This window comes from Scyliorhinus canicula, chromosome 22 (genome assembly GCF_902713615.1).
Source record: "Scyliorhinus canicula chromosome 22, sScyCan1.1, whole genome shotgun sequence".
Taxonomy (NCBI): Eukaryota; Metazoa; Chordata; class Chondrichthyes; order Carcharhiniformes; family Scyliorhinidae; genus Scyliorhinus; species Scyliorhinus canicula.
In genome coordinates, this window is record NC_052167.1 from 23,478,823 (window position 1) to 23,541,281 (window position 62,459).

The following is a 62,459-nucleotide window of genomic DNA, read 5'->3' on the forward strand; positions in this document are numbered from 1 at the left end:
GGCGCAGTGGGTTAGCACTGCCGCCTCACGCCGCCAAGGTCCCAGGTTCAATCCCGGCCCCGGGTCACTGTCCGTGTGGAGTTTTCACATTCTCCCCGTGTCTGCGTGGGTTTCGCCCCCTCAACCCAAAGATGTGCAGGGTGGGTGGATTGGCCACGCTAAATTGCCCCTTTATTGGAAAAGAAATGAACTGGGTACTATAAAAAAAAAATATTTTAAATCAAACTCCACACGGACAGTGACCCGGGGCTGGGATTGACCCCGGGTCCTCAACGTGTGAGGCAGCAGGGCTAACCACTGCACTGCCGTGCCACACTTCAGGCTGCTTCGAAGTAAAAGTTTGACGGGGTGTGTGGGATATATTTGTGTGTCTTTGTGGACGGTATGGAAGGTTTCGGTGGGGGGTATGGGGTATATTCTAGTGTTTTGGGGAGGGGCATGTTGGAGTGTTTCATGAAGGGGTGAGGTATATTGGAGTGTTAGAGTGGTGGGTGCGGGTGTATATTGGAGTGTTAGAGTGGAGGGTGTGGGGTATATTGGAGTGTTAGAGTGGTGGGTATGGGGTATATTGGAGTGTTAGAGTGGAGGGTGTGGGGTATATTGGAGTGTTAGAGAGGAGGGTGTGGGTATATTGGAGTGTTAGAGTGGAGGGTGTGGGGTATATTGGAGTGTTAGAGTGGAGGGTGTGGGGTATATTGGAGTGTTAGAGTGGAGGGGGTGTGTGTATATTGGAGTGTTAGAGTGGAGGGTGTGGGGTATATTGGAGTGGAGGGTGTGGGGTATATTGGAGTGTTAGAGAGGAGGGTGTGGGGTATATTGGAGTGTTAGAGTGGAGGGTGTGCGGTATATTGGAGTGGAGGGTATGGGGTATATTGGAGTGGAGGGTGTGGGGTATATTGGAGTGTTAGAGTGGAGGGTGTGGGGTATATTGGAGTGTTAGAGTGGAGGGTGTGGGGTATATTGGAGTGTTAGAGTGGAGGGTATGGGGTATATTGGAATGTTAGAGTGGAGGGTGTGGGGTATATTGGAGTGTTAGAGTGGAGGGTGTGGGGTATATTGGAGTGGAGGGTGTGGGGTATATTGGAATGTTAGAGTGGAGGGTGTGGGGTATATTGGAGTGGAGGGTGTGGGGTATATTGGAGTGTTAGAGAGGAGGGTGTGGGGTATATTGGAATGTTAGAGTGGAGGGTGTGGGGTATATTGGAGTGTTCGAGTGGAGGGTGTGGGGTATATTGGAGTGTTAGAGTGGTGGGTATGGGGTATATTGGAGTGGAGGGTGTGGGGTATATTGGAGTGGAGGGTGTGGGGTATATTGGAGTGTTAGAGTGGTGGGTATGGGGTATATTGGAGTGGAGGGTGTGGGGTATATTGGAGTGGAGGGTGTGGGTATATTGGAGTGTTAGAGAGGAGGGTGTGGGGTATATTGGAGTGTTAGAGTGGAGGGTGTGGGGTATATTGGAGTGTTAGAGTGGAGGGTGTGGGGTATATTGGAGTGTTAGAGTGGAGGGTGTGGGGTATATTGGAGTGTTAGAGTGGAGGGTGTGGGGTATATTGGAGTGTTAGAGTGGAGGGTGTGGGGTATATTGGAGTGTTAGAGTGGAGGGTGTGGGGTATATTGGAGTATTAGAGTGGAGGGTGTGGGGTATATTGGAGTGTTAGAGATGAGGGTGTGGGGTATATTGGAGTGTTAGAGTGGAGGGTGTGGGGTATATTGGAGTGTTAGAGTGGAGGGTGTGGGGTATATTGGAGTGTTAGAGTGGAGGGTGTGGGGTATATTGGAGTGTTAGAGTGGAGGGTGTGGGGTATATTGGAGTGTTAGAGTGGAGGGTGTGGGGTATATTGGAGTGTTAGAGTGGAGGGTGTGGGGTATATTGGAGTGGAGGGTGTGGGGTATATTGGAGTGTTAGAGTGGAGGCTGTGGGGTATATTGGAGTGTTAGAGTGGAGGGTGTGGGGTATATTGGAGTGTTAGAGTGGAGGGTGTGGGGTATATTGGAGTGTTAGAGTGGAGGGTGTGGGGTATATTGGAGTGGAGGGTATGGGGTATATTGGAGTGTTAGAGTGGAGGGTGTGGGGTATATTGGAGTGTAGGGTGTGGGGTATATTGGAGTGGAGGGTGTGGGGTATATTGGAGTATTAGAGTGGAGGGTGTGGGGTATATTGGAGTGTTAGAGTGGAGGGTGTGGGGTATATTGGAGTGTTAGAGAGGAGGGTGTGGGTATATTGGAGTGTTAGAGAGGAGGGTGTGGGGTATATTGGAGTGTTAGAGTGGAGGGTGTGGGGTATATTGGAGTGTTAGAGTGGAGGGTGTGGGGTATATTGGAGTGTTAGAGTGGAGGGTGTGGGGTATATTGGAGTGTTAGAGTGGAGGGTGTGGGGTGTATTGGAGTGGAGGGTGTGGGGTATATTGGAGTGTTAGATTGGAGGGTGTGGGGTATATTGGAGTGGAGGGTGTGGGGTATATTGGACTGTTAGAGTGGAGGGTGTGGGGTATATTGGAGTGGAGGGTGTGGGGTATATTGGAGTGTTAGAGTGGAGGGTGTGGGGTATATTGGAGTGGAGGGTGTGGGTATATTGGAGTGTTAGAGTGGAGGGTGTGGGGTATATTGGAGTGTTAGAGTGGAGGGTGTGGGGTATATTGGAGTGGAGGGTGTGGGGTATATTGGAGTGTTAGAGAGGAGGGTGTGGGTATATTGGAGTGTTAGAGTGGAGGCTGTGGGGTATATTGGAGTGGAGGGTGTGGGGTATATTGGAGTGTTAGAGTGAAGGGTATGGGGTATATTGGAGTGTTAGAGTGGAGGGTGTGGGGTATATTGGAGTGTTAGAGTGGAGGGTGTGGGGTATATTGGAGTGTTAGAGTGGAGGGTGTGGGGTATATTGGAGTGGAGGGTGTGGGGTATATTGGAGTGTTAGAGTGGCGGGTATGGGGTATATTGGAGTGTTAGAGTGGAGGGTGTGGGGTATATTGGAGTGGAGGGTGTGGGGTATTGGAGTGTTAGAGTGGCGGGTATGGGGTATATTGGAGTGTTAGAGTGGAGGGTGTGGGTGTATATTGGAGTGTTAGAGTGGTGGGTATGGGGTATATTGGAGTGGAGGGTGTGGGATATATTGGAGTGTTAGAGTGGAGGGTGTGGGGTATATTGGAGTGTTAGAGTGGAGGGTGTGGGGTATATTGGAGTGTTAGAGAGGAGGGTGTGGGTATATTGGAGTGTTAGAGAGGAGGGTGTGGGGTATATTGGAGTGTTAGAGTGGAGGGTGTGGGGTATATTGGAGTGTGAGAGAGGAGGGTGTGGGGTATATTGGAGTGTTAGAGTGGAGGGTGTGGGTATATTGGAGTGTTAGAGTGGAGGGTGTGGGGTATATTGGAGTGTTAGAGTGGAGGGTGTGGGGTATATTGGAGTGTTAGAGTGGAGGGTGTGGGGTATATTGGAGTGTTAGAGTGGAGGGTGTGGGGTATATTGGAGTGTGAGAGTGGTGGGTATGGGGTATATTGGAGTGGAGGGTGTGGGGTATATTGGAGTGTTAGAGAGGAGGGTGTGGGGTATATTGGAGTGTTAGAGTGGAGGGTGTGGGGTATATTGGAGTGTTAGAGTGGAGGGTGTGGGGTATATTGGAGTGTTAGAGTGGTGGGTATGGGGTATATTGGAGTGGAGGGTGTGGGGTATATTGGAGTGTTAGAGTGGAGGGTGTGGGGTATATTGGAGTGTTAGAGTGGAGTGTGTGGGGTATATTGGAGTGTTAGAGAGGAGGGTGTGGGTGTATATTGGAGTGTTAGAGAGGAGGGTGTGGGGTATATTGGAGTGTTAGAGTGGAGGGTGTGGGGTATATTGGTGTTAGAGTGGAGGGTGTGGGGCATATTGGAGTGGAGGGTGTGGGGTATATTGGAGTGGAGGGTGTGGGGTATATTGGAGTGTTAGAGTGGAGGGTGTGGGGTATATTGGAGTGGAGGGTGTGGGGTATATTGCAGTGTTAGAGTGGAGGATGTGGGGTATATTGGAGTGGAGGGTGTGGGGTATATTGGAGTGTTAGAGTGGAGGGTGTGGGGTATATTGGAATGTTAGAGTGGAGGGTGTGGGGTATATTGGAGTGTTAGAGTGGAGGGTGTGGGTATATTGGACTGTTAGAGTGGAGGGTGTGGGTTCATTGGAGTGTTAGAGTGGAGGGTGTGGGGTATATTGGAGTGTTAGAGTGGAGGGTGTGGGGTATATTGGAGTGTTAGAGTGGAGGGTGTGGGGTATATTGGAGTGTTAGAGTGAAGGGTATGGGGTATATTGGAGTGTTAGAGAGGAGGGTGTGGGGTATATTGGAGTGTTAGAGTGAAGGGCGTGGGGTATATTGGAGTGTTAGAGTGGAGGGTGTGGGGTATATTGGAGTGTTAGAGTGGAGGGTGTGGGGTATATTGGAGTGTTAGAGTGAAGGGTATGGGGTATATTGGAGTGTTAGAGAGGAGGGTGTGGGGTATATTGGAGTGTTAGAGTGGAGGGTGTGGGGTATATTGGAGTGTTAGAGTGGAGGCGTGAGGTATATTAGAGTGTTAGAGAGGAGGGTGTGGGGTATATTGGAGTGTTAGAGTGGAGGGTGTGGGGTATATTGGAGTGTTAGAGTGGAGGGTGTGGGGTATATTGGAGTGTTAGAGTGGAGGGTGTGGGGTATATTGGAGTGTTAAAGTGGAGGGTGTGGGGTATATTGGAGTGTTAGAGTGGAGGCGTGAGGTATATTAGAGTGTTAGAGAGGAGGGTGTGGGTATATTGGAGTGTTAGAGTGGAGGGTGTGGGGTATATTGGAGTGTTAGAGTGGAGGGTGTGGGGTATATTGGAGTGTTAGAGTGGAGGGTGTGGGTGTATATTGGAGTGTTAGAGTGGAGGGTGTGGGGTATATTGGAGTGTTAGAGTGGAGGGTGTGGGGTATATTAGAGTGTTAGAGTGGAGGGTGTGGGTGTATATTGGAGTGTTAGAGTGGAGGGTGTGGGGTATATTGGAGTGTTAGAGAGTAGGGTGTGGGTATATTGGAGTGTTAGAGTGGAGGGTGTGGGGTATATTGGAGTGGAGGGTATGGGGTATATTGGAGTGTTAGAGTGGAGGGTGTGGGTATATTGGAGTGTTAGAGTGGAGGGTGTGGGTATATTGGAGTGTTAGAGTGGAGGGTGTGGGGTATATTGGAGTGGAGGGTATGGGGTATATTGGAGTGTTAGAGTGGAGGGTGTGGGGTATATTGGAGTGTTAGAGTGGAGGGTGTGGGTATATTGGAGTGTTAGAGTGGAGGGTGTGGGGTATATTGGAGTGGAGGGTGTGGGGTATATTGGAGTGTTAGAGTGGAGGGTGTGAGGTATATTAGAGTGTTAGAGTGGAGGGTGTGGGGTATATTGGAGTGTTAGAGAGGAGGGTGTGGGTATATTGGAGTGTTAGAGTGGAGGGTGTGGGTATATTGGAGTGTTAGAGTGGAGGGTGTGGGGGTATATTGGAGTGGAGGGTGTGGGTATATTGGAGTGTTAGAGTGGAGGGTGTGGGGTATATTGGAGTGTTAGAGTGGAGGGTGTGGGGTATATTGGTGTTAGAGTGGAGGGTGTGGGTGTATATTGGAGTGTTAGAGTGGAGGGTGTGGGGTATATTGGAGTGTTAGAGTGGAGGGTGTGGGGTATATTGGAGTGGAGGGTGTGGGGTATATTGGAGTGTTAGAGTGGAGGGTGTGGGGTATATTGGAGTGTTAGAGTGGAGGGTGTGGGGTATATTGGAGTGTTAGAGAGGAGGGTGTGGGGTATATTGGAGTGTTAGAGTGGAGGGTGTGGGGTATATTGGAGTGTTAGAGAGGAGGGTGTGGGGTATATTGGAGTGTTAGAGTGGAGGGTGTGGGGTATATTGGAGTGTTAGAGAGGAGGGTGTGGGGTATATTGGAGTGTTAGAGTGGAGGGTGTGGGGTATATTGGAGTGTTAGAGAGGAGGGTGTGGGGTATATTGGAGTGTTAGAGTGGAGGGTATGGGTATATTGGAATGTTAGAGTGGAGGGTGTGGGGTATATTGGAGTGTTAGAGTGGAGGGTGTGGGTGTATATTGGAGTGTTAGAGTGGAGGGTGTGGGGTATATTGGAGTGTTAGAGTGGAGGGTGTGGGGTATATTGGAGTGGAGGGTGTGGGGTATATTGGAGTGTTAGAGTGGCGGGTATGGGGTATATTGGAGTGGAGGTTGTGGGGTATATTGGAGTGTTAGAGTGGAGGGTGCGGGGTTCATTGGAGTGTTAGAGTGGAGGGTGTGGGTGTATATTGGAGTGTTAGAGTGGAGGGTGTGGGGTATATTGGAGTGGAGGGTGTGGGGTATATTGGAGTGTTAGAGTGGAGGGTGTGGGCATATTGGAGTGTTAGAGTGGAGGGTGTGGGGTATATTGGAGTGTTAGAGTGGAGGGTGTGCGGTATATTGAAGTGTTAGAGTGGAGGGTGTGGGGTATATTGGAGTGTTAGAGTGGAGGGTGTGGGTGTATATTGGAGTGTTAGAGTGGAGGGTGTGGGGTATATTGGAGTGTTAGAGTGGAGGGTGTGGGGTATATTGGAGTGGAGGGTGTGGGGTATATTGGAGTGTTAGAGTGGAGGGTGTGGGGTATATTGGAGTGTTAGAGTGGAGGGTGTGGGGTATATTGGAGTGTTAGAGAGGAGGTGTGGGGTATATTGGAGTGTTAGAGTGGAGGGTGTGGGGTATATTGGAGTGTTAGAGAGGAGGGTGTGGGGTATATTGGAATGTTAGAGAGGAGGGTGTGGGGTATATTGGAGTGTTAGAGAGGAGGGTGTGGGGTATATTGGAGTGTTAGAGTGGAGGGTATGGGTATATTGGAATGTTAGAGTGGAGGGTGTGTGGGTATATTGGAGTGTTAGAGTGGAGGGTGTGGGGTATATTGGAGTGTTAGAGTGGAGGGTGTGGGGTATATTGGAGTGGAGGGTGTGGGGTATATTGGAGTGTTAGAGTGGCGGGTATGGAGTATATTGGAGTGTTAGAGTGGACGGTGTGGGGTATATTGGAGTGTTAGAGTGGAGGGTGTGGGGTATATTGGAGTGTTAGAGTGGAGGGTGTGGGGTATATTGGAGTGGAGGGTGTGGGGTATATTGGAGTGGAGGGTGTGGGGTATATTGGAGTGTTAGAGTGGCGGGTATGGGGTATATTGGAGTGGAGGGTGTGGGGTATATTGGAGTGGAGGGTGTGGGGTATATTGGAGTGGAGGGTGTGGGGTATATTGGAGTGGAGGGTGTGGGGTATATTGGAGTGGAGGGTGTGGGGTATATTGGAGTGTTAGAGTGGCGTGTATGGGGTATATTGGAGTGGAGGGTGTGGGGTATATTGGAGTGGAGGGTGTGGGGTATATTGGAGTGGAGGGTGTGGGGTATATGGAGTGGAGGGTGTGGGGTATATTGGAGTGTTAGAGTGGCGGGTATGGGGTATATTGGAGTGGAGGGTGTGGGGTATATTGGAGTGGAGGGTGTGGGGTATATTGGAGTGGAGGGTGTGGGGTATATTGGAGTGTTAGAGTGGAGGGTGTGGGGTTCATTGGAGCATTGGAGTGGTGTGTGGGGTATATTGGAGTATTTCAATGGAGGGTGTGGTGTATCTTGGCGTATTTGGTGTAGGGTGGAGGATGTATTGGAGTATTTCGGTGTAAGGTGGAGGGTGGAGGGTGTGGGGTACATTGGAGTGTTGTGTGTGGAGTATATTGGAGTATTTCAATGAAGGGTTTGGTGTTTATTGTGTCAGAATGTGTCTCCTTCACCTGAGTTACTGACGCCATTATTCTGCCCCCAGCAAAGGACGCACAATCGAAGACTCAGCAGGGTGCAGGTCAAATACAGGTGGCCATGGAGGAAGGTATAGATTAACACTGTCTACTTGATACTTGCGTTAATAGAAATGAGGGAAAAATCCGTTCATTCTTACCCGGTCTCCTCCACGACTCACAATTTGTTACACCAGACATCATCCAAACATGGAAACATGGGAAAGACATACAGCACATTTGGTATCTGTTCTGGCTGTAAAGGACCAAACCAGCCTGATCTCACTTTCTAACTCTTAATCCCTAACCTTGCAGGTTATGGCAGTTTCAGCCCAATTGTGAATATTTTTCTAACAGCCTCGCGAGTTTCTTCCTCAACCACCTTTTCAGACCACCATCACCCTCTGGGTAAAATATATCCTCAACTTCCCCCCCTACCAATTAAAATCAAGTATGTTTCAAGCACTAGCTTTCGAAGCACTGCTCCTTCCTCAGGATTCAGGATTCACCTGAGGAAGGAGCAGTGCTCCGAAAGCTAGTGTTTGAAATGTTGGACTTTAACCTGGTGTTGTAAGACTTCTTACTGTGCTCACCCCAGCCCAACGCCGGCATCTCTACATCATAATTAAAATCAAGACCTCAGTCCCCATAAGGAAATTTATCCTTCACAGTCACTCTGTCCAGACCCTTCATAATTTTATACACCTCAATTACAGCCTCCCCTCTTTGCCCCCCCAAAAAAATCAACTCAAACCCGTTTATTTTTCCCTCATAGCTAAACTTTTTTATTCTTGGAAAATTCCTTGTAAATTTGCTTTGGATCCTCTGTCACATCACATCCTCAAACACATCCTCCCTGTATTGCAGTGAGCAGTACTCTAGATCTGACCTAACCAGCGTTCATTCAGTCTGAGCATAACCTCCCTGGTCTAATAAGATTCGGGCAAGTGACCACGAGGAAGTGATTTAGACCAAGAATAAAGAGATTTCACAGAATCATAGAATTAACAGTGCAGAAGGAGGCCATTCGGCCCATCGAGTCTGCACCGGCCCTTGGAAAGAGACTCGTACCCAAGCCCACACCTCCACCATTTCCCCGTAACCCAGTAACCCCACCCAACCCTTTTGGCCACTAAGGGCAATTTAGCACGGCCAATCCACCCAACCTGCACATCTTTGGACTGTGGGAGGAAACCGGAGCACCCGGAGGAAACGCACGCAGACACGGGGAGAACATGCAGACTCCGCACAGACAGTGACCCAGCGGGGAATCGAACCTGGGACCCTGGATCTGTGAAGCCACAGTACTATCCACTTGTGCTACCGTGCTGCCCCCATACGATCCGTACTGTCCCTCAGAATTTTTCCAATAATTTTCCCACCACTGAGGTTAGGCTGACAGGCCTGTAATGACTCGGCCTATCCTTTCCTTAGTTTATAAACAATTTTAACTCTCCTCCAACCCCCTGGCACCAGACGTGTGAGTCAGAGGGGGTTGAAAGTGATATTTGGAGTCCTCCACTATTCGCTCCCTTGCTTCTCTTGGCCCTCTGGGGTTTATGGGAGGGCTGGGCAATTTATTGACTTTCAAAGATGTGAAAATTCCTCTCGGTATCGGTGGGATTTTCCGGCCCGCTCGAGGTGGGCACAGTCACGAGTGGCAGGGGAAAGTTGGAGACTGCCAAAAGCCAATTGACAGTGCCTGACACCAAGAGGGCCCCCTGTCTTTTCGGTTTAATATTTCACACACCTCCTAAACTACCGGGCTGCATTCTCCATCGGCGGAATCCCCCGTTTCGCCGGCAGCGCCCTCACAGCAGAGGATTTCCCCGACGGCGTGGGGCTGCCCCACAATGGGAACATCCCTCCGGCGGGACGGCGAATCCAGCCCAAAGTCTCTGGTGTTTTGCATGAATCTCACATCCCGCCCACTGGGAACCCGCCACGGGAAAGGAAGGCCGGGGGGGGGGGGGGGCAATCACCTTTGGGCACGACTTGAAAATCCCGCAGACAGGAATGGCTGGAAAATCCCACCCCAAAATGATCAGTGACGAAGGCAATAATGTTCATATCGCAGGCTTCACGTTTATCAGTCTGGTTTTGTTCTTCCAGCTGTTGATGCCGGTGCTAAATTTGTGAAGAAGAAAGGGATTGAAGTGACTAATCAAGTCTCCGAGAAGCTGCCTGGTTTCACCAAATGATCTGTTATCATCAACGTGAAGCAGTTGTAAATTATCACAGTTGAACCAATCTCTCACATTTGTAAAGGCCATTTAACTGAATAAAATATTTCAATAAAATAATTGGCATTCTGCATTTTGTTCAGTTTTTTAAAAATGTTTAATTTCCCCCTCTGCATTTCAAAGCTATTTTACTCAATGTCATTGCTCACCTTTGTGAAATGAAAATCGCTTATTGCCACGAGTAGGCTCCAAATGAGAAGTTGCTGTGAAAAGCCCCCGGTCGCCACATTCTGGTGCAGCTGTTATGGGAATCGAACCGTGCTGCTGGCTTGCCTTGGTCTGCTTGCAAAGCCAGCGATTTAGCCCTGTGCTAAACAGCCCCTCCTTGTGATTTCTTCCTTCAACACAACCATTGTGTGTAGGTTTATATGTGTGTGGATTCCGTCTACATGTGTGAATACCAGCACATGTGTGTGTGTGTTGGTCTGCACACGGTGTGTGTATGTATGTACGTGCATGCATGTCACCAGGAATCTGTATATGTTGATAGGTGTGCATGTATGTTTGCATATATGTTTGTCTGCACATGTATTGGTGTATACGTGTGTCTATATGTGTGTTTGCATATATGTATATACATTTAGGGGTATGTGGGTGTGCATATATGTGTTATGTGGCTTTGTGGGGGTCGCCCAGGAGATCGGGGACCCCCAGGTGTAGGACCTTTGGGCACAGTGGGTGCCAGCCTGGCACTGCCAAGATACCCAGGTGCCATTGCCAGCTGGCGGGGGACTGCCAGGGAAACCAGGCTGGTGGTGCCAAGCCGGCATTTTTCCACAGTGGCGATGGGGCTGGGGTTCCTGCGCGGGTATTGAAGGGGGGGGGGGGATCTGCAGATCCTCCTATGGCATATTGGGGGGGTGGGGGTAGAGGGTCACCCCGGGGACTCGATTAGTATTGTTACTAATTTGATTAGCGCAATCGATTTGCAGCTTAAAGTCATTCACAATCACAGATGTTCCTTTATCGCATGCGTCTCTAATTTCCTGGTTAATGCTATTCCCAACATCACCACTACAGTTTGGGGGTCTATACAAATCCCGCTCATGTTTTTTGCCCCTTGGTGTTTCTCTGTTCTAGAACATTACAGCGCAGTACAGGCCCTTCGGCCCTCGATGTTGCGCCGACCTGTGAAACCCCTCTAAAGCCCATCTACACTATTCCCTTATCGTCCTTATGTCTATCCAATGACAATTTAAATGCCCTTAATGTTGGAGAGTCCACTACTGTTGCAGGCAGGGCATTCCACACCCCTACTCTCTGAGTAAAGAACCTATCTCTGACATCTGTCCTATATCTAGCTCCCATCAATTTAAAGCTATGTCCCTTCATGCTAGCCATCACCATCTGATGAAAAGGCTCTCACTGTCCACCCTATCTAATCCTCTGATCATCTTGTATTCCTCAATTAAGTCACCTCTTAACCTTCTTCTCTCTAACGTAAACAGCCTCAAGTCCCTCGGCCTTTCCTCATAAGATCTTCCCTCCATACCAGGCAACATCCTGGTAAATCTCCTCTGCACCCTTTCCAATGTTTCCACATCGTTCTTATAATGTGGTGACCAGAACTGAATGCAATACTCCAAATGCGGCCGCACCAGAGTTTTGTACAACTGCAACATGACCTCATGTCTCCGAAACTCAATCCCTCTACCAATAAAAGCTAACACACCATAGGCCTTCTTAAGAACCCTATCAACCTGGGTGGCAACTTTCAGGGATCTATGTACATGGGCACCGAGATCTCACTGCTCATCCACACTACCATGAATCTTACCATTAGCCCAGTACTCTGTATTCCTGTTACTCCTTCCACAATGAATCCCCTCACACTTTTCTGCATTAAACTCCATTTGCCACTTCTCAGTCGAGCTTTGCAGCTTATCTATGTTCCTCTGTAACCTACGACATCCTTCCGCTCTGTCCACGACTCCACCGACTTTAGTGTCATCCGCAAATTTACTCACCCATCCTTCTACGCCCTCCTCCAGGTCATTTATAAAAATAACAAACAGCAGTAGCCCCAAAACAGATCCTTGTGGTACGCCACTAGTAACTGAACTCCAGGCTGAACATTTGCCATCATCGACCACCCTCTGTCTTCTTACAGCTAGCCAATTTCTGATCCAAACCGCTAAATCACCCTCAATCCCATGCCTCCGAATTTTCTGCAATAGCCTGCCGTGGGGAACCTTATCAAACGCTTTACTGAAATCCATATACACCACATCAACTGCTTTACCCTCGTCCACCTGTTTGGTCACCTTATCAAAGAACTCAATAAGGTTTGTGAGGCACGACCTACCCTTCACAAAACCGTGCTGACTATCCCTAATCAAATTATTCCTTTCTAGATGATTATAAATCCTATCTCTTATAATCCTTTCCAAGACTTGCCCACAACAGAAGTAAGGCTCACTGGTCTATAGTTACCGGGGTTGTCTTCTTGAACAAGGGGACAACATTTGCTATCCTCCAGTCTTCTGGCACTATTCCTGTAGACAATGACAACATAAAGATCAACGCCAAAGGCTCTGCAATCTCCTCCCTAGCTTCCCAGAGAATCCTAGGATAAATTCCATCCGGCCCAGGGGACTTATCTATTTTCACACTTTCCAGAATCGCTAACACCTCCTCCTTATGAACCTCAAACCCGTCTATTCTAGTAGCCTGTATCTCAGTATTCTCCTCGACAACATTGTCTTTATCCTGTGTGAATTCTGACGAAAAATATTCGTTTAGCACCTCTCCTATCTCCTCGGACTCCACGCACAACTTCCCACTACTGTCCTTGACTGGCCCTACTCTTACCCTAGTTATTCTTTTATTCCTGACATATCTATAGAAAGCTTTAGGGTTTTCCTTGATCCTACCTGCCAAGGACTTCTCATGTCCCCTCCTGGCTCTTCCTAGCTCTCTCTTTAGGTCCTTCCTGGCTAACTTGTAACTCTCAACCGCCCTAACTGAACCTTCACGACTCATCATTACATAAGTCTCCTTCCTTTTGACAAGTGATTCAACTACTTTAATAAACCACGGTTCCCTCGCTCGACCACTTCCTCCCTGCCTGACAGGTATAAGAACATAAGAACATAAGAACATAAGAACTAGGAGCAGGAGTAGGCCATCTGGCCCCTCGAGCCTGCTCCGCCATTCAATTAGATCATGGCTGATCTTTTGTGGACTCAGCTCCACTTTCCGGCCCGAACACCATAACCCTTAATCCCTTTATTCTTCAAAAAACTATCTATCTTTACCTTAAAAACATGTAATGAAGGAGCCTCAACTGCTTCACTGGGCAAGGAATTCCATAGATTCACAGCCCTTTGGGTGAAGAAGTTCCTCCTAAACTCAGTTCTAAATCTACTTCCCCTTATTTTGAGGCTATGCCCCCTAGTTCTGCTGTCACCCGCCAGTGGAAACGACCTGCCCGCATCTATCCTATCTATTCCCTTCATAATTTTAAATGTTTCTATAAGATCCCCCCTCAGCCTTCTAAATTCCAACGAGTACAGTCCCAGTCTACTCAACCTCTCCTCATAATCCAACCCCTTCAGCTCTGGGATTAACCTAGTGAATCTCCTCTGCACACCCTCCAGCGCCAGTACGTCCTGTACTTATCAAGAACGCAGTAGCTGTTCCTTGAACAAGCTCCACATTTCAATTGTGTCCATCCCCTGCAGTTTCCTTCCCCATTCTATGCAATCTAAGTCTTGCCTAATCACATCATAATTGCCTTTCCCCCAGCTATAACTCTTGCCCTGCGGTATATACATATCCCTTTCCATTGATAAAGTAAACGTAACCAAATTGTGCTCACCTACCTCCAAATCTAACACCTGGCCTGGTTCATTACCCAGTACCAAATCCAATGTGGCCTTGCCTCTCGGTGGCCTATCTACATACTGTGTCAGGAAACCCTCCTGCACACATTGGACAAAAACTGACCCATCTAAAGTACTCGAACTATAGCGTTTGCAGTCAATATTTGGAAAGTTAAAATTCCCCATTACAACTACCCTGTTACTTTCGCTCCTTTCCAGAATCATCTTTGCAATCCTTTCCTCTACACCTCTGGAACTTTTCGGACGCCTATAGAAAACTCCCAACAGGGTGACCTCTCCTTTCCTGTTTCTAACCTCAGCCCATACTACCTCAGTAGACGAGTCCTCATCAGACGTCCTTTCTACCACCGTAATACTGTCCTTGACTAACAATGCCACACCTCCTCCTCTTTTCCCACCTTCCCTGAGCTTACTGAAACATCTAAACCCAAGAACCTGCAACAACCATTCCTATCCCTGCTCTATTCATGTCTCCGAAATGCCCACAAGATCGAAGTCCCAGGTACCAACCCATGCTACAAGTTCACCCGCCTTATTCCGGATGCTCCTGGCATTGTAGACACACTTCAAACCACCTTCCTGCCTGCCAGTACACTCCTGCGACATTGAAACCTTACACATGACCTCACGGGCCTCACGGTGGAATGGTGGTTAGCATCAATGGTGGTTAGCATCAATGCTTCACAGCTCCAGGGTCCCAGGTTCGATTCCCGGCTGGGTCACTGTCTGTGTGGAGTCTGCACGTCCTCCCCGTGTGTGCGTGGGTTTCCTCCGGGTGCTCCGGTTTCCTCCCACAGTCCAAAGATGTGCGGGTTAGGTGGATTGGCCATGCTAAATTGCCCATAGTGTAAGGTTAATGGGGGGGATTGTTGGGTTACGGGTATACGGGTTACGTGGGTTTAAGTAGGGTGATCATTGCTCGGCACAACATCGAGGGCCGAAGGGCCTGTTCTGTGCTGTACTGTTCTATTCTATGAATGACCTCCCTACTCTCAACCTGCTGCACACTGGAGCTACAGACTTCCCATACAGTTTCCACAGCATTGGAGCTAATATCCTTCCTCACTATTATTATCTATGTGGGTTGTTGTTGTATGAATCAGTCACGTGACAGACGTGACAGCATCGACTGCTTTGCGGGCTTTGCCTCCACCTAGATCAAGCTTTTGTAGTTCACAGCCATCTACTAAACCTCTGCTGATTACTGCGTTCAACCCCACGTGCTCCAGCATTCTTTTATCCTGCATGTATAATACAGAACAGTATAAAAAAAACTAGTGACGAGGAACGGATCAGAAAAATTCTTTCCAGAAGAGAAAAGAATAGAAAATCATTCAGCGGTCGACATTGAGGCAGATCAACAGTAGGTCAGCGATCACACCGGGTATCGGAAAGTAACTTTGTTGGGCACAAATTAAAAAGGAATAGCCCGTACCATAAATCGAAACCGGCGCCCTGAGGGGTGCAGGCTGCAGAGCTCGCTTTGCGCCGTAGAGTTAGACAAGGAGGTTGAGTGGAAAAGAGAGAGAATAAAATCCTGCATTGCACACTGCTACAATTAGCATATTCAACGTTATTAACTAGACCATTGATGAGACCATCAATTCACGCGACACGTGGTTAGAAGCGAACGGTGGTTTTAATCGTCTTACAACAGAGCCTGCCTGTGATGAGATGAACTCTAGATGAACTGGCAGGCAGGCTCACAACAACAACCTTTATACTTCCGGTTAGGGGAGGAGCCATGGACGGAGCCATGGGCGGAGCCAAGGGTGGGGCCCTTTACAAGCTCCTCATCTCCCCCTATGGGTAGAGCCGCGCAACTACACATGATCTAGTACAAGGTGCAAGCTCAACACATGTTGTACAATACAGTGTGGATTATTAGTGTTTATAATTCACCACAACCATGTATATGAGGCAAGCTCACGAAGAGATGTTGAGATAAAATCCCGGTATCATTGAAAATTCCCGGAATGTTTGGCACCATTAGTCAATTGAGGAAGAACCTGAAAATTGGAAGTCATACGCAGGAAGGTTTCCCGGCCATATCCTAGCAACAGGAGGATATTGTGGCCTCTGCTTTCCTTAGCACCATCGGAAATGAAACTTTTCATTTACTCACGCGTCCGGTCCAGCCCGAAAAACCCCGTAGCAAAATTGATCAAGAATGAATTAAGATGCATTGTTCACCCAAACCATGAAGAACTGCGAAGCGGTTTCAGCTTCACCGAAGGAATCAACTCGAAGGAGAGAATACGGCCCAGTTTGTATTGTGGAGTATTGTGAATTTGGTGACTTTGTGGATGACAAGATTAGAGACAGCTTGGTTTGCGAGTTGAGGAGCGAGGGTAGCCAATGCAAAAATTGTGGCAGAATTGGCCACACAGCAATAGTTTGCTGGAGTAAAACAGTTTCTTCAGAGAGGGACATTCAATGTAAAAAGCAGGGCACACCTAAAATAATAATAATATTATAACAATATAATAATAATAATAAAAGAAGAAACAAAATTAATTCCACTAACATAATCTACAATGTGGAAGAGAAAAATAACAACGAACAACGAAGACACAGCATGTCAATCTGATGACAAATTGTAGTTAAATGTACTTTCAGTTCAAGGTGAGTACCATTGATTCTGGGGAGTTCCAAAATTGAACGAGCAAACTATTTAAATGGCGATCTATACCAGGGACGCCATCTCCATAATTCCCTTGTCCACCTATGAACAAAAATTGAATCACCTACCATTAAAGTCAGCAGATGTCATCCTCAGGTCCTATTGGAGGAAATGGTGCCTCTAAGAGGATATACCAAAGTCAAAGTAGAGTTAAGTGGGCAAACTGTGGACCTGCCACTCCATGTTGCCTGAGGATGTTCCCCAGTTCTCTTTGGCTGCTCTTGCCTGGAACAGATAAAGTTGAACTGGAGTGCTGTGAAGAGTTTAGTTGATTCTGAAATAGATCTTCAGGGCATCTGAGGGGCGTACAGCAGTGCATTTGAGGACACACCCCGGTCCATACAATGAATACAAGTGTCACTAAAGATCAAGCAAAACAGCCAGCCAAAGTGTCTCAAGGCTAAAGCAGTTACCTATGCCATACGTCCAAAGGTAGAATCTGAAATAATGAGATTTGTGGATACAGATGTCTTCGCACCCATCATTACTAGCGACTGGGCAACTCCTACTGTGCCTGTAATGAAGCAAGATGGAACTACACAAATCTGTGGAGATTTCAAAACAACCACCAGCCCGGTTCTATGCGGGGATCAATACCCGCTACCATTGATTGAAGATTTGTTCTCTGGCCTAGCAAGATCAATCGATCAAGACCTATATGCAAATGAGCGTTGCAGCAGAACCTCAATACCTGCTCATCATCATAATACATAAAGGCCTAGTCTGCTGTAAGTAATTACCTTTTGGAATAACGTCAGCACCCACCTTATTTCAACAGTCCATGGAACAGATGCCTGGCCGTCCTCGGGGAACACAGTTTTACCTTGATGTTATACTGATTATTGGTACCAATGAACAGGAACACGTACGGAACTTGGAAGCCACATTGAAACCTCTTCAGATGCATGGTCTTTGTGTCAGGAAAGATAAATGTGACTCTTTCAAACATCAATACAATATTCAGCCATGTGATCGATGGCAAAGACTTGAGGCATTGGCACGGTTGACCTTGCCTGCTGGTCAGAGACCATGTAGCATTGAAAATATCCTCTGTTGGGAGCAGATAGAATACATTCCAGTGACTGCAGCCTAGGTCCAAGGACATATCAGAAATGATGCTGTGAAAGGGAAGGTAGTGGAAATGGTATTAAAAGGGAGGATGGTGGGAAAGCATCCTGTATTAAAGCCATATACTTCCAGAAAACATGAGTTTACAGTAGAGGGCAGATGCTTGTTGTGGAGGACAAGGGTAATAATTCCTCCAAAATTGCGGCAAAGAGTATTGGATCAATTTCAGCAGATTTGAGAAACCACAATAAATCGTGAGTAACAACGGTACACAATTCATCACTCAGGAGTATGAGGACGATCTAAAGATCAGCACCTTACCACCCATCTAAAAGTGGTTCAGCTGAAAGGTTTGTCTAGGCCTTGAAGCATGCACTGAAAGCTTCCAAGAACCAAGATTGCATCGCCGCTTAAACCGTTTCTTGCCGACGTATCATAACACCTCACAAACCAGCTGTCTAGCCCACTGAGCTAACCCAGCCTCCAAATATGGCAGGTCTACAAGCAAGACTGAACAAAGCCAGCCCCTCTGCAATGTTCATCCCATATTCCAGGCACTCCTTGAATTTAATCTGCAGCGCTGCAGCTGAATCCTGTGAGGGAGATGTACACTTTTTTGACTTCGTTCAAAGCGCCTTTTTTTCGGTTTCCATGCATTGTGGAATATATTGCAATCACGCTTTGAGCAGTCAAATGAAAAACGTTTGATGGTCAAAAGAATTTGTGACCGCAGGTGGGCTGCTCATGCAGATGCTGTTTTGGCTTTGAAAGTTAACTTTGTTGATATGAAGGAAATCTCAATAGACATTGCCACACCAAATTCAGGAAAAAAAAGTGTGAAAGCTGAAGCAAAATCCTTAACGGAGAAGCTTGAAAAGTACAACATTGCTGCTTTTACTGTTTTTTAGAACTTTTTACGTCAGCAAATTATTGCAAAATGTTGATACAATTTTATTGAATGCTGCATAATTGTTCGCCTCGGTTACAAATTCTTGTCATGGAAGTGTGGAACGACTGTAGCTTGGTGGGAACAGAGGCTCAAACATTATCAAAAAATACAGGTCCCTCTGATGATGGGAAGTGTACCAGGCATAGCAAGTTATTTTTCGATTAAACTAGAGACAGTGAAATTACTTTAAAAAGGAAAGAGGGGATCATCGTTAAGACTGTCAATGTTATTTGTGACAAAATAACTGTGCAATTGCAGAGTGGAAGTGAATCTCTGAAGAAAACTGTTGATTTATCTTGTGTGATTTTCAACAGAAGTTTGGATCAGAATACTAAAATCCACGGCAGTAAGAAATTAACTGAATTCTATCGGGAAGACATAGATATAATTGTTTTGAAGGTGAAGTGAAATAATTCATTCATTTTAACGATAATAATTAGCTTCGAGATCTCCAGCTGATTTGTACATGATTGCTTGCAGGCAATCTTTCCAAATGTAGAAACCATTCTGAAAACATTTTTCACAATATCTGTCACAAATGGTTCCAGTGAACTTTCTTTTTCTGTATTTTAAAAAAATAATCGGTATTGTCACAAGTAGGCTTACATTAACACTGCAATGAAGTTACTGTGAAAATCCCCTAGTCGCCACATTCCAGCACCTGTTTGGGTACACAAAATGAACCATTGCTGGTCTGATATAATGGCTGCGGATGGTCACAAACTGATGGTTGTGGCCACTATCTCTGGCCTGCTGTAAGTCTCTTCTGGACAAAGAACTGGTGCTGCCCTCTGCTGGCATCAATGGTCAAAACAGATAAATCAGTACTCAATATAAACCTATATTTTAATGCAGGCTTTATTTGACTTATTTAAACAGTTACATAAGTTTCTAGACTCACAACTTGAACTAAAAAATAGTACCCGATAGAGAGAACCTGGCCAGGCTCGCTCTGGGCGGGGTGCGCTGTGAGTTTCCAAATTCAGGGCCTTGTCTTGCGAATGTCGATCCCAGAGTTATGGTTGCTGAAATCTGGGAAGCTTTATTAGGGTTTTAGTTGTTATTTTATAATTCATTCATGTAAATAATCTTGTAGCACATAGGCCTCGTTCGTCCTTGAGAAGGTCTTGCTTTCGCTGTTCCAAAACAAAGTGTTATGAGTGCCCAGATGCAAGTAGTTGTTCTGTCTGTTCCCACAAGCTGCAGTTTTCATACACACACACACACGTCTGTTCGCCTTGTTTTATCATTATGCTTCATGGCACAATGTTAGCCATCTTTCCTACTCATGGGATCATACAGACAGAGCCACTGATATTGGACTTCGAATCACTGGGCACTCCACTCACCTGAATTTATCGCAATAACCTCTTTCATTTTGTGAGAGGAAGTAAGAAAGTTAACTTTTGAAACTGAATGAGTCTGAAATACGCTGAATGTCAGCATAGTTTGTTCCCCGGGTGGAGCAAACCATTTAAAGGAGACATAAATTTAAGGTGAATGGTGGAAGATATAGGGGGGATGTCAGAGGTAGGTTCTTTACCCAGAGAGTAGTGGGGGCATGGAATGCACTGCCTGTGGAAGTAGTTGAGTCGGAAACATTAGGGACCTTCAAGCGGCTATTGGATAGGTACATGGATTATGGTAAAATAATGGAGTGCAGATTAATTTGTTCTTAAGGGCAGCACGGTAGCATTGTGGATCGCACAATTGCTTCACAGCTCCAGGGTCCTAGGTTCGATTCCGGCTTGGGTCACTGTCTGTGTGGAGTCTGCACATCCTCCCCGTGTGTGCGTGGGTTTCCTCCGGATGCTCCGGATTCCTCCCACAGTCCAAAGATGTGCAGGTTGGGTGGATTGGCCATGCTAAATTGCCCTTAGTGTCCAAAATTCTATGATAATCTATGATTAACCTCGGACAAAAGTGTGGCACAACATCGTGGACCGAAGGGCCTGTTCTGTGCTGTATTTCTCTATGCTCTATATGCATTTTGTTGATTCGAGTATTTGTTTGTGGGCGGCATGGTAGCACAGTGGTTGCTTCACAACGCCAGGGTGTCAGGTTCGATTCCCGGCTTGGGTTACTGTCTGTGCGGAGTCTGCACATTCTCCCTGTATGTGCGTGGGTTTCCTCCGGGTGCTCCGGTTTCCTCCCACAGTCCAAAGGTGTGCAGGTTAGGTGGATTGGCCTTGCAAAATTGCCTCAGTGTCCAAAAGGGTTAGATGGGGTTACGGGGATAGGGTGGAGGTGTGGGCTCTTTCCAAGTGCTGGTGCAGACTCGATGGGCTGATTGGCCTCCTTCTGCACTGTAAATTCTACGATTTTGTACTTTTTTTCATCTCGTTGCTCATCAGCAAGTTCCATGTTTGCTCACCTCAAGGCACACATCTCAATATTGACCACCATTATCATCATTCTGACAAGAGGTAAGCTTCGAGTTCAAGTCAGAAATTGTTCATAGAGGCGAGTTTTTACAAGTTGAAAAGCACTAAAGCAGTTAAGCAGTGATCAATTTGTGTAATGTTTTGTGGCTTGCGCCTTTGCGATCTGTGGGCCGAGGGTGGGCGGGGTCGGGAGGGGATGTGACATCATGGGGAGGGGCGGAACTCCACGGGGGGAGGAGCATGACATCACTAGAGGTAGCCCCAGAAACAAAGGTGAGCACGGGGGCCCCACAAAGTGTACATCTGCCACTGTTGACTCCCCGGAACATCATCATTTTGGACTGAGATTGAATTCAATCGATTAATAAATCTGGAATTAAAATTGCGAAAGTCAGTAATGGTGACTATGAAACTATTGGATCATCACAAAAGCCCACCGGGTTCATTACTGTGCTTCAGGGGCCGAAATCTGTCATCCTTTCCAAGTCTGGCGTACATGTGACTCCAGACTGTTGCCAATTTAATGGAATGCTAACCCACGAGCGTCACCAATAATGTTGCCAAGTCTGGGGCACCTGCTTTAGTCAGATATTAATCTGACCGTTATTAATGAGGATATTGCTTTCAGAGTCGCCAGGTTTCAAATGATACCACCACAAGGTTCAACCAGATATCGATCAAAGACCCAACAACCAGTCGGTTAATTCAAGTTCAATAATAGTTTATTTGCACACAAGATTAATTCATACATGCAACATAAAAACACGACAAGCTAAATTATACCTGACACTACAACAACCTGTACTTAACTTCAGGCACCCGCCTTTGGCAGAGGAACAATGCCTTTGTTCGGATCTGGAGTGGCTGGGTCTGGAGAAATAACTTAGTTTCTGCTCGGCTCACCCATCTGGTAGCGATCGTTGATCTTGAACTTGCTTCTGGTCGTGGTGCTGCAGATGGCTTCAGGTATAGGCCGGGTGAAGAGTGCCGGTGTGCCAGGGCCAAAAGAGATGGAACACATGGCCGTGTCTCTCTTTATCCTTTGGGGGGTTCACGCTCTTTTGGATGGTCCTCAGCTTTGGACCCAATAATTCGGCAGGCTTCAATTACTGACTTCGATTTGAGCCAATAAAGGGGCGGGTGCCTTGATGGCTGGCCATGTCCTGAGCGGTCATTGACCTTGGCTGTTTGGGCTTCCTGGGTGAAGGGAGTGGCGCCGATGTGTCTGGATCTGGATCTGATACCTGAGCACAAGTCTCTTGTCCTGGGGAAATGGGCCATTAGAATGCAAATCGGCTGGGGGTTTCGATAGTGTCTGGTTCTCTAGTGGCCAATATACACTCAAGCTCTGAGTTTGTCTGGATCTTGCATTGGCCATATTTCCCTTGATTCTTTGCAAGTGGCCATATTTCCCTTTGTAAGTGGCCATCCCAGATGGCTACAAGACCTACACAACATGGTTGACTCTTAACTGCCCTCCGAAATGCCACTCAGCTGTACCACACTGTTATAGAAAAGTCAAAAATAAAACCAGATGGACCACTCAGCCTTAACCTAGGCAACAGAAACGGGAACAGTGAACCCTCCATCGGGGGGCTTGTGCCGAATTGGGAAAGTTGTCCCACAGACTTGTCAAGTAATAGCCTTACATTATGTTTCTCAACATATCATACCATACAACTCACGTCTATCACCATCCCTGGGTATGTGCCATCCAACTGGCAGGACAAACCCACCAGAGGTGGGCGGCACAGTGGTCTACAATCAGCAGGAGGTTATCCTGGGAGTCCTCAACATTGATTCCAGATCCCAGCCTGTGAGAACAAGTAAATATGGGCAGCACAGTAGCACAGTGGTTAGCTGTTTCCGGTTTCCTCCAACAGTCCAAAGATGTGCAGGTTAGGTGGATTGGCCATGCTAAATTGTCCTTTAGTGTCCAAAAGGCTGTGGGGTTACTGGGTTACGGGGATAGGGTGGTGGCGTGGACTTAAGTTGGGTGTTCTTTCCAAGGGTTGGTGCAGACTCGATGGGCCAAATGGCCTCCTTCTGCACTGTAAATTCTACGATTCTATGAAAACCTCCTGCTGATTACTAACTATCCCCCCAGCTGATGTATTGATACTCCTCCGTTTGAATAGGTGGAAGATTTCAATGCCCATCACCAAGAGTAGCTTGATAACGCCGATAGTGACTAAACTGGCCAAGTTCTGAAGGTTATAGCTGCAGGCTGTGCAGTCTATATGAATTAGTCATGCAAATTGGCCCTTAGTTTCCAAAATGTTAAGTGGGTTTACTGGGTTACGGGGACAGGGTGGGGGTTTGGGCCTAGGTAGGGTGCTTTTTCCAAGGGTCAGTGCAGACTCGATGGGCCAAATGGCCTCCTTCTGCATTGTAGGGATTCTATGATTCAGCCTGGGCCCCTGGCAGGTGGAAGGTGGCGAGGCAGTACAAAAAGCAACAAAAGCATAGCCAGCATGTTCATCTTTAATGTTCTGCCGGGTCACTGTCCGTGTGGAGTTTGTACATTCTTCCCGTGTCTGCGTGCGTTTCGCCCCCACAACCCAAAGATGTGCAGGGTAGTTGGATTGGCCACGCTAAATTGCCCCTTAATTGGAAAAATGAATTGGGTACTCTAAATTTATTTTTTTTAAATGACTAACTGAAGGGTGTTGGTCTCCCATTTACAATACCATTTGTCAGATTGACTTTGTACCTAATGACTACTTGTTTCTAACCAGTTACATATTCTACCTTGTGTTCCTATGCATTTTACATTGAGCAGAAGTCTATCATGTGGAACTTCATCAAGCGCTTTCTCAAAGCCCAAATGCAACGATGCTATATTGATATGGGATTGATTGGGATTTTCACAGTAAATTCATTGCAGCGTTAATGTACGCCTACTTGTGATACTAATAAAGGTCATGATTATTATTATATATATGTATTTTATGTGCAACATTTTTAAAGAAGTCTGATATATTTCAATCTATTTCTACTGAATTCAGGTCAGATCCATGTGAAAATACTTGACTGGCGCACAAGCAGATATAGAAGCCTTTTTATTAATATAAAGGTTTTATTCCCAAAGACAGTTCTCGGAAGGTGTTATCCTCTCTGGTTTTGAAATCTGTAAATGTCACTCGTGTTTTAACATTCATCTGAAAGGAGAAACAGGAATAGACCATACACACCCTTTTTAGACTATTCTATCTAGTATCTGAACTTAATTTACCTACCTTAAGCATGGATTTTCTCACGCGGCACATTTCTCCCGTTTACATAGAAACATACATTGAAAATAGAAGCAGGAGGCCATTTGGCCCTTCGAGCCTGCTCTGCCGTTCATTATGATCATGACTGATCATCAAGTTCAATACCCTGATCCCCCCCATATGCCTCAATCCATTTAGCCCCAAGAGCTAATTCCTTCTTGAAATTACATTTTGGCCTCAACTACTTTCTGTGACAGTGAATTCCTCAGATTCACCTCTCTCTGGGTGAAGACATTTCTCCTCACCTCAGTCCTAAAAGCTTTACCCCTTATCCTCAAACTGTGACCTCGAGTTCTGGACTCCCCCACTATCGGGAATATTCTTTCTGAATCTACCCTGTCTAATCCTGTTAGAATTTTATAAATTTCTTTGAGATCCACCCTCACTCTTCTAAACTCCACTGAATATAATCCTAACCGATTTAGTCTCTCGTCATCTGACAGTCCCGCCATCCCAGGATTCAGCCTGGTAAACCTTTGCTGCACTCCCTCCATAGCAAGAACATGGGGCAGCACGATAGCATTGTGGATAGCACAATCGCTTCACAGCTCCAGGGTCCCAGGTTCGATTCCGGCTTGGGTCACTGTCTGTGCGGAGTCTGCACGCTCTCCCCGGGTGCGCGTGGGTTTCCTCCGGGTGCTCCGGTTTCCTCCCACAGTCCAAAGATGTGCAGGTTATGTGGATTGGCCATGATAAATTATCCTTAGTGTCCAAAATTGCCCATAGTGTTGGGTGGGGTTACTGGGTTATGGGGATAGGGTGTAGGTGTTAATCTTGGGTAGGGTGCTCTTTCCAGGAGCCAGTGCAGACTCGATGGGCCGAATGGCCCCCTTCTGCACTGTAAATTCTATGTAATCTATGTAATCCTTCCTCAGATAAGGACACCAAAACTGCACACAATACTCCAGGTGTGGCCTCATCAATGCCCTACACAATTGCAGTAAAACATTTTTATTCCTATACTCAAATCCTCTCGCTATGAAGGCCAACATACCATTTGCCTTCTTTACTGCCTGCTGTACCTGCGTGTTTACTTACAGCGACTGATGCACAAGGACACCAAGGTCTCGCTGAGTATCCGCCTCTCTCAATTTACACCCATTCAAATAATAATCTGCCTTCCTATTTTTGCTACCGAAGCGGATGACCTCACATTTATCCACATTATACTGCATCTGCCATGCATGTACCCACTCACTCAGCCTGTCCAAATCCCGCTGAAGCATCTCTGCATCCTCCTCACAGCTCACCCTCCCACCCAACTTTGTGTCATCTGCAAATTTAGAGATGATACATTTAGTTCCCTCGTCCAAATCATTAATGGGTAATGTGAGCAGTTAGGGTCCTAGCACAGATCCTGCGGTACCCCACTAGTCACTGCCTGCCAATCGAAAAAAAAGCCCATTTCTTCCAACTCTTTGCTTCCTGGCTGCTAACCAGCTTTCTATCCATCTTAAGACACTACTTGTTTCTGTATCACACTGTGACCTCAGTCTCTGCCATCTATCTCTGGGCTGGCACCCGCCTCCTTCTGCCTCTCCTCTGTGATCCCAATCCCACCACCCTTCAGCCCCCACGATCCCAGAATCTAGCGACGGCCCACTTTTGACTATTTTAGTGCCTGGTGGACACTTAATTCCAGCGGACCCTCTGCAAAGGAAATGATGCCAGCCTCTCTTCAGCTCTCTCGCCAACAGGTGAGACCACTATCGCCTGCATTAATTACCATCCTTAACCTTCATCACTTTTGCATGCTTCAGTTTACTAGACATGCAGGTCAGGTATAGCACAGAACACGGGCAGCACGGTGGTGCAGTGGGTTAGCCCTGTTGCCTCACGGCGCCGAGGTCCCGGGTTCGATCCCGGCTCTGGGTCACTGTCCTTGTGGAGTTTGCACACTCTCCCCGTGCTTGCGTGGGTTTCGCCCCCAAAGATGTGCAGGGTAGGTGGATTGGCCATGCTAAATTGCCCCTTAATTGGAAAAAATGAATTGGTCACTCTAAATTTATTTTTAAAAAGGTACAGCATTGAACATAGACCCGACCTACATTGCCGATCCAACATTCCTGGCACAAGGGTGGATAGAAATCTATTCTGGGGCAGCCAGCACAGTGGCACAGTGGTTAGCACTGATGCCTCACTGCTCCAGGGACCGGGTTCGATTCTGGCCTCAGGTGACTGTGTGGAGTTTGCACGTTCTCCCCGTGTCTGCGTGCTCCGGCTTTCTCCCACAGTCCAAAGATGTGCATGTTAGGTGGATTGGCCTTGCTACATTGCCCCTTATGTCTAAAAGGTTAGGTGGGATCACTGGATTACGGGGATAGGGTGGAGGCGCGGCTTCAAGTCGGGTCCTCTTTCCAAGGGCAGGTGCAGGCTCGATGGGCCGAATGGCCTCCTTCTGCACTGTATGGATTCTATTCTATCTCATCCCGCGTTTGTGCTACAAGCGTTGGATCTGCAACGTAGGGTCTTACCTCCTGAAGAGGAAGAAAAAAAAACTCCCATTCATCACCAGTAAGTTCAAAAGTTGACAAAATAAAATTGATTTGAGCGAGACTGACTGGTCGATAAATTGTCAGCCTCAAACCTCACAGGGTTGCCATTGAACAAATATAAAGAGTTGATGCAGTACTCAGTTGAATTTTATTTTAATTTGGATATTTAATAGAAAAGAACATTTAAATGCCAACACACAAAAAGCGATTTGGACAGCATGCACTGCAGTGTCACAAGTTGCAATTGTCGATGTAATTGGGCGATTGGAAGCAGACGTCAGAGACACGGAAGTGATGTAACAAAGGTGAGTGATGAAAGACAGGTGACGGACTACAGGGTGGAAGTGATGAGACAAGTAGCAGCTCAAAGTTGGTTAGATAAGGGACTCGGTGAAATTGGTGACTGGAGGGGGGGGTGGGGGTGGAGGGAACACACAGAATGAGAGTAAATGGGGAGGTGGGGGGGGGGGGTGACTGGAAATGAAAGGGCTTTGGACAATCCCCCTTCTTTATAATTAGCTATTCGGGGCTTGACACCTGTGGTCCTCGATTCTTTGTGGCAACACTGGTGTGAACGTTTTGGGGAGAGGGGGGGGAAAGTGCTCCCAGAACCTCCTGATAAATTGATGGCTCCTCATTTTCCAGTCTGTAGAAGAGAAGAAAAAGAGCTTTGTTAGAATTGACCATCTTGTGGACGGACACCCTTAATGCTGGAGTGCGTACCCGCAGAACACTCAGGGTGACTTTTCATTGATCTTCAATCCTCAGCAGCTCGGCGCATAGAGTTAATGGCTTTACTGAATGGGTTTGCCCATGACGTAGGGCTACAAGTCAATAATCTCAAGGGCGCGTGTCAACCATTGCTGGTGAGCTGCGCATGAAGTTTAAAAACGCATTCCTCAATGTTGAGCCTTGAAGAAGTCTTACAGCTCCAGGTTAAAGTCCAACAGGTTTGTTTAGAATCAATACCTGTTGGACTTTAACCTGCTGTTGTAAGACTTCTTACTGTCCCCACCCTAGTCCAATGTCGGCATCGCCACATCATTGAGGCATGAAGGCAACATTCACCAGCGACAGGAATTGACCAAGGGCATCCCATTACCGATAGCACCATACAAAGTATGATGTTGCTACAATTCATGTTGCCAAGCGCTGTCACTGCGCTCGTATTTAGATTCCAGTGAGCATTTACACACTAATATTACAACAGAGTGTTTGAATAAACCCGTGGGACAGAGATTTAAAACTGATAAGGAAATATGGCACGGAGAAGGCACCTGGGGGAAAGAAAAGCTGAGTCAAACAATGAAAGTTTCACAGCAATGAGATTTAACAACTAAAACATGAAAGTTAATTGTTCACAATTCGGTCAAAGATAAAATTAACAGATGGTGGAAAAACAAAGAGGTTATCATTGGAAGAAGGAACAGAAAATTAAAGATAGGATTACAAGATCAAAAGATGAAATGGTTTTCCAGATGTGCTGTTCAATACTGATCTCTCTTCATAAGCGGATGAAGAATTCTTAAAGGCAACAATCAGAACGCCTGTAGCTAATGTACTCTTAAGTTACATTTTCTACTCTTCCTCAAATTCTAACTTAATTTTATCTCTTTCACTTGAAAGTTATTCTGCTGTTTCTTTGATCCAGGTGGGAATAACGTTTGAACCCAGCGAAGAGACAAATAGAACCTATTGATGTTCAACCATCATTTGAAAGCTCTAATCTCTGCATTTGATAGCTCTAATCTCTGCAAGGGACAGGAATGGACATGGCTGTTTTTTCCCCTCACTTATGAGACACATCTACCATCAGCTGAACACAATATTGTGGGGAGGTATTTAACTAGGGCGTGCTAGCTGTCAATGGGAAACACCAGGTGGGTAATCTCAAGGGTACACGGAGGGAGAATTCAGAATGTCCAAATCACTTAACAAGCACGTCTTTCAGGATCTATCTTCATATCGTCAGCAAATTTGGCAACATTACATTTTGTCCCATCATCAAAGTCATTAATATAAATGGTAAATAGCTCCAGCACTGACCCTTGTGGCTCTCCACTAGTTACAGTTTGCCAACCTGAATTTGTACTGGCTGTTTCCTGCTAGTTAGCCAATCCTCTAGCTATGCTAATATATCATCTGCAATATCATGAGGATATTGTGTAGACACCTTTTATGTGTCACCTTATTGGATACCTTTTGGAAAGCCAAATACACTACATGTTTAGATTTCTCTCTCTTTGTGTTTAGAGAGAAATACACTACATCTACTGGTTCCCCTTCATCTACCCTGCTTGTTACATCTCCAAAGAACTCTAGTGAATTTCTCAAAACACAATTACCTTTTCACAAAACCAGGTTAACTCAGCCTGATTATATTACGATTTCCGAAGTGATCTGCTATTCCTCTTCCTTCAGGTACCATGCCTTAGATGGCATTGGTGACCATGGACGGCCATTGGATTGGTTCATGATTAGGCTTGGCAAAGTGCTGCAGTGGTTTGCCGTTGCCTTCTGCAGTACGGCTGACCGGGAAACTCTCCCACTCGTACCCGCCTGTCATCAGGCGTATTGGAAGGATTTACAGGCTGATAATCAACCAGTTTGGCCGCATTCGGGACACACGTTCTATGGCCATTTAGTCCCCGAAGTAGGACTTGAACTTAGAGTTTCTGGCCCAGAGGTAGGGATGCTACTGACTGTGTCACAAGACCCACTACCACCTCCTCAATAATGGATTCCAGCATTCCCCCCAGCAACGGCTAACTGGCTTATTGTTTTTCGTTTTCTGTCTCCCTCCTTCCTTGAATGCTGGTGTTACATCTGTATTTTTCCAGCCCTCTGGGACCGAGATCATAACCAGTGCATCCACTATCTCTGCAGTCACTTTCTTTAAGATCCTAGGATGCAGGACAACCGATCCAAGGGACTTGCGAACCTTTCTCCTGTAGCTCCATTCACTTTCAAAGTATCTTTAGCGATTGTGATTGTTTTAAGTTCCTCAAACCCTTTTGCCATCTGCCTTTCCTCAATTCCTGCGATGCATTTTGTGGCTTTCGCTGTGAAGGCATCTGTTCAAAGTCTTTGTCATTTCCTTATTTCCTATTGTTAATTCCTCAGCCTCACTCGCTAAGCGGCCAATGCTCAATTTATATTCTCTTTTCTGTTTAATATACTTGTGGAAGCGTTTATTGTTGGATGGGAGCCGGCTTTTGCACTATGTTTATTGTTCTTTGCACACTGTTCTGTACTGTTGCTGTGTACTATGCCACAATGCCTCAATAAAATTGTTTATTAAAAAAAAAGAAGCGTTTATTGTTTTTATATTTCTTATTAGTTTGCCATCTTACTCCAAATTCTCCCTATTTTTAGTTATTGCTGGTTTCTAAAAGCTTCCAATCTCCTATTAATATTTTCCGTACCTGTAAATCTTTCTTCCAATTGATACCATCCTTAACATCCTCAGCCAACCACAGCTGGCGAAATCCTTCTCATTGAGTCTTTCTTTCTCAATTAGCTTTAGAACTAGGGACGCGATTCTCCGCCCCCCACGACGGGTCGGAGAATAGCGGGAGGGCCTTCCCGACATTTTTCCCGACCTCCCGCTATTCTCTCCCCCCCCACGGCCGCCCACGACATGAATCGCTGCTCGCCGTTTTTTACGGCGAGCAGCGATTCTCCCCTAGCCGATGGGCCGATTTCCCAGGCCTTTACGGCCGTTTTCACGAACTCCAACACACCTGCTGTCACCGTTCGTGAAAACGGCCGCAAAGTGCCGTTCTGGAGAACCGTGCCACCGATTGGCACGGCCGCACCACGGCCGTTGGGCACCTATCGCGGGCAGCGGGTCCGAACCCCGCGCACTCTTTGTTCCTCCGCCGCCCCGCTGGATCAGTCCGCGGGGCGGCTGAGGGGCATAACGGCCTGTGCATGCGCGGGTTTCACGCATATGCGTGATGACGTCATCCGCGCATGCGCGGATTGGAGCCGTCCAATCTGCGCATGCGCGGCTGAACTCATCAGTTGCGTCAGCCGCCGTTAACCTTGGCGCGCAGGCTTAGCGAAGTTAGCTAAGCCTGCGATGCCGAGGTTCACAGGGCCCCGCTGCTAGCCCCGACCGGGGGGGGGAATCGGGTCCCGGGAGGGGGCGCGGAGGCTGCCGTGAAACACGGCCAGTTTCACGGCAGCCTTCACGACTCTCTGCATTTGCGGAGGATCGCGCCCCTAGTGTCTTTTGGGGGTTGATAACATTGAGACACTTTTGGTTTTGTTTCCATGGGATAATCCATTGCCTGAAGATTGCATTCGGCTATCACCTTTCTCGGCCTGGTCACCGCGACATGCAGCCGTTTCTACAGCACCATACTGTCCAAATCTATCAACCAAGCTAAGAAATGGAAGGGTGCACAAGTGAATGAATAAAGGGCGGGGCTGCAAAGGATGAAGGGTTGGATTCTGGAGCTGCTCAAAGGAAAATGGAATGTTTAGAAACTGAAGGGAAAAAAAGGGGGGAACGAAAAGGATGATTCAATGTCTTCTTCGCAGACCGTACTCTACCTCCTCAGTGGCCTCTGTTGCTTCCACCAGTGGCTCCTCCAATGTCTGTTGTTCTCCCCCAGCCACCTGTTCAGCGGGAATCTCTCTGCCAAATTCATCCTAGCAAAACACATCCATACGAGTTATTGTCAGCCCCTATTGCTGGGCAAGAACGCAGCTTAGCATGCACTCACCTGGGGACTTCCCAATATCATTGGATCCTGAAAGTTGCGCATACTATAAAAGCCATTGAAAGGTTAACAAGTTCAAAAATGTTAATGTCATCCTGTTGGAGCAACACATGAATCGTATTTAACAGTAAATTGGATCGCACTGCCTCATTCAATTTATAATAGAGGAGAGCTCATGAGAACAGAATGAATTGGTATCAGTGTATAACTGGAGAGGGATTGGGAGGTACAGTAGATTTGTTAATTGGTATTATTCTCTGGCAGTAGATTTGAATCAGTTTGAAGGCACCTTCGCTTTGCTAGGTGTAATGAATCCTATCAATGTTCTTCCCTTAATCAAACGCACCAAAAGTAGATGAACTGGTCACCCATCTCATTCTTGTTTGTGGGACAGTGCTATGTAAACTGGGACTGTCACATTTGAGACAAGCAATGGCAAGTGTCCTTCAAAGTAACGAATGTGATTTCTCTTTGGACCATGCTAAGAGATGTATATCACTGCAATTTCCTGATTCTTCACAAGAAATTGAGGTTCTGCATTCTTAACGCGTTCCCCACAAGGCTTGAGGCCACAATGAACAATCTCGCTCAAAGAGACCATGGAGAGATAAGCTTTTGGCTGTAACGGAGACCTCTGTTTGGGGCTAAGCAACATTGTCAATGCAGAATAGAGGGAGAGCTGCCCTCTGATCGAACTGTAGTTCTATTTGGGAATATTTGATGCTTGTTCTGGCTGGAGTAGAGGGGAAGATATTCTATCCCCAAAAATTGAATGATCTCAGTCTGATTTGCACAAAATAAGTCTGTAAATAGAATGACATTAGGAAACGATAACCCCCTTGGAAATTCCCTTTGGGTTCTCAGAGAATTCTATAGTAGGACCTGTTTGATCCATTATGTCCCTGCCGGCTCTGTGCTAGAACTTAAAAAATGAATCCCAGTTTTTCCGCTCTCCCCGTCGTCATGTGTGTTCCACTGCCTCATATGTTAAAGCTCCAACAGAGACCTGTGTCTGCGTCGACTTCCTTGCGGAAAATTAATCGTCAGCAGACGGGACGGGGTGCCGGGGTGTGGGGTGGGGGGGGGGGGGGGGGGGGGGGGGGGGGGAGGGGGGGGGGGGGGGGGGGGGTAGTTTAGGTTAGAGTAGGGGAGGTAATAAGGGTGGGACCTGTACGAAAGGTTTTGCACTATGTTTATGTTTTCATGTATCTTGTCTATTTTGTTGTTTCTATACCAAAAATACCTCAATAAAATGTTTATTAAAAAAACAGAGACCTGTGTCAATACATTTCTGTTAACTTTCCTCCTCACTCTTGTTGAGAAAATAACGTCGATAATGGTGGCTTCCCCACCAGAGATTTAGGGCAGCATTTTACGTGCCCCCATCAAACACATTTTGGTAGGGTGAGGGGGGGGGGAACACATAAAGTAGGGTGGGCGTCCAAGCCCACCCCACCACTTTCCCACACACCCCTGAGCTCACAGTCTTATTGTGATGTGGATGCTGTAATTAATGGGAGGAGCCAGGTCTGTCTGCAGGTTTGCAGTTTGCTGTAGGATTTGAGTCTGACAAATGCTGCTAGGTTGAGCAGAAATGTATTGGATCTGGTCTTGAAAGGGTCTCTCTCCCCAAAACTCTCTACTAAGCAACTAAACTGTTTGCAAAAATAAAAGAAAATTACTGCGGATGCTGGGATCTGAAACAAAAACAGAAAATACTGGACAATCTCAGCATGTCTGATGTTTGTGGAGAGAGAAGGGATCTAACATTTCAAGTCTGGATGACTCTTTGTGAGAGCCCACTCTTTATCCGTTTGCTAACTTGAAAAATGAAAATGAAATGAAAATCGCTTATTGTCACGAGTAGGCTTCAATGAAGTTACTGTGAAAAGCCCCTAGTGCCACATTCCGGCGCCTGTCCGGGGAGGCTGGTACGGGAATGAAACCGTGCTACTAGCCTGCTTGGTCTGCTTTAAAGGCCAGCGATTTAGCCTTGTGAGCTAAATCAGCCCCTAATGAAATGAAAATCGCTTATTGTCACGAGTAGGCTTCAATGAAGTTACTGTGAAAAACCCCTAGTCGCCACATTCCGGCGCCTGTCCGGGGAGGCTGGTACGGGAATTGAACCGTGCTGCTGGCCTGCTTGGTCTGCTTTAAAAGCCAGCGATTTAGCCCAGTTAGCTAAACCAGCCCCTTTATTCATAACTTTATGAATAATAACTTTATTCATAAGTGACATTTGAACTGTATTGGGCCGCTTAATTGGAGTTAGTAGCAGGTATAGATAGCCAGTTTAAGTTTTTCACTGTGCTTAAGAACTGTGTAACTGATAATTGTAAAGCCATTTGCTTTGATGTTAATGTGGTTAATTCTGTGTTTAAATTAAAGTTTGATTTAACAGAAAAGATGCATATTGGTCAGAGTTATCACTCCTGGGGTGAAGTATCCTTTCTTCACAGCTTTACAAATTTTAAAAAAATGTCGGGGGTCTGGTCCAGTATTCGAACTATGAAAACTCTCCGCTCTGTGCAAGATGGCCCACAACCCATCCTCAAATTATGACCCACAGTTGTACACCTCATCAGCCAAAAATCATACAATTTGCAGGGGTACAGAAACCAAGATTAGGTTTTTTCCACCTCTCACGTCTCTTGTAACTATAGCTTCAAAACTCTGGCATCATTCCTGCGCTGGTCTTTGGCATTAATGCGCTTTTACTATAACGGAGAACCCAAAAGAGCACACAGCGCACTGCAGCCTAACCATTGTGAAACATTATCATCACCACTTTGCTCTTGTGCCACTTTAAGAACACGCCGCTCTGTGGCCGAATGTAGGTCCACACAATCAGCCCAGAAAATCACTGGGAGATTTGATGTGTGCATCATTAGTGTGTGAAAAATGTCCATCAAACTGAGGTGACGGAAAGACACAGCCTGAGTGGCGAATGGCCCACGTTGGTCGATTGTTATGCTCTGAAATAAAGGACTGTGAGTAACCTCCATGTGAATTTCAAGAAATTGCAAAATTTGCACCATAAATATGAATTGTACGGTAGCATAGTGGTTAGCACCATTGCTTCACAGCTCCAGGGTCCCAAGTTCCCAGTTTGGGTCACTGTCTGTGCGGAGTCTGCAAATTCTCCCCGGGTCTGCGTGGGTTGGCCACGTTAAATTGCCCTTAGTGTCCAAAAAAGGTTAGGTGGGGGTTACTGGCTTGTGGGGGTAGGGTGGAGATGTGGGCTTAATGAGGGTGCCCTTTCCAGGAGCCACTGCAGACTCGATGGGCTGAATGGCCTGTTTCTGCACTGTAAATTCTCTGTACTCACTGCAGCAAGTTAAGGCTGGTGAGTAATGGCGTAAGGACAAATACAAAGGTTATCTTCCTGCAAAAAGAAGAGGCTTGGGAGCTGTGGAGTCTCTTGTCTTCAGCTAGTAGGCTGTTCCTGGAGGTCTGTAACATTTAAAAAAAAAAATTTCCCTCAGTTTTCCTTTCTCTCTCTCTTTTCTCCATCCAATATTTCTTCCCCCTTCCTTTCTCTTTCCTTCATCCAAAAGTCCCACTGAACGTTAATGGCCAGCAGGACTAGAATCGCGAGATTAAACAACAACTTATACCGCATGGGAAGAGAGTGCTGATTGGTCGGCAAGTCGCCAATCAGAGCCCACTGGCGAACCAATCAGCACTCTCTCTCCCCATGCACTATAAATTCTTGTTCGCTTTACTGTAGCTTTATCTTGTGAATCTGTCCTGATGACTCCAAGGCGAAAAGCTTCGGCAGGATGTTCCATTTGAATAAACGTGCACATTCCAGGTGGGCCACTGTGAAACATTGTGAGGCGTTTTGTAATTTTATAGATGCTATATAAATGTAAGTTGTTGTTGTAGTTGAGGCGATACCCCACCCACCCTTCCCTCCCCACCCACTCCCGCCATTCACTGGCCTGCTGCTTCAGGCAGTAACACCTCAGATCCAGGAACAGAAGCTCCTGGGTTAAAATAAGACTTCCGGCCTTCAGAACAAGGCTTATATTTGTATTGCGCTGAATATGACCTCAGGTTGTTCCAAAATGCTTCACGGCAAAGTGTAGTCATGGCTGTAATGGCATCATAGAGGCCATTGTCGTGAGTAAATGTCTCTGTAGAACAGCAGGGAGAACTCTCCTGCTATTTTTCGAATAGTGTCATGGGATTTTTTAACCCCCTACTTTAATGTTTCACCAGCAAGGTGGTACCTCTCTCTGACAGTGCAACACTCCCCCAGTACCGCGATGGAGGTGGGGGTGTCAACCTGGATCATGAGCTCATGCCCCTCGAGTGGGTCCTGCGCCTTCAACCTTCTGAATCAGAGGCCAGAGAGCTACTGACTGAGCCAGAGGTCGCCAACCCTCCAGGATTGGCCTGGAGTCTGCAAGCCCTGAAGGCCACTGTCCAGGGCGCTGCTGTGTGCCACCCTGGAGAAACCTCAGCGGGGTGGCACGGTTAGCACTGCTGCCTCACAGCTCCAGGGCCCCCGGTTCAATTCCGACCGACTTGTGTGGAGTTTCTCCCCGAGTCTGCGTGGGTTTCCTGCGGGTGCTCCGGTTTCCTCTCACAGTCCAAAGATGTGCGGGTTAGCTGTATTGGCCGTGCTAAATTGCCCCTTAGTATCCAGGGACGCGCAGGTTAGGTGGGGTTACGGGGATAGGGCGGGGGGAATGTGCCTAGATCGGGCGCTCTTTCAGCGGGTCGGCGCAGACCCGATGGGCCGAATGGCCTCCTTCTGAACTGTACAGACTCTATGATTCTATTGAAAAAGACCTCTCTTTTGCAATTTGAACATCTCTCTTTACCGGATACAAGAATATTACAAATTGGAAAGAAAAGGGCATTGGGCTGACAGTCTGCATCCAATTGGTTAATGAGTTTTAGCTTTCCAGGAAGGCTGTGCGCCACAAGGGTGGAGTGTTGGCCAAGTAATGGCTGGAGCGTAGAGGCGGGGTGGGGGCAGGTCATGTGACAAAACTTCCAGGAATGCATTTAATCACAGTTGGCAACACTGACGGAGTTACGAGCGACACACAACAGGATAATATAATAATATAGCTGAAAAATATACCTCCGGTTATCTGTAAGTAAACCCCGCTCTGTTGGGCTCTGTTGCTGTTGGAAATCTCACTGAAGTGTCCACCGGTTACGCGGGAGTGGAAAGTGGACGTTTAGCAACTTGAGGGAGCAGGCAAAAATCGAACTTGACTTATTTTAACAATATACAACGTTCTGCGTAAAGCAGCATCTCGCTCCCAGTTCAATCATTGCTGGGGGGGCGGGGTAGGGGGGGGGGTACTAATCTCTCGAGGCCCTCCTATGGGTCAGCTTTCTTATCAGTAGGGAGGCATGTTGGAGTTCCATAGAACTTTAGTGAGGCCACAGCTGGAGCAGTGTGTGCAATTCTGGTCACCACATTATAGGAAGGATGTGATTGGACTGGAGGGGGTGCAGAGGAGATTCACCAGGATGTTGCCTGGGATGGAACATTTCAGTTATGAAGAGAGGTTGGATAGGCTTGGGTGGTTTTCACTGGAGCAGAGAGGACTGAGGGGCGACCTGATCGAGGAGGACAAGATTATGAGGGGCATGGACAGGGTGGATAGGGAGCAGCTGTTCCCCTTAGTTGAAGGGTCAGTCATGAGGGGGACGCAAGTTCAAGGTGAGGGGCAGGAGGTTCGGGGGGGATTTGAGGAAAAGCTTTTTTACCCAGAGGGTGGTGACGGTCTGGAACGCGCTGCCTGGGAGGGTGGTAGAGGCGGGTTGCCTCACATCCTTTAAAACGTACCTGGATGAGCACTTGGGCACGTCACAACATTGTAGGCTGTGGGCCAAGTGCTGGTGAATGCGATTAGGTGGGCAGGTCAGGTGTTTCTCATGTGTCAGTACAGACTTGATGGGCTGAAGGGCCTCTTCTGTGCTGTATTATCCTGTGATTCTGTGAGCCCTAGATGGGTAGCCTCCGCCCCCTATCTAGGAAGCTCGGACTCCACAAGTCGCACAGGGCGATCAATGATGGTTCCCCCATGGTCTTCGTGGGGGTTAAGACATGAACCCAAGTGTTTTCCATTGCTGTGTGACGCACAGTTCCCGAGATGGCATTTAATCACTTTGCTTTGGTTGTCCCGGTATCACATAATCTGGCCTTAGAACTGTGACATTTTATGAAGGAGAAACAATAGAGATTTCAGAACCCAACCCAGAGCAGCTGCTACGAGTTCTGCATCCCAGCCTCATGTCAGCAAGCTCGATCTGGGCTATTTTAAGAACTCAGTGCGTCAGTTATTCCTGTGCACAGATTAACCCGTTCAGACAGCCGACGTCACACAACACATTTCACTTCCCCAGCCAGTCCCCAAACAAAAAAAAAAACCCTTTGAATATCAGATCTTATTTTAGCAAAGGTATGCCGATGTGGTTAACAGGATGGGGTGCGTGGGGTGGGGGGGGGGGGGGGGGGAGACAGACCAATGCACCTCTCTCACCTGACTTCCGCATCTGCATTGCAGTAAATGTTTCCAAAAAATGTCAACACCCGCAGAACGGGGAGCGTGCTAAATAATGCAGACCATGCGAGCCATTGTTAAGGGCATCTCAAGGAGAAGCAACCAGTCTGGAACGGGCGAGGGAAAGATTCCCGGCACTGAGTGAGGATGGAGGTGGCAAAACGCTTGGGTGATTTAAACAGCAACGCTCCGTCCTTAACTGCAACCACGCCCCCCCCCCTCCCCTCCCCTCCCCTCACACCCTCACCCCCCCCCCTCCCCTCCCCTCACACCCTCACCCATGCACAACCCCAACGCGCACACACACACGCACACACACACACACACAGGTACAAAGCAGGACATTGTGGGCTTTTAAAATAGTCTATACTTTTACACATTCCCGATACTAAAATAGCACTTATTCTGTCAGTAAACTACTAACGGCAGCGTTAATTACTGTCAATGTCGTGGAAGGGGTTGGACCAAGGGTAGGGTCAGGCTGCAGGGTGTGTTGGGGGTGAAGGGTAATCCTGATGTTATCAAGCAGGGTGTTGCACACTGGGGTGATGCCTTAATAATCAGTTTGAGTGCAAATGGATGGGGGTTATAGCGGGAGTAATCAGCCTCTTTTCAACGTGGCAATTGGCATCGCCGCCTTTACCACTGAGTTATATTCCTCATGCCCTCTGGAATAAATAGCTCCCTTGCCAGTCAAATACCATCGAAGCAAACCCAGGGCTGATTCGTTATTCCTTTTCAGATGGACATTTTCCCCTCGCTCCCCTCTCCTGAAGCCTCCCTCAAGTCAGTCTTCATGTCAGGGGCCTTTAGGAGGCTAGGCCCCCTTCACAACCAAACCCAATCTACTCCTGGCCTGGCATTTACCACTGCGTCACTGGGTAGCAGAGGTCAGCACCTGGCCTGATTATTCCCTCACATTCTCGATGGCGACGGTGGTAGCGCGGTAATGCCACTGGACCCATAATCCAGAGGCCCAGGCTAGTGTTCTGGAGGACTCGGGTTCAAATCCCACCATGGGAGCTGGTGGAATTTAAATTTTCAGGATGTAAAACTAAGCAGTGGGGAAACTACCGGCCATTGTTTTAAAACGGCCCATTTGTTTCGCTCACCCCTTTAGCGAAGGAAATCGGCCGTCCTTACCGAATCTAGCCTCTTAACTGGCCCTCATTCTATCGAAGAAGCTGGAACCTGGCATCGGGAACGGGAGGGCCAGCTGAGAAGCGCCATCTTACCTTTGCTGCCAACTTTGCTACCTCACCTGTGATGCCCACCCCCAAGATCCATAGGATGCAGAGCTGGGCTGAGAAGTGACAGATGGAGTTTAACCCTGAAAAGTGTGAGGTTGTCCATTTTGGAAGGACAAATATGAATGCGGAATACAGGGGGCAAAATTCTCCCAAAGGGAGACAAAGTGCCGACGCCGGACTGAAACCCGGAGTGTTTCATTCCGGTGCCGGAGGCCGCTCCTCACCCCTATTCTCTCCCCCCCCCCCCCCCCCCCCTCCCCGGGGGGCTAGGAGCGGCGGCATGTCAATCTCGCGCGCCGGGCCTTGACGCTTGCATCAAAGCGGCGTGGCCTGAATGACGCGGCCGGCGGCACCTAAATGACGTCACCCACGCATGCGTAGGTTGGCCAGCGCCAACCCGTGCATGCGTGGTTGCCGTCTTCCCCTCCGCTGCCCCGCAAGACATGGTGGATTGATCTTGCAGGGCGGGAGAGGGGAAAGAGTGCGTCTTTCAGAGACGTCGGCCCGACGATCGGTGGGCACCGATCGCGGGCCAGACCCCTCCTGAGCACCCCCCTGGAGCTCGATTCTCCCTCCGCCCCCCACAGGCCCCACACACAGCGGTCACGCGATGTTCACACCGGCAGCGACCAGGTGTGGTTGGCGCCGGCGTGAACCAGTCGGATTCGGCAGGCCGCTCGGCCCATCCGGGCCGGAGAATCGCCGGTCGCCATTAGAAACGGCGAGCGGCGATTCTCCGAGCGCCCAGTCGCAAAACGCGACACGCCGTTTTGGGGGTGGGGGAGAATCGCATGGGGGTGCCAGGGTGGCGTGGCGTGATTCGCCCGGCACTTCTGCGATTCTCCCACCCGGCATGGGGTCGGAGAATCGCGCCCAGGGTTAATGGTAGGGTTCTTGGCAATGTGGAGGAGCAGAGGGATCTTGATCTTTGAAAGTTGCCACTCAAGTGGATAGAGCTGTGAAGAAGGCCTATGGTGTTCTAGCGTTCATTAGCAGAGGGATTGAATTTAAGAGCCGTGAGGTGATGATGCAGCTGTACAAAACCTTGGTCAGGCCACATTTGGAGTACTGTGCGCAGTTCTGGTCGCCTCATTTTAGGAAGGATGTGGAAGCTTTGGAAAAGGTGCAAAGGAGATTTACCAGGATGTTGCCTGGAATGGAGAGTAGGTCTTACGAGGAAAGGTTGAGGGTGCTAGGCCTTTTCTCATTAGAATGGAGAAGGATGAGGGGCGACTTGATAGGTTTATAAGTTGATCAGGGGAATAGATAGAGTAGACAGTCAGAGACTTTTTCCCCGGGTGGAACAAACCATTACAAGGGGACATGAATTTAAGGTGAATGGTGGAAGATATAGGGGCGATGTCAGAGGTAGGTTCTTTACCCAGAGAGTAGTGGGGGCATGGAATGCACTGCCTGTGGAAGTAGTTAAGTCGTAAACATTAGGGGCCTTCAAGCGGCTATTGGATAGGTACATGGATTACGGTAGAATGATGGAGTGTAGATTAATTTGTTCTTAACGGCAGCACGGTAGCATTGTGGATAGCACAATTGCTTCACAGCTCCAGGGTCCCAGGTTCGATTCCGGCTTGGGTCACTGTCTATGCGGAGTCTGCACATCCTCCCCGTGTGTGCGTGGGTTTCCTCCGGGTGCTCCGGTTTCCTCCCATAGTCCAAAGATGTGCAGGTTAGGTGGATTGGCCATGATAAATTGCCCTCAGTGTTGGGTGGGGTTACTGGGTTATGGGGATAGGGTGGAGGTGTTGACCTTTGGGTAGGGTGCTCTTTCCAAGAGCCGGTGCAGACTCGATGGGCGAATGGCCTCCTTCTGCACTGTAAATTCTATGAAATCTATGATAATCCCTTCCTGCCATCACCCACCTGTGCCTGGTTCCCTCCGTCATACTGGATGTGGTACCAGAAGCAGCCACTGCCTCGTCACTCACCTCCAATGGGCCAGCAGCTCTTAGTGGGCGGGCCTACCGCAACTCGGGTCCTTGAACCTGGGGGAAAGCCCACCACTGGCCTGCTAACCGCCTGACTGGCACAAGGTGCGCTGGGCCCTTTGAAAGAAGCGAAGCAGGGGTTTTGCTAGCTCGGCAGCCATAAGGCAGTGGAGCAGAATTAGGCCACTCGGCCCATCGGCTGATATTTCTCTCATCCCTATTCTCCTGCGTTCTCCCTGTAACCCCTGATCCCCTTATTAATCAAGGACTTATCTATCTCTGTCTTAAAGACACTTGGCCTCTGCGGCAATGTGTTCCACAGATTCACCAGCCCCTGGCTATCAGTCATGACGCCGATTGTCTCCATGACCGTGAATTCCTTCCTGGGTTGATGATGTGGAGGAATTAAATACATTGACTGGCTTCTTAGACCCTGTGGGGTGAAGCTGGGGGCGCGATTCAGTGGCCTCACTGCACCCGACTTGGTGTCGGGATGAGGCAGTTGAATCTCGCGCGACGTCGCGGTTAGGATCTCGCTCTCACTGGACGAGATCCAGATGTGCGTAATGCCGCCATTAAATATGCATTCGTCGGATACACCCGGCCCCCGGGGTTCCCCGGCTGCCCTGGGAGACCAGGGTGATGTTTAGTGCCAGTCCACACAAACGGGGGTCTCCCAGGCCATTGGAAACCCCCGGGTGGTTGGGCATTGGGCCGGGTGGCCCCCTGGTGCTTAGCCTGGCACCTGGGCACCTTGGCATTGCCAGGCTGGCAGGGGCACTCCCATGGTGCCAGGCTGGTAGTGCCAAGATGCTGGGTGCCAGGCTGGCACTGCCAAGGGTTGTGCCTGATGGAGACCATACCCATGAAAGGGGGAGGGGTGTGTGTGAGGCGGGTATGAAGGGGGTATGAGGGGGTGTATGAAGGAGCCTCAAAGGTTGGTGGGGTGAAGGAGGGGTCGTGAAAGGGAGAGGGGGTGGGGGGCCTGAAAAAGAGGGTGCCTCAGCGACCCTATAGTGGGCGCCCTCACTTGGGGGGGGGGGGGGGGGGGGGGGGGTAATGTGGAGGGGTGACATTGCCCACGGGTGGGGATGTAGGGGACCCTCGAGCACACTTAGCGATTGGGGCACACTTTCAAAATGACGGTCCGATCTCGGAGAAGCCGGTCTCACCGGCAAATTCAGCTCACAACTGCTGAAAAGTGTGGGCAAGACCGGGGAGAAACTCCCCAAGGCTCAGAAAGATGACTAAGGGCCCGATTTAACAGAAATGCAACAGACATTGATGTTGGACGTGTTTAGCCGGGTGTTTCCCAGCGCTCGCAGCACCGAGCACGACCCCGCTATTAAACAGGACTGAGCTTCATTTCTGGGCCACATCCTGTGCTAATGAGCTCCAGGAAGAGATCGCGGCACCATTTCTAAATAGCGCCACGATCTCTGCCCCCCCCCCCCCCCCCAACACACACAGTGGCCTCCGGACCCTCCCAATGCCCCAACTTACCAATTGGGAGACCTCGAATCCCGGCATCCCATCTCATAAGGGCAGGACACCCCCAAACCCGAGCCCCGGCTGTGCCCCTGCCAGCTGGGCATTGCCAGGGTGGCACTGCCAGGGTGCAGTGGCCGCACCTCAGAGACTCTGCCGTTTAGCACTGGTTTCCGCAAAGGTGGACGAGGTGCACCGGCACTTGGCTGGGTTTCCCAGGCGAGGGTTGGGCCCTGGGCAGAGTGGTACTGTGGCACTGCCAGGGCACCTGGGTGGCAGTGCCACAGTACCACTCTGCCCAGGGCCCAACCACCCAATGGGGCCCCTGATCGCCTGGGAAACCCAGCCAAGTGCCGGTGCACCTCGTCCACCTTTGTGGAAACCAGTGCTAAACGGCAGAGTCTCTGAGGTGCGGCCGTTCGGTCCCGGGACTGGGGTAGGTCCGTGAAGCCACATTCAGGCGAGACTAACTAAAAGTACAAAAACAGGAGCAAGAATGTTCGCTTGTCCTTTTTGTTCCATTTACTGGGGAAGAAATCTGCGCTGCCTCCTTCCACCAAATAGGGCGACACTGGCACGGTGGTAATGCCAGCATCCCATCAAATAAAACATTTATAATAAAAAGAAGCTGACCACACTGCCTACCCTAGCCCAGGTTGTCTGTTTGGTTGTGTTGGGGGGGGAGGTCCTAAAAACCAAACGGGTTCATTTGGGGAACGGGATCTTGCTGCCCTTACCTGGTCTGGATTCCGATGCCAACATAGAATTCGTAGAATCCCTGCAGTGCAGAAGGAGGCCATTCAGCCCATCAAGTCGGCACTGATCCTCTGAAAGAGCACCCTACCCTATGCCCACTCCCCCACCCCATCCCCGTAACCCCAGCCACCCGACACATCTTTGGACGCTGAGGGTCAATTTTAGGGTGGCTAATCCACCTCACCTGGACATCTTTGGGCTTGTGGGAGGAAACTGGGGGACACCCGGAGGAAACCCGCGCAGACACGGGGAGAACGGGCAGACTCCACACGGTCACCCGAGGCCGGAATTGAACCCGGGGCCTTGGCACCGTGAGGCGGCAGTGCTAACCACTGGTTGATTCTTAACCGACCCAGCAAGCTACTAAATTGGCAAACTCCTCCCCGGAAATGTGGAAAGAAGGCTCAGCCACCGCCGTCACGGGGTAAGTGGAGCTTGTCAATAAATGCCAGCCTTGCCAGTGATACCCGCTCACCGGTTGCAATTTATTAAAGGATATATAAAAAGCAGCAGGGTCAAACGGGAAGGACTCAGTCGAGGGGGCATAGAGACTTCCAGAACGTTTCCAATGCTCATTCTCACCAATTTAACAACCCCACTGGCTGTCGCTACGTTCTCTACACCTTCCACCGTCTTGCTGGCTACCGTGTTGACTCCGGCGACCATTGCTCCTCCCACCATGTTCGCCTGCTCCTTGGTTTTCTCGGCCACTGCCAAAGAGACACGAAATCCATCTTAGTGACACAGCAGAAGGTTGTGAGAGAATAGTTGTTCAGTAAGGAGTTACCCGTTTACCTGTGTTGACACTTTGTACCACTCCTTCCTTTGTTTTGGTGCCTGTTTGGAGGAAAGAGAATAGTAGAGGTTATAGTGAGCAATTTGAGAAACTGTTGGGCAAGGGGCCAACGTGGGAGGGGGTCTTGCAATATTCTTAAATTATTTCAGTTTGCTCCCTGTGCTCTGGTGAAGGTGTTGCTGTCTAACTGGCTGTAACAGGGGCAGCACGGTAGCATGGTGGTTAGCATAAATGCTTCACAGCTCCAGGGTCCCAGGTTCGATTCCCGGCTGGGTCACTGTCTGTGTGGAGTCTGCACGTCCTCCCCCTGTGTGCGTGGGTTTCCTCAGGGTGCTCCGGTTTCCTCCCACAGTCCAAAGATGTGCGGGTTAGGTGGATTGGCCATGATAAATTGCCCGTAGTGTCCTAAAAAGTAAGGTTAAGGGGGGGTTGTTGGGTTACGGGTATAGGGTGGATACGTGGGTTTGAGTAGGGTGATCATGGCTCGGCACAACATTGAGGGCCGAAGGGCCTGTTCTGTGCTGTACTGTTCTATGTTCTATGTAACTCTAGTCCTGGTTGTGGTGCTCACAGACTACTTACAAAGCCCAGGATTTCATATGGAGGCAGAACGTGAAAGGTTTCAGAGAGACGGAGACAGAGAAAGAGAGACAGAGAGAGTGTGTGGTAGTCACCACTGTTGTATATCTCGCATATGAGATGTAATACGGTAAGGCCCCTATACTACCAGTAGACGGAGTATAAATGTGTGTGCTCACCGAGCTGCAGCTATTTCGGCAGCAGCTGCAGGAGGCGACACATCTCTGCGTAATAAAGCCTCGATTACTCTCTACTCTCGCCTCGTCGTAAATGATAGTGCATCAGAGAGACAGAGCGAGAGGGAAAGAGCAAGAGAGACAGAGAGGGAGAGACAGAGTGGGAGGGATAGCGAGAGACACAGAGCAAGAGAGGCACAGAGACACAGCAAGGGAGACAGAGAGAGAAAAAGCGACACAGAGTGAGAGAGGCAGGTGGACAGAGCGAGAGAGAGGGACAGACAGACAGAGAGAGAAAGAGAGAGAGACACACAGAGAGAGTCAGAGAGAAAGAGACAGTGAGAGAGACAGGAAAGAAAAAGAGAGAGACAGAGAGAGAGAGAAACATCTTGCATTCACTTGACATCCAAAATTACATTTTTCAAATAGGAGTGTATCTCTTTAACAATGAAAATGGCTTATTTTTCCCGTTGTAACTGGGCCCCCAATCTTTCGCCCTCTTCTGACAGCACATATCGACAATCAAAGCTAAAATATGGTTGTGGACATCAGCAACAGGCTGGTTTGTGATTTTATACAGAGGAGCGAAGGTGCCGTGTTATTTTCCACCACCAGATGGGGATCTAGTTGGAGTCACACTGCATAAATGCATTGATGCTCGGGTGTGTTTGATATGGACTTGATATGGTGTGATGGTTCAATAATACCATCCGCCGCTCTGGCTTCTACCGCCTGATATTCTTTGATTTATCTCGGGTGGCACAGTTATGAAAGGCCTCGAAATGCTAATAATCATTTTCTTTTCTGAGTCATGCCCAGAGCTTGGCTGGCACAGGGTAGTGCCCATTAATCCTGGGCTGCGAAAGGTTCACCCCCTCGGAGGGGCACCATCTCAATGCTTTAGGCATTATATCTTTGATGTGGCATAACTTAAACATGTCATTAGGAACCAATCCTTTGCCAATGAAACCATTTTCCTTCCTCCCATCTCAAAAATGGATGCTGGAAGCTTGAAGGGGTGGAGGTGGGGGAGGAGGCGTAAGGGGAAGTAAAAGACTTTTAAATATTTTAATCTGACGCAATTAAGAGAAATTAGATGACATTTTCTCGGGGTCGATCCAAAGGTTTTCAACTATTTGTTTTTAAAGTTGCCGGTCCTGTTGTTAACTACTTTAGACATTTTATTTTCTTGACCCCTGTGATGTTAGCTCCATGAGCTTGTTCGGAGGTCTGTAAAGATCTGAGGAATCTCAGGGTGAATGCGTGGGTTTAAATTTTAATTTGGACGAGGTGGAGCTAGGTTTAATAATAATCGCTTATTGTCACGAGTAGGCATCAATGAAGTTACTGTGAAAAGCCCCTAGTCGCCACATTCCGGCACCTGTTCGGGGGAGGCCGCTGCGGGAATCGAACCCGCGCCACTGGCCTCGTTCTGCATTACAAGCCAGCTGTTTAGCCCGCTGTGCTAAACCAGCCCCTTGCATTTAGTGGCTGGTCTGGAATTAAGTTGGATTCAAGAGCTTGCTGATTTGTGCGATCGCTATCGATCCATCTTGGGGGGGGGGGAGGTGGAGGCTGCTACTTAACACCCCCTTCCCCCCCCCCCCCCCCCTCCCCCCCCTCCCACCCCTCCACCCTCGGCCCCCAGCTTATTAGTTCGTGCTGAAGGGGGCTCCATTGCTGGGAAGGCCACTTGGACACTGTGGGTATCACAAGCCACAGACTAAACCAGTGAGTTTCCTGATCTGCGCAAAACACAAGAGCATTTCATTTCCCCCCTGTGCTTTCTCATTCACCTTCATTTGCTCCTTGTCCACTAAAAAAATTCTAATCCTTTTAATGTTCAAATCCCCTCCATGACCTCGCTCCTCTCTCTCTCTCTACAGTCACCTCCAGCCTATATATCCCTCTGAGAATTCTCTCCTCTCCCACCTCTGTCCCTGATGTCTAATGGATCAGCTTTTCTTTGATCTGCATTAGTTTTTTTTTTAAATTTAGAGTACCCAATTATTTTTTCCAATTAAGGGGCAATTTAGAGTGGCCAATCTACCTATCCTGCACATCTTTGGGTTGTGGGGGTGAAACCCACGCAGACACGGGGAGAATGTGCAAACTCCACACGGACAGTGACCCAGGGCCGGGATTCGAACCCGGGTCCTCAGCGCCATAGGCAGCAATGCTAACCACTGTGCCACCGTGCTGCCCCTGATCTGCATTAGTGATTGGCTGCGGGTTTGGAGCGGCTCCTGCAGGGTTTGATGGTGGATGACAGTCCGCAGCGACTCCCCTTGTTGCAAAGGCGTTTTTAAATTCATGTTGGATGGCCTCACTTGGTCGACATGATGTGGCCTCACTTGGTTGAGCCAGTGGTGAACAGGCACGCCCACTGTCCCCTCCCCTCACAACCCCCCTCCCCCCATCCCATCAACCCACCACCCCATCACAGGCTGATATCAACAGCTACCATTCCACTGTAACTGTAACCTTTGTTATTCACAATGTGCTAACACCATCCCCCATCTCTCTCTCCCCTCCCCCCACACCACCCCCACCTTTCTTCATTCTCCACACAAGGTGAGTTCAGGACCCACTTCCCCATCAATGGTTAAGGCATTTACTCCTGAGCTGGCAGTTCAAGGAATATCTTTCACGGAATGCGTGCATCGCTGTCTGGGCCAGTATTTATTGAACATGCCTACTTGCCCTTGAAGGGGGCATTTATTGAGTCTGACATCGATCTTCTAGATCGGACCGGGGTAAGGACGGCAGATTTCCTTCCCTAAAGGATATTAGTGACCCAGATGGGTTTTTAACCACAATTGACAACGGGCTTCATGATCAGTATTATAACCCTGACAGTGGTTTCGGAGCACGGGTCTTCCCCGTGACCTCTGCTGAGTACGAAACGGTCCCTGGTAACAGGGGTGGGGTTTCCCCTTTAACGAGGGGAGCCCGTACAGCACCAAAAAACCCCACCTGGGTGAAAGTCGAGGCGGAAGAACCCTTTGGGGAGTGGGGTTACTGAATGCTCGTGTTAATTATTTTTGCATCCCATCCTTCGTTCCTTGTGATCACCATTTGGACTTTAAAAATCCAGATTTTTTATTGAATTCCATTTTCGTCACTTGCCCTGTGCGGGGATTTGAACCTGCTACCCAGAGAGCATTATCCTGGCTCTCAGGATTACTAGCCCAATGACAATCACAATACCACTCCGCCTCAGCCTCCCCTTGAAGAGGTTTAAGGAAACTCCCTCTCGGTCAGGAAGCATCTGTAGCTCCGCATCCACCTGTAAAAATCCTTTTCAATAGCGCGGCTGAGATCAATACTGCCGGAATGTTGCCTCCAAAGTGCAAGCTTTTTGAGAAAGGCATGTCCCAATGCGATGTATTGCATCAGGTAACTCAACAAAGTGGCAGCCCCTTCTTGAACCAGAACTCACTCACCGATGATCATTCTTACTGTAGGTTTGCGAATATCTCACTGAGAAATATTCAATAACCCTCAGGTTCTCCCTGGTCCAAGATACAAATGTGCCAGGACCCTGTCGATTCAGATTTTCTGCCCCATTCCATTTTTAAAAAGCATAAAGCCCTTCTCGATACTGAATATTCAAGGCAGCCACCCCAGGTTTTTTTTCTGCTGTGTCAGTGTTCCTCTCTGCAATAAGCAGCAAAACGCTTTGATTCTCTGCAATGGGACATTAACACCCAAATCCCATTCTCCCCGTTAATTCCACTCCTTAGCCTAATTCCTCCCTCTAACAGCAAGTAAAGTTTGCAGACCTGCAACCCCCCCCCCCCCCCCCCCCCCCCCCCCCGCCCCCCACCTCCATTCCAGCTTAACCTGATTTCATAACGGAGGGAAAATTGGGGGGAAAGTCTAAAAGATTTAATCAGCCCGAAATCTCACTTCTCCTGGTCCTGACGGTGGATTTTAAACCATTTTTATGGTTACTATATTCCCTTCTGCAGCACCCCCCCCCCTCCCCTCCCCTCCTCCAACCTCTCCCACACCCACCCACTGCACCATTTCTGACTTAAGGACCAGAAATTAATAGCAGAAAACATTTGGCATCATTCCCTTGAAAGGACTGATAGTCCCAAGGGCGTCAGTAATTTTCTCGATGAGGACAAGGCACAGCAGCCTGGTGAAGTCTAAACTATTAGGGTGCGGGGACAGTCTTGCCCAAGTGATTTAAAAAAGAAACCCCCCCCCCCCCCCCCCCCCCCCCCCCCCCCCCCCCACCCCCCCCACAGACCTGCAAAGGTCAAAAAATCCCTCTCCGAGCTTCTTCGGGACAACAAGAGCAACAAATAAAAATCAACAGCAGAAAATAAAACAGAACTACGTGGGGGATGGTTTCTCCATTCTGTTTCCACCCTTCTCCCCAAGTGGCAGGGGTGATCCGCTTACCTACATACATTACCCCTTCTTTCGTCTTCTCCGCAGCATCTTGCACGCCCTGTTTGGTTTTCTCTGCAGCTGCCACCACTCCCTCCTTGGCAAATGAAAAGCCTTTCTTAAGGACATCCATAGTGCAAAGCTCGATCTGTCTGCTGGACGAGCCCTTTACAACTGAGAACTGCCTTTTAAGCTCACTCTAAGCTGCTGCAACTCCTCAGCACCTGCTTCAATAGATTTTACAAAAAGCACTGGCTCCTACGACCGGTCCCTCTCCCTGTCTGTGTCTGTAATGACTGATGCAGCTCTCTGCCTTGTCAGCCCTATTTATGATGCGCCTACCTACTGTGCTCGCTGAGTACCCGACTGCTGCTATATTAATGACATTGATCTGGGAGGGGAGGGGGGGTCGGTGGACTGAATATCTTTTCTGGGTCCCTTCCAGAGAATCAAGAGCATTGGCTAAGAATTGCTGCAGCCCAGGGCTGCAAAGGTTCCTGTAGCCATCATTCTCAAATACTGCAGCACCTTCTTTCATAGACCTGCTCTCTATGCTTTTTTTTTTAAAGCTGCCTGTGTATAACACAAGGCATATAGAAACCCGATTGCTAGGATGCAGGCATATGGCAAGTTAACCACAGCATTACATTCTGAATTCTGTGCTAAAACAATATGGAGACCGTGACTCAGCTACAGTGATAGGCTGGCTGTTTTTTTCCCAGGTGTTTAAGAAGTATAATTCAGGGGGACTTTTAGATATCCCGTTGCATTTAATTCGATTCCGGGCAAATTAATTTGTTCCCTCAGCTCCCATTTCGCTCAGGAGTGGCCAAGGAGTGTACCTGTCCCTTTGACGTTACTTCCAGGCGTTGGGAGTGTGTCTACAGCCCACTGGGAAAGATTGACCCTCCTGACCATTCCCTGTTGCTCTCCCTGGAGGGGAGCTCAAGCTAACTTATTTAATGCTGGGCAGGTACCCACCACCAGGTATCAGCTAGACACCCCCCTCCCCCGCCCCTATCTCTCCCCTCCAAGACCTGGAGAATGGTAGTAGACGTTGCCTATTTGGGCAACATGTGGCACATGGGCAGATGTGACAGTCTGCGCCTCGCATCTGTCAAATGTACACGATCCCCCGCCAACAGATGGGTTTTCAGTACTTTTCTGAATGCCAGTTTGACTTGACCAACTCAAACCAAAATCACAATCACCCGTAATGATTTTAAACAATGTTTTGAATTGAATTTGTTTGTAAGCTAACACAAACCATCCCAAGAAAACAAAAAAAAATTAAATTTGAGGGTGGCGCGCGGCGCAGTGGTTAGCACTGGGACTGCGGCGCCGAGGAGCCGGGTTCGAATCCCGGCCCTGGATCACTCTCCGTGTGGAGTTTGCACGTTCTCCCCGTGTCTGCGTGGGTTTCACCCCCACAACCCAAAGATATGCAGGGTAGGTGGATTGGCCACGCTAAATTGCAAAACTTAATTGGAGCAAAAATAATTGGGTACTCTAAATTTAAAAATAAATAAATGTGAAAATTATTACCTTTAGGGTGATTTATAATTTTATTTTTCATTATGGCCAATCAAACTGGCGTTTGCAATACATTATGGCACACATTTAGATTCAGATTTATCATCACGTGCACTGAGGTCCAGTGAAATGTATTGTACTGCTTACAGTCCAGATAGATTGTTCCATACATAAAAAGCATAGGGCATACGATAAATTTAGCTCACTCAGCTAAATCGCTGGCTTTTAAAGGCGACCAAGCAGGCCAGTAGCACGGTTCGATTCCCGTACCAGCCTCCCTGGACAGGCGCCGGAATGTGGCGACTAGGGGCTTTTCACAGTAACTTCATTGAAGCCTACTCGTGACAATAAAGCGATTTTCATTTCATTTCATTTTTCATAAATACACAATGGAAACACATACACACAGACATTGGGTGAAGCTTATGGAGTGTAGTACAGTGGGGAAGATGTGTGGAAAGATCAGTTCAGTCCATAAGAGGGTCATTTAGGAGTCTGGTAACAGCGTGGAAGAAGCTGTTTTTGAGTCTGTTCGTGCGCGTTCTCAGACTTCTGTATCTCCTGACTGATGGAAGAATTTGAAAGAGAGAATAACCCGGATGGGAGGAGTCTTTGATTAGGCTGTCTGCTTTCCCAAGGCAGTGAGAGGTGTAGACAGAGTCAATGGATGGGAGGCAGGTTCGTGTGATGGACTGGGCTGTATTCATGACTCTCTGTAGTTTCTTACGGTCCTGGGCCGAGCAGTTGCAGCCAGATTGGATGCTTTCTATGGTGCATCTGTAAAAAATGGTAAGAGTCAATGTGGACATACCACATTTCCTTAGTTTCCCAAGGAGGTATAGGCGCTGGTGTGCTTTCTTGGTCATAGCATCGATGTGGGTGGACCAGGACAGATTGTTGGTGATTTGCACACATAGGAATTTGAAGCTGTTAACCATCTCCACCTCGGCCTTGTTGATGCAGACAGGGGGGTGTACGGTATTTCGCTTCCTGAAGTCAATGACCAGCTCCTTAGTTTTGCTGACATTGAGGGAGAGATTGTTGTCGATACACCACTCCACTAGGCTCTCTATCCCTCTCCTGTACTTTGACTCACTATTGTTTGAGATCGACCCACTACGGTCATGTCATCAGCAAACCTGTAGATGGAGCTGGAGCCGAATGTTGCCACACAGTCGTGTGTGTGTAGGGAGTATAGTAGGGGGCTAAATACACAGCGTTGTGGGGTATTAAGGGCTATACTGATTGTGGTCTATGGGTCAGGAAGTTCAGGATCCAGTTGCAGAGGGAGGAGCCAAGTCCTAGGTTTTGGAGCTTTGATATGTGCTTGGCTGGGATTATGGTCAATAAATGGGAGTCTGACACAGGTGTCATTGTTGTCAAGATGCTCCAAACCAGGGAGATAGCGTCTGCTGTGGACCGTGTTGTGGTGGTATGCATTGTGCGACTATGGAGTTGATGTGTCTCATGACCAACCTCTCGCACAGTGGGCTAAACAGCTGGCTTGTAATGCAGAACAAGGCCAGCAGCGCGGGTTCAATTCCTGTACCAGCCTCCCCGAACAGGCGCCGGAATGTGGCACCTGGGGGCTTTTCACAGTAACTTAATTGAAGCCTACTTGTGACAATAAGCAATTATTATTATTATGAAGCACTAATGATTGATAGCTGTCAAGGCCACCAGACAGTAGTCGTTGAGGCTGAGGAGTGAAGAAATAATTGGGTTTCTTCAGACAACGCTGAATAACTTATGAGTTGGCAAGTCCCCCATTAATGTGCCATTTGATTTTCCCTGTAGAGTATTGGCTGAAGATTTCAAACACAGCTGGGTTAGGAATTTGAGCTTATCAAAGATTGCTTTGGACTTCATGCCTTTGTGTATTCTATCACTTTGGGATTTATGTCTTTATGCTGTGTGATGTTCCATCTGGGAGACAGTGCTGAAAGGAATTCTGTCTGGCTTTTTTATGGGTCCCTTGCTCTTGCTTTCTTCTTCTTTCAGCTTCTCCCATTTTATTTGGGGTTGCCACAATGCGGCTTGAACAGCTTTCTCCATCTCCTCCTGTCAGTCATAGAACATAGAACAGTACAGCACAGAACAGGCCCTTTAGCCCTCGATGTTGTGCCGAGCAATGATCACCCTACTCAAGCCAACGTATCCACCCTATACCGGTAACCCAACAACCCCCCCCATTAACCTTATATTTTTTTTAGGACACTAAGGGCAATTTAGCATGGCCAATCCACCTAACCCGCACATCTTTGGACGCACTTATTCTTCTTCCATTCCACGGCGTCCAAACCATTTGCCACCACAGCTTTCCATCTGGATCTTCCTCGTCTCCTTCACCCTGGCGTTCCCATTTCCAACAGTCATCTCACCACATCCCCGCTCCCTCTGCAACAAATAATGTCAATCCCTTCTTCCGTGCTCCCACAATCTTCACTGATCTCCCAATGCGCACGTTGTTGATTTTGTCCTTTCTCGTTGTGGTGATATGATTTGCATACCTGTCTGCCATTGGGGCAGAACACCGGCTTACCATTGGCCCTGGTCGGTCATGTGCCTCTCGACCGATTGGCCGAGAGGCTGAATTAACCACGCCTCCATTACCGAAGTATAAGTAGACAAACGCCCGGCGATCGTCCATTCCATTGTAGACGACCACAGGGCTATGTTCTAGTTTATTAAAGCCTGACTTTTGTAAAGCAACTCGTCTCTCGTACAATTAATGGCACATCACTCGTTACTCAGCATCTCCATCTCAGCCTCCACAACTCAACCACATCCCTTTGCTGTCCTCTCTTCTTGAACTTGCCCAAGTTTCTGCACAAATGTCTTGTACATTCTTCCTTGCAGTTCAGCGACCCTGTCCGATTACAAAAACTCTGCTACACTTCTTCCAACTTATCCAGCCGGACCAAATCTGTTGCTTCATTTTCCTTTGCACTGCACAGAATTTATAATGTTTGGAGAAAAATATTCATCGGCACGATGGCACCAGGTAACAGGATTTGGGGCCATCAGCTGTGTTCAAAATATTCAGACTGTCATAACCCCCACGAAGGACCACGGGGGACCCATTGGCGATCTCCACGTGGGGTTCGTGCAGTATGAGCTTCCCAGGTAGGGGGCAGAAGCCACCCAGCGGACGCTCGTTTGACCTACATATAAAGCCGGCCCAAAGCAGGGCCTGGAGCTGGTGGTTGTACCAAGAGGGACTGGATTGGGAGAGAGTTACTGCCGTGGGCAGAGTATTGTACAAAACTCGATAAAACCTTGCTCCATTTCCCCGGGCATGCTCAAGGTACTAAACTGGCGATGAGGACAAAGGAGACTCCGGATTCAGTTGTGGAACAGCCCAGCTTCCCTGTGCGATTAATATTGCGGAGTGTGTGGTCATAAAAGTTCAAGATGTCCATGTTCGGTAAGCTAGAGACCTCGATGCAGGTCTTGAAGACTGGGGCCAGTATGCTGATTGCATGAGGTACTTCTTCCAGGTTAATGGTATTTTGGGAGCGGACCGCCACAAAGTTATCCTCCTGACTACCTGCTTGACCCGACCTTTGGAATTATAAAGAGTCTCCCTTACCCGGCCGCAGCAGACTCAAATCGTTTGACGAGCCGATCGCATTGGTCACTGAACTTTATGACCTTCCATTATCATGCAGCAGTGTAGGTTTAACACAGCGGCGCGGTCTCCGAGTGAATCGGTCACTGACTTCTTGACCTGCCTTCGGCGAATGGCAGAGCATTGCGAGTTTAGGCCGCCCCTTTCTGAGATGTTGAGGGATCGGCTGGTTTGTGGGATAAACAACGCAGCCACTCAGAGGAAGCTGATGGTGGAGCCCATCTTAGATTTAAAATATGCCATTGGTCAGGCGAGATCACCTTCCAAAGGGCAACCCCAGAGGCAATTCCGCAGCCCGGCCAAGCACTCTGGATCCACCACTGACCTGAGGGATAGCTCTCCTGAGGATGAAGTTAGCGGCCTATACTGGTGAGCCATTGAGCATTATGGGTCCACCATAATTCCGGTAAAATATGGACAATAGTTGGTCTGACTTCCCTTGGTTGTGGCATGGGGGTTGGGGCCCAATTTGCTGGGGTGCGACTGGTTGCGAATCCTCCACTTCAACTAGCAACAGGTTTTATGGATGGGCAGCGGGAATCTGTACAACGTGCGAGGCAAATACCTCAAAGTGTTTCAGGATGGTCTGGACAGGATAAAAGGGGCCAAGGCTTGTATCTACCTGGATCCTGATACTCATCCCCAGTACTTTAGGGCAAGGCCTTCCCCCTACGCATTGCTTGCCAAGATTGACGCAGAGTCACAGTGCCGGAAGGATCTGGGGATTATACGCCCTATACAATTTGAAGAGTGGGCCACACCCGTGGTGCCGGTAATGAAGCCCAACAAATCTGTCTGACCATGCGGGGATTACAAGATCACGGTAAACAGAGCTTCACGGCTGAACCGGTACTCAATGCCTAGAGTGGAAGAATTGTACACAAAACTGGCTGGAGGGTATTCTTTTTGAAATTTGATACGAGCCTCGTCTATTTACAGGTGGAACTCAATCCAACATCCAGAAAATTTGGAACCATTAACACCCATGAATTGTTATTTGAATACACCCACCTCCCATTTGGGGTTTCACTTGTCCCGGCGATTTTCCAGCGAGTAATGGAAAGTATCCTGTAGGGTCTGTGAAGCTGGCTGAATTGTGGAGGGTAATTTTCTTTGTTCTTTATTTAAGAGGCATCTAGACAGGTATATGAAGGGGCGGGAACAGAGGGAAGTAGACCTTGGAAAATAGGAGACAGGTTTAGATAAAGGATCTGGATCGGCGCAGGCTGGGAGGGCCGAAGGGCCTGTTCCTGTGCTGTAATTTTCTTTGTTCTTTGTTCTTATTTACAGCTCTGGGCTGAGTATTATATATGGTTCAACAGATCCTTGTTCGACTACCACTGACTTCCTCAAGGTACTAAACAGACTAACAAATCAAATAAGAATGAAAGATGGATTTAATGAATCAATGTCAAGTAAAGCATTGACAAAAAGGAACTGTAGCCTTTATGGATGAGGAAGCAAATCCTAATGAGCAAAGATAGAAAAGGTAAAGGATTTGGATATGAGCTTAACTTCATTTGAGATAAGAATGTTTAAGAGGGATATTATCCTGCTGTAGAAATTCTGTGGCAAAGATCAACCTTCTCTCCTCTCTGCATCTCAACTAACAAATATACCCTCGAGGCTCAGAGTTTAATTATCTCTTTGGCAGATTATTATTAACCAAGACACCTACTTTCCATCTGTGTTTTTCAAAGCACATTTCCAAGCACCAAAATAAACATTTTGGGGGAAGTGCAGCTAGGAGACTCACAATCAAGGTCAGGGACCAAGGTTTTGATGGTTCAAAAGAACTGCCATCTCTTTTTTTTCTCGTATTCGGAATTATAATGTTTATTATTACATCCATTCCTGTTTGCAGGACAGCCTTTGTTTAATGGGAGTTCACATCAGGGATAAGCTATCAAGGTACAAATAACATGGTTCTGCCCCAATTTATGTTCGGGCGGGAAGGCTCAAGGACAGCTCTCCCATCCGGCTACCAACTGAGTCCCTTAAGAGGGCGTCGCTGGTATTCACCCAGTGGTGAGCATAGTCTCACCATGGAGGAAACCCAAAGCTTTGTCAGGGTTGCTTGCAGGCTTCCAGGGGAGGGAGGGGCGATGGGAGGTGTCCCTCAACCAGAGGCTCTCTGTACCTGATTGAGGGACCCGTCATCGGGAATGGACAGCCCTCTGTGAGACAACCCCCGTCCTGCTCCCTTGCAACTCTCACCTGCTGCCTCTCTCCCATCATCAGTCACCTGTGGCCTGGGTCCCTCAGAACACCAGCATGAGGGAGAGGACAGTGTTGGGGCAGCCACCATCTCTCCGGTGGCACGGTTGCCAGCCTCTGATGGTCTGGCATCTCTCAGGAGACCATATGGATTTCAGTAAGGCGTTTGATAAGGTTCCCCACGATAGGCTATTGCAGAAAATACGGAAGTATGGGATTGAAGGTGATTTAGCGGTTTGGATCAGTAATTGGCTAGCTGAAAGAAGACAGAGGGTGGTGGTTGATGGCAAATGTTCATCCTAGAGTTCAGTTACTAGTGGTGTACCGCAAGGATCTGTTTTGGGGCCACTGCTGTTTGTCATTTTTATAAATGACCTGGAAGAGGGTGTAGAAGGATGGGTTAGTAAATTTGCAGATGACACGAAGGTCGGTGGAGTTGTGGATAGTGCTGAAGGATGTTATAGGTTACAGAGGGACATAGATAAGCTGCAGAGCTGGGCTGAGAGGTGGCAGATGGAGTTTAATGCGGAAAAGTGTGAGGTGGCTCACTTTGGAAGGAGTAACAGGAATGCAGAGTACTGGGCTAATGGCAAGATTCTTGGTAGTGTAGATGAACAGAGATATCTCGGCATCCAGGTACATAAATCCCTGAAAGTTGCCACCCTGGTTAATAGAGCTGTTAAGAAGGCATATGGTGTGCTAGCCTTTATCAGTAGGGGGATTGAGTTTCGGAGCCACGAGGTCATGCTGCAGCTGTACATAACTCTGGTGCAGCCGCACATGGAGTACTGCGTGCAGTTCTGGTCACCACATTATAGGAAGGATGTGGAAGCTTTGGAAAGGGTTCAGAGGAGATTTACTAGGATGTTGCCTGGTATGGAGGGAAGGTCTTACGAGGAAAGGCTCGGGGACTTGAGGTTGTTTTCGTTAGAGAGGAGAAGGCTGAGAGGTGACTTAATAGAGACATATAAGATAGTCAGAGGGTTAGATAGGGTGGACAGTGAGAGTCTTTTTCCTCGGATAGTGATGTCCAACACGAGGGGACATAGCTTTAAATTGAGGGGTGATAGATATAGGACAGATGTCAGAGGCAGTTTCTTTACTCAGAGAATAGTAGGGGTGTGGAACGCCCTACCTGCAACAGTAGTAGACTCACCAACTTTAAGGGCATTTAAGTGGTCGCTGGATAGACATATGGATGAAAATGGAATAGTGTAGGTCAGATAGGCTTCAGATGGTTTTACAGGTCGGCGCAACATCGAGGGCCGAAGGGCCCGTACTGCGCTGTAATACATAGATTTACATAGAATTTACAGTGCAGAAGGAGGCCATTCGGCCCATCAAGTCTGCACCGGCTCCCGGAAAGAGCACCCTACCCAAGGTCAACACCTCCACCCTATCCCCATAACCCAGCAACCCTACCCAACACTAAGGGCAATTTTGGACACTAAGGGGAATTTATCACGGCCAATCCACCTAACCTGCACATCTTTGGACTGTGGGAGGAAACCCACGCACACACGGGGAGGATGTGCAGACTCCGCACAGACAGTGACCCAAGCCAGAATCGAACCTGGGACCCTGGAGCTGTGAAGCGATTATGCTATCCACAGTGCTACCGTGCTGCCCCAAATGTTCTATGTTCTATGAGACCTAGATTTCTGGCCCAGGGTCCTTGATTCTGGGGAAAGGACCACTCCTGCCCAGTTAAGTGCCTGATTGGCCCATAATACAGTGGGCCTTCCCAAAAGTAGGCAACATGAGTGTCCCATTGGTTCCTCAGTTGTTAGACAAGACACCCATCGCCTGGATTAAATGTCGCCCAATTCTTCGAGGGTTAGATTGTGAGGAAAGAGTATAGAAAATAGGCACATTTTCCACGAAATATAAATGGCTAAGGAATAATTTGATTGATCTTTTAGGATTTCAAACAGCATTATTTGCACTGTTGGGGAAGTCTCGGAAAAGGGGAAACCTTAAAATCAGAGCCACGTCATTCGGAAAAGAAGTTAGGAAACATTACTTCACACACAGGGGTGCAGAGATGTGGAACTCTCTACCAAATAAAACATCAGGTAGTAGCTCAATTAATCAATTCAAATCTGAAATCAACAGGTTTTTTTACTAGCCAAGATAGAAGCAGCAAAGTAGGATTGTCAATCCTTCAGGGACTGGCCTGGAGACTCCGGCAATTGAAGATCAATCTCCAGGACAGTGCGACCCTGGAGAAAAATCATCGGGACATTTAGGTGTTGTCCAATTGGTTAGTGACAATTGCTTTCCAATTTGCGTAGGTCAGTTGTGCGTCACAAGGATGGGTCTGTAGGCTGACTATTAACTGTAGAGTGGGGAGGGGGGGTGTGGGGGGTGGAAGTCGTGTGATAAAACCTCCAGGAACACTTTTAATCACAATTGAAAAACCCGGAACCAAGTTAGTTGAGTGGAATTGGTGTCCAGGTTGGCTGAAACCGGAATGAAATGAAAAATGAAAATCGCTTATTGTCACGAGTAGGCTTCAATGAAGTTACTGTGAAAAGCCCCTAGTCGCCACATTCCGGCACCTGTTCGGGGAGGCTGTTCCGGGAATCGAACCGTACTGCTGGCCTGCTTGGTCTGCTTTCAAAGCCAGCGATTTAGCCCTGTGCTAAACAGCCCCTATGGTGGAATGGGCTCGATAGCCTGTGTACCTGTCTGTGGTATTCTGCATGTACACATTCCGTGTAGGACTGTGTATTACCTTGTGTTTAACACACTGGGTGCAATTTATCAGAAATATTTCTAAGTGTCATTTTGGGCGCGATTGGTGGGGTGTTCCTCGTCGGCCGCTTGGCGAGATCGCGGCTTGCATTTAATGGCACTTAGCGCTGGAAATGAGCCCCCACAAGCTCCTCGCTATTTCTGGCTGCCTTGCCTTCTGATTGGGCCGACATGTACCTCGTTATCTCGCCGCTAACAAGAGGGAGCTGTTCTGAAACGCTCCCTCACTACTCACTCCCAGTCAGCCCACAAGCATGGCAGCGCACGCGGACCCGCTTCTCACTTTGCGGGTGTCGACCTGGTCAGGCTTCTCGATGCCATTGATGTGAGACGGGACATCCTGTTCCACAGAGGAGGTGGGAGGACCAACAACGGGGTCAGCTGGGGGGGGGGGGGGGGGCAGCGACAGTGGCTGTCAGTGCGGGCAGCATGACCAGGAGGATCGCCATCCAATGTAGGAAGACCAACAACCTCCAGCGAGCTGCAAGGGGAAGTTACCACCTCGCTCCAGGCATCAGTTCCTCCTCCCACCCCTCAAATTCCCAGACCCCCCCCCCCCCTCCACAATTCACTGGGTGACTCCTCGCACCTTCCCCACATCCGATCCACATGCTTGTTCCTCAGAACCCACTGGTACCCAGCAGCACAACCCCTGCCCACCTGTTAGAGACCCCCCTGACCGGTCAAGCCGCAGCTCACAATGCCCTCTCTTTGCCTCCACAGGAGATGATAAGTGGGAAAGGGCAAAGTGGGGGGCCAGAAATCCCAGAGGTCAGAGTCCTTACCCCCGATGAGGATAGAGCCCTCGAGATTGCGAGGTTGACCGAGGAGTAAGCAGTCACACGGGCAGCGAGGTTGGTGAGGATCCACTCTCCCTTCACCCAGGTGACCTGTCTCAAGGGAGAATATAGAATATAGAAGATAGAAAAATACAGCACAGAACAGGCCCTTCGGCCCACGATGTTGTGCCGAACCTTTTTCCTAGATTAATCATAGATTATCATAGAATTTACAGTGCAAAAGGAGGCCACTCGGCCCATCGAGTCTGCGCCGGCTCTTGGAAAGAGCATCCTACCCGAGGTCAACACCTCCACCCTATCCCCATAACCCAGTAACCCCACCCAACACTAGGGGCAATTTTGGACACTAAGAGCAATTTATCATGGCCAATCCACCTAACCTGCACATCTTTGGATTGTGGGAGGAAACCGGAGCACCCGGAGGAAACCCACGCAGACACGGTAGTTCATGTCGGACAAAAGTGTCCTTTCCTCTCAATGACCACAGGTCCATTGTCTCGCAGGATCACCTTCTGATGAAGCCAGGCTATCCGGAGCTGTACCCCCCCCCCCCCCCCCCACCCCCCCCCCCCCCCCCCCCCCACACACACACACACACACACACATACCCACCACCACCACCCAAGAGACCATGGGCCAGGCATCACAGCTTTCACCACACCTTCCACCAGAGCAGAGACGCACACCTCGGTGGGCAATATTAGTGGACAGGCTTCTGGGGCACAATCTGGTGAGCGCCACACAGTTGCTGACATATATCAGGAACATCCAGCAGAGGCAGCCGTCAGAGGTCCCAGGACCCAGCTGGGTCCCAGTCAGATGCCGAGCCTCTGGACAAGGTTCTCCTGGAGCCGATGCAGATGATTGGACACAGCAGTTACATTCAGGAGATGAAGTCAGCGACATTCCAGCGAGTGCATAGCCGATTAAAGGAGTCCCAAAGGCTACGGGCGCAGGAGATGATGCCGACAATGTGTGGCACTGAGGGCAACATTACTCGGGGAAAGCCCAGAGCACATCGTCCGCGCCTTGAGTGGTGGTGCCCAGGGCACGTTTCAGTCTGTGATGACCATGGCTGAGGGAATCGACATCATGGCCCAGTCACTGAGGGACATGTTCCAGAGGCAGATGGCCATTGCCGAGGCACTGCAGAGCATGGCCCAGTCACTGAGGGACATGTTCCAGAGGCAGATGGCCATTGCCGAGGCACTGCAGACCATGGCCCAGTCACTGAGGACCATCACTGAGGGCATCAACACCATGGTGCAGGCAATGGGGAGCCGCCAGGCCTGGCAGTGCCCGATGACACTGAGGTTTCTGGAGCTCACTCCAGCTGCCCCACCGTCCCACGGAGACACCCAGGGCCCTACAAGCACCGTCAGGGTGGGGGAAACGCTGGAGGCCAATGCTGGGCCTGCCACCAAATGACGAATCCCCCCACCTGACACTAGTGCACCTCAAGGGCAGCGGGCAGGGTAGCATGGCAATGCCAGTGACACCAGAAAGCCGGCCGGGTCCCTCCAGCTCCAGGCCCTTCAGAGATTGTCCGCCAAGGACATCAAAGGCCAGAGGGTGCGGAAAGCAGCAGGTTGCCTTCACCTCTTCTGTGCATCCTAGGGACACATCTAGACGTAGCACTAGATCACTAGGGTAAGTTGCAAATTGGTTTGTGCCCGGCGCAAATCTCGGTTTTGATTTTTCCCGCTATTTACCCGTCACGTCCAGATCCATGCCTGGGGCAACGCGGTGGTTAGATCATGTCCATTGTCACTTGGGACAGTGGTTGCTGAGGGGAGCGTCACTGCTTCACACCGTACAGCCATAGTGCTGAAGGGAGTTGTGGTGATTGTAGATCTGTGTAGATGCAATACAACTGAGCAAGCACTAGAGGGAGCACGGGAGAGCTATAAATACAGAGGGACAGGAAGTGAGGGCACACTTCACAGAAGGGAGAACTGGTAGCAAGACACAGGGAGCAAGACACAGGCAGGCAGGCAGCATTGAGGTAGCTATAAGTTAAGCTCTGAAGACCGAACGAACTCAGAATAAAGCATCTTCTCCAACTTTGAGACTACGAGCTTTATTAAGACATAAGGAACAACACAGGAGTGGTATTTTGTACAGGACTCTCTCAAGCTGTTGAATGTGTATGCTGAATATATAGAACATGGAACAG

The 62,459-nt window shown here is 48.5% G+C and overlaps 1 protein-coding gene and 1 long non-coding RNA gene across 2 annotated transcripts in view; one reads left to right on the forward strand and one right to left on the reverse strand.

Annotated features, from left to right (window-relative positions):
* LOC119956209 overlaps positions 1–10,051 on the forward strand; it is a 10,385-nt gene extending 334 nt beyond the window's left edge. The window contains exons 2-3 of the long non-coding RNA XR_005458605.1: positions 7,778–7,840; positions 9,861–10,051. This is a non-coding gene — a long non-coding RNA (uncharacterized LOC119956209). The remainder of the gene's footprint in view (positions 1–7,777; positions 7,841–9,860) is intronic.
* A 16,768-nt stretch (positions 10,052–26,819) lies between these two features.
* sncga (synuclein, gamma a) lies at positions 26,820–49,713 on the reverse strand. The gene is made up of 5 exons (XM_038783067.1): positions 49,358–49,713; positions 44,186–44,227; positions 43,973–44,100; positions 31,251–31,349; positions 26,820–27,336 (listed from the first exon to the last, which is right to left on the reverse strand). Exons 1-5 carry the CDS (start codon positions 49,476–49,478, stop codon positions 27,325–27,327), a joined length of 402 nt encoding a protein of 133 aa, XP_038638995.1. The 5' UTR covers positions 49,479–49,713; the 3' UTR covers positions 26,820–27,324.
* Between the last annotated feature and the right edge of the window lie 12,746 nt (positions 49,714–62,459).

Bases quoted from the DNA above. Each gene is read 5' to 3' on its own strand.
- sncga (XM_038783067.1), bottom strand. From the start codon at position 49,478: ATGGATGTCCTTAAGAAAGGCTTTTCATTTGCCAAGGAGGGAGTGGTG. The intron at 44,228-49,357 runs GTAAGCGGATCA...TCCTCCAAACAG, and splicing joins AGAAGGGGTAATGTATGTAG to GCACCAAAACAAAGGAAGGA. The intron at 31,350-43,972 runs GTGAGAATGAGC...GTGTTTTGCTAG, and splicing joins CCAGTGGGGTTGTTAAATTG to GATGAATTTGGCAGAGAGAT.